This window comes from Bufo bufo, chromosome 1 (assembly GCF_905171765.1).
Source record: "Bufo bufo chromosome 1, aBufBuf1.1, whole genome shotgun sequence".
Lineage (NCBI taxonomy): Eukaryota > Metazoa > Chordata > Amphibia > Anura > Bufonidae > Bufo > Bufo bufo.
Window position 1 is genome coordinate 781,078,540 of NC_053389.1, and position 72,089 is coordinate 781,150,628.

The window sequence follows — 72,089 nt, forward strand, 5'->3', positions numbered from 1 at the left end:
AAAAAAAAAAAAAAATCATCATTTTCCGCTAACTTGTGACAAAAAATAAAAAGTTCTATGAACTCACTATGCCCATCAGCGAATACCTTAGGGTGTGTACTTTCAGAAATGGGGTCATTTGTGGGGTGTTTGTACTGTCTGGGCATTGTAGAACCTCAGGAAACATGACAGGTGCTCAGAAAGTCAGAGCTGCTTCAAAAAGCGGAAATTCACATTTTTGTACCATAGTTTGTAAACGCTATAACTTTTACCCAAACCATTTTTTTTCTACCCAAACATTTTTTTTTTATCAAAGACATGTAGAACTATAAATTTAGAGCAAAATTTCTATATGGATGTCGTTTTTTTTGCAAAATTTTACAACTGAAAGTGAAAAATGTCATTTTTTTGCAAAAAAATCGTTAAATTTCGATTAATAACAAAAAAAGTAAAAATGTCAGCAGCAATGAAATACCACCAAATGAAAGCTCTATTAGTGAGAAGAAAAGGAGGTAAAATTCATTTGGGTGGTAAGTTGCATGACCGAGCAATAAACGGTGAAAGTAGTGTAGGTCAGAAGTGTAAAAAGTGGCCTGGTCTTTCAGGGTGTTTAAGCACTGGGGGCTGAGGTGGTTAATTGGCACTGGCGTCACGAACATTTCTCATCATCACCTGCCCTTGCAGAGAGTCAGCTGTCTCAGGTTAGTGTCTATTGCACTACAACACCCAGGAACATTTCTAAACCTAACTTGAGTACGCTGCACGTGGTTTAGAGTTTTTTTTCTTTTCTGTTACGGCCTTCACCGAGCGGGAATATTTTTTAATATTTTAATAGCTCACACTTTTTGGGACATGGCGATATGTAATAGGTTTATTCTTTATTGTTTGTAAATTTTATATGTAAAACTGGGAAGGGGGCCATTTAAACTTTTAGTATTTTGGTGTTTTTTTTTTACTTTTTATTTAATAACCATTTCTTCCCTTAGGGACTAGAACCTGGATTTTTTCATCCCTTGTGCTATTCACCCTGATAGAGATCTGTGCACACAGCAGCAGGGAGCTGAACATGGCAGCCAGGGCTTCAGTAGTGTCCTGGCTGCCATGGTAACGATCTGAGCCCCAGCAGTGTAATCTGCCACTGCCCCCACTGGAGGGGATGGGACCCTGTGGTCACCATATAACAATGAAGGGGGGGGGGGGGGGCGACGACTTGTGGCCAGTGATAATGGAAGGGGGGGGGGAGGCTTTGGGGGGGGGGGGGAGCACTGCGCCACCAATGAATGTAATTAAAAAGAGGACCTTTCGTGGGTCCAAAGAATATGAACTTAATAGCAGGCTGCATAGAGCGGCGCCCAAGGATCTAAGGGCACTTACTATTATTCCTGGGCGCCGCTCCGATCGTCCTCTGTGGCCCCTGGTATTTTCAGCATTAGTGTGTCTCCTTCTTCCTGACAGCAGCGCTGTCCAATCAGAGCGCAGAGCTCAGAGCCAGGGAGAAAAAAAACTCCCTGGCTCTGAGCTCTGCGCTGTGATTGGACAGCGCTGCTGTCATGGAGACGGAGAGACACTGGCGTCTCCTCCTACTTGCACCAAATGTTAAGAAATTACCGGGGGCCACAGCGGGCGAACGGAGCGGCGCCCAGGAATAATAGTAAGTGCACTTAGAACCCTGGGCGCTGCTCTATGCAGCCTGCTACTAAGTTCATATTCTTTGGACCCACCAAAGGTCCTCTTTAACTCCTTCATACAATTTTCTGCAGCGGTATAACAGACCCTGCACCCGGCCTCAATAACAGGGCATGCGATCTGTGGCACCTGAGGGGTTAATTGCCGCGTATCGCATGCCCTGCGTGCCGGGTCAGTGATACCGCTGCCTATACTTATGTTTTACATTCATTGGTGGCGCAGTGGCGACAGCTCCTCCCCTCCTCCTCCCTGCTATCTCCCCATTGGTGGTAGTGGCGGCCGCGTCACAGTGGAGAGGGAGGGACTCCTTCCTTCTCCACTGTGCTGTGCTACTGAAGGGAACTTAGGCTGCGCAGGATCGCGGCGGGACAGTGACACACAGTGTGCAGGAGAGGAGGAGCGCTCTGAAGGATGGCCGGGGTCCGGACAACTGGCGGCCGCGGTCCGTATTTGGACCGCGGTCCGCCAGTTGAGTACCCCTGTTTTACAGGGTCAGCTCACCAGCAGGCCCTCGCCCATAATTTTTTCGATGCTCAGATCAGCAGCAGGCACTCGCCCCTAATGTTTTAGAGTCAGCTCTGCAGCAGACCCTCACCGCTGTTTTAGATGGTCAGCTAAGCAATAGGCCCTCACCAGTAATGTTTTAGAGGGTCACCAGCAGGCCATCAATCATAATTTTTTAAGGGTGTATGATGCCCTCCTTTATGTGTAATAAAGGTTGTATTGTAGTGCCGGTTCCTTGTAATTTTAGGCAGCCCTTTCACTTAGTGCATAGGCTTTATGAGTGTAGGAGTCCCACTACATGAACAATTGTACCACAATGTGAATGAGGCCCTCCTCTATGTGATATACAGGCTGTATCGGATTGCCTCTTCCTTGTAATTTTTGGCAGCACTTGCACTTTATATACAAGTAAATATACAGAAAAGAATGTTTCCTAACAATTTTTCCTCTAAAATCGATTTTATCTTCGGTTTTGTGCATATTATTGTCAGTCTGTAAAAGTGGTGTACTACTCAGACAACATCGTTCCCAGCAGCGACCTGGGAGTCCAAGATGCTTCCAGACATCCTCCCCGTGCTGATCCCGAACCATTTCAGTGGTGTTTCTGTAGTGTACGGGGACTGTAATACCCGTCACTACCAAAGTGTCACTTGGTGTGCTGTCGTCCCTCCTTAGTTATGGAGAAGTTGTTATATGTCAGTTTTATAAAATGTCATGTAATGCAATGCTGTGTGTTTCCCTGTTACTATGACACTTGCATGTACAGGCCTGCTAGGGGTGTCATTCCAGCTTCTAGTCATTAGAGGGAGCTAGGGAGCCCTAGTTTATATAAGGCCCAGTCAGGGAAGTAGAAGACAGACGGAGTCTAGTGTCTGTAATCTACAGTTGGAGATTAGACAATGTCAGAGACAAGTCCAGGCCTGAAGCCTGCTGTCCAGGAGAAGATTCCCTCCTGAATTCCCATATGCAGAAACAGGAATATCTTAGCTAAAGAGCCTGAGGAAGCCGAGAGAGACAGAGGCAAAGATCAGGAAAGCAAGAGGTACTAAAAATAACAGAGGAGGTACTTTCTAAAGCTATAGCCAAGGATATAAAGCCAGAACTAGGTTATTGGGCCTTGGTGAAGAATTGCTATATTCCAGGATCAGACAGAAATAGAGTGCAAGCTCCTGTACTGCAAGTCCTGTGTTCAACACTCTGTAATCACCTTGCTAAATCTGTAATTGCCTGCATCAACCGTATTGCAAAATCGACTGTATGCCAAGGAACTGCGATTCCAATATTGTCTCTGCATGAAAACTACTAAAGTTGGAGTTCTGTTTTAATACCACGTGTTCCTCAATTTATTCCTGCTATCCGCAAACGGCGTGCCACCGTTTAATTGGCACTGGCGTCACGAACAATTTGTACCATCACCTGCCTATGCAGAGAGTCAGCCGTCTCAGGTTAGTGTCATTGCACTACTACACCCAGAAACTCTATTACACACAACTTGAGTACGCTGCACCTCTCTTTTGGCGTCACGAACAGGATACGCACGCTTTCCAGTGCAAGAAGCGTGAACTTTGTGCCTTATACAGTTGCCCTGTGACCAAAGTGACAAATTACCTGTTTATTGAAAGTGGACTTTGTGGACTGAAAAATCTACCCAAAGTGTACCTAAAACCTCCAAAAAGCGCTGTGCAGTGTTGCGCTACCAAGAGGAAGAAAATCGCCACATTGGAGTGTGGTTTTGTGGACTTTTTACATTCCTGCTTGCTGTCAGTGAATAGACAGCGTTTCTTGCTAAAGATGGCCGCTGAGCTTGCTGAAATAGCTGCTGCGTCATCTTCATCCCGAAAAGGCGGGAAAAATTGGCGCCTTTCTGAGAAAATAGCGGGAAGGAGTTCAAGGTCAGGCGCCACTGCTTATCTGGACATTTGCATGTCTGCCAGCATGGACACCGCCCTCCATATACTGGAATACCTGGGGGGCGGCCTCCCAGTGCAATGGGAGGAGCTGGCTGATCTTTTTGGCGCCACCCTTTCGCTCTCCAGAGAAGGATCGAGCATGTTGGAAAGTGAACAGAGCGTTGCTGCAATGTCCGCACCTGAAATTGCAAAGATGTCTAATGTTGGTGTAGAGCCAGAGGAGGCTCCACCGGCCTACTCTCCGGGACCGGAGCAACCCGCCTGCCGCCCAAGGGGGAAAGAACCCGAGCCCTATTATGGCTCGTGGAGAGACTTTTTCCAACCATCTTTCAAATGGTCCTCCCTGATGGCGGAGATCCGAGAGGCCGCTATAAAGCGGAATACAAAGACCAAGATCTTCTATGAGGAACTAACTAAGACAATACATGAGAAGCATACGAACACCCAACCCCGCCTGGAAAGGAGAAAGGGAGTGGTGCTGTCATTTGACAAATCCCGTAGCTACGGGTTCATCCAAGACTATCTGACTGGCAGAGACCTCTATGTGAATCGAAGGTCTGTCAAAAGAGACTACCTCCCTTCTTACCAGCACAGCCTCCGTGAGGGAGAGGAAGTGGAGTACACCCCTGCCGAGAGCCTACGAGGCCCTTATGCGACGGCCGTGACCCGTCCCAAGCGAACATCTGAGGACTGGGAGGCAGAAGAAGAAGAAGACTACTCTGGCTGCGAGCTGGAACCTGAACGCTCTCCAGAGCCGGCCCATCACGCCTTCCAGGAGCGGAGCTCCTTCATTGGGCCTAACGTCTTCTGGCAGCCAACCGTGTTGGAGAAATGGGTGAGCCCCTATCCTTCCCCCGAGCTGCCTCGTCGGGAGAAGACCCTGCACGAGATGGGGAATTTAAAAGGACTTCAAAATACCTTCAAAAACATCCGGATGGGTCGGAGACCAGACACATCGCCAGAACCTGCAGAGGCCGAGTTCGCACCATCGGTGACTGTACCTGCGCCGGCGGTGCCAGCAGATGACAGCGACTCCGACACAGAGAGCATCGGTGAGCAGATTATCCGGCTGGAGGAGAAGTTGCGGGAGCTGCGCAAGATCGCGACTGCCAGGATCCAGACGCCGCCAAAGAAGGACGAGGTAAGGGTGCCTGTCTCCACCCGCAGACCACCTTCTGTTGCCACCGCTCCGTCAGTGCCCCAGACCGGACCCGCGATTGCTGTAAACTGCTGCACACAGCGCACCGGACCGCTTGCGGCGGCGGTACCCAGCACATTGCATCCTGCAGTGATCATGCCAGGACCGGCACGGTCCACCAGAGGGTTCACCCCTAGGCCTATGGGGCCAATACCTATTAGGGGCCCCTTTACCCTACAGCTGCCCCCTGACACTGTTATGTGGGCACACCCGCCTGTAGAAGAATACTACAGACGATACTTGCCAGCGGAGCCGAGTGGTTATGATATGCCACTGTAAATCAGCCTGCTAGGCCTTTGATTTATTTCACTGCAGAAGTTTGATGTTAACCCTTCCAGGACAGGAGTCCTATGTTTTTGGTCCTTTGTTGCGGCTGCCAGTTTGTCCACGGCTCAGTGGTAGGTGTTGACCACTGAAATCACAAGGTCAGCAAGGCCAAGTTTGTGTTCAGGATCTCCTGCCTGCTTTTGCTACCCCACGCCAAGTTGTGCCTGTTCCTTAGTTGCACCTTTTACCCTTCACCCCCTTTTCAGGTTGATCAGGGGTATTACAGCACTTGTCTTTGCTGTCCTTTTATTGTGCAACTTGATACTAAGGAACCGTGCCCGGAGACAGACTCAAAAGAACCTGAGCCTCTGAGATTTTTGCTCTTTTAAAAAGGAAATGTGCCCAGAGATGGACTCCACCGCATGAGAGCCTCTGTGATTTAATAAGAAATAACCTGGGTACGGACTCATGTTTGTTCTTTGAGCCTCCAAGAACTTTTATACCGTTTTATCTATTTTGCTGTTCTATCATGGACTTATTCATTGTCATGGACTATCCTGGTTATAATGTTACGCTGTGCCAGGTCAGCGCCCCCGTTCCATTCACTATCCTGAGGAGAAGAGAACGACGCCCCTTGTCACTACCCTTCACCTTTGCCAATTGGACCTGATGTGAATGTAAATGCAGATGAATTACATGTATGTATGCCTGCATGTCTCTTTTTTCTGTTTCAGGTAGAGATTCCAGTTGGGAGGGCCCTGATGGAGTACGAGGTCGTACTCAGCTTAAAGCAGTGGGGTATGTAGTGTACGGGGACTGTAATACCCGTCACTACCAAAGTGTCACTTGGTGTGCTGTCGTCCCTCCTTAGTTATGGAGAAGTTGGTATATGTCAGTTTTATAAAATGTCATGTAATGCAATGCTATGTGTTTCCCTGTTACTATGACACTTGCATGTACAGGCCTGCTAGGGGTGTCATTCCAGCTTCTAGTCATTAGAGGGAGCTAGGGAGCCCTAGTTTATATAAGGCCCAGTCAGGGAAGTAGAAGACAGACGGAGTCTAGTGTCTGTAATCTACAGTTGGAGATTAGACAATGTCAGAGACAAGTCCAGGCCTGAAGCCTGCTGTCCAGGAGAAGATTCCCTCCTGAATTCCCATATGCAGAAACAGGAATATCTTAGCTAAAGAGCCTGAGGAAGGAAGCAGCAGAGAGAGACCGAGGCAGAGTGCAGAGAAGCAAGAGGTACTCAAAATAACAGAGGAGGTACTTTCTAAAGCTATAGCCAAGGATATAAAGCCAGAACAAGGTTATTGGGCCTTGGTGAAGAATTGCTATATTCCAGGATCAGACAGAAATAGAGTGCAAGCTCCTGTACTGCAAGTCCTGTGTTTAACACTCTGTAATCACCTTGCTAAATCTGTAATTGCCTGCATCAACCGTATTGCAAAATCGACTGTATGCCAAGGAACTGCGATTCCAATATTGTCTCTGCATGAAAACTACTAAAGTTGGAGTTCTGTTTTAATACCACGTGTTCCTCAATTTATTCCTGCATCCGCAAACGGCGTGCCACCGTTTAATTGGCACTGGCGTCACAAACAATTTGTACCATCACCTGCCTATGCAGAGAGTCAGCCGTCTCAGGTTAGTGTCATTGCACTACTACACCCAGAAACTCTACTACACACAACTTGAGTACGCTGCATTTCCATCAATTTCTGACCTTTTCCTATGAACCAGTCACCCTCCCCTCTTCAGAGCAGGGGGTGCCTGGTTTAATGCTCTGGTTCTCCCATTGACTTCCATTGTGCTCGGGTGCTTGGTAGAGCACCGGAGCATCCCGAGGTGTTCGACCCGAACACCCGAGCATTTTGGTGCTTGATCAACACTAGTGTCTAGTCAATACTGAACTGCCCTACACTTTGTGAATGGTACAGTGACAAGCCCACACTACTTGAACATCATTAATCCAGTCCAGGCCTAATTTCATCTTCATGGATGACAATGCGCCAGCTCATCGAAGTCACATCATTAGGGAACGGCTGCTGGAGACTGGGGGATCTCAAATGGAGTGGCCTGCACTTTCTCCAGACATGAATCCCATTGAAAACCTATGGGATCAGCTGAGTCGTTGTGTAGAGGCTCCTAAGGCTCCATTCACACGTCCGCAAAATGGGTCCGCATCCTTTCCGCAATTTTGCGGAATGGGTGCGGACCCATTCATTCTCTATGGGGACGGAATGGATGCGGACAGCACACAGTGTGCTGTCCGCATCCGTATTTGCGGTGCGCGGCCCCGATTTTGGGTCCGCAGCTCCGCAAAAAGATAGAGCATGTCCTATTCTTGTCCGCAGCTTGCGGACAAGAATAGGCATTTCAATGGGGGTGCCGGGCTGGTGTGTTGCGTACCCGCAATTTGCGGGTCCGCAACACACCACGGACGTGTGAATGGAGCCTAAGGCCTCATGCACACGACCGTTGTGTGCATCCGTGGCCGTTGTGCCGTTTTCCGTTTTTTTTCGCGGACCCATTGACTTTCAATGGGTCCGTGGAAAAATCAGAAAATGCACCGTTTTGCAGCCGCATCCATGATCCGTGTTTCCTGTCCGTCAAAAAAATATGACCTGTCCTATTTTTTTGACGGACAACGGTTCACGGACCCATTCAAGTCAATGGGTCCGTGAAAGAACACAGATGCACACAAGATTGGCATCCGCGTCCATGGTCCGTGGCCGTAGGTTAATTTCATACAGACGGATCCGAAGATCCGTCTGCATAAAAGCTTTTTCAGAGATGAGTTTTCACTTTGTGAAAACTCATATCCGACAGTATATTCTAACACAGAGGCGTTCCCATGGTGATGGGGATGCTTCTTGTTAGAACATACTACGAACTGTGTACATGACTGCCCCCTGCTGCCTGGCAGCACCCGATCTCTTACAGGGGGCTGTGATCCGCACAATTAACCCCTCAGGTGCTGCACCTGAGGGGTAATTGTGCATATCATAGCCCCCTATAAGAGATCAGGGACTTCCAGGCAGCAGGGGGCAGACCCCCCTCCCTCCCCAGTTTTAATTTCATTGGTGGCCAGTGCGCCCCCCCCCCGGCCCCCCTCCCTCTATTGTAATATCATTGGTGGCCAGCGTGCAGCCTCCCCCGGCCCCCCCTCCCTCCCTCTATTGTATTATCATTGGTGGCCAGTGTGAGCCCCCCCCCGGCCCCCCCTCTATTGTATTAATATCATTGGTGGACAGTGTGCGGCCTCCCCTCTCCCCCCCCCCCCCGATCATTGGTGGCAGCGGAGATTCTGATCGGAGTCCCAGTTTAATCGCTCTGGGGCTCCGATCGGTAACCATGGCAACCAGGACGCTACTGCAGGCCTGGTTGCCATGGTTACTTAGCAATATTACAATATTAGAAGCATCATACTTACCTGCTGCGCTGTCTGTGACCGGCCGGGAGCTCCTCCTACTGGTAAGTGACAGATCATTAAGCAATGGCACACTGGCCACCAATGATATTCAAACTGGGGAGGGAGGGGGGTCTGCCCCCTGCTGTCTGGCAGCCCCTGATCTCTTATAGGGGGCTATGATATGCACAATTAACCCCTCAGGTGCAGCAGGGGGCAGTCATGTACACAGTTCGTAGTATATTCTAACTAGAAGCGTCCCCATCACTATGGGAACGCCTCTGTGTTAGAATATACTGTCGGATATGAGTTTCACGATCTAACTCATATCTGACAGTATATTCTAACATAGAGGCGTTCCCATGGTGATGGGGACGCTTCAAGTTAAAATATACCATCGGATTGGAGAAAACTCTGATCCGATGGTATAAGGGACTCCTGACTTTACATTGAAAGTCAATGGGGGACGGATCCGTTTAAAATTGCACCATATTGTGTCAACGTCAAACGGATCCGTCCCCATTGACTTGCATTGTAATTCAGGATGGATCCGTTTGGCTCCGCACGGCCAGGCGGACACAAAAACGACTTTTTTTTCATGTCCGTGGATCCTCCAAAAATCAAGGAAGACCCACGGACGAAAAAACGGTCACGGATCACGGACCAACGGTTTTGCGGACTGTGAAAAAATACGGTCGTGTGCATGAGGCCTAACTCTGTACCTCAGAACCTCAATGACCTGAGGGCCGCTCTTCAAGAAGACTGGGATGTCATGCCTCAGCAGACAATAAGTCGACTTGTGAACAGCAGGAGACGTCGTTCTCAAGCTGTAATTGATGCTGAAGGCCACATGACAAGTTCTTGAGACACTGACATTTTTGTGGTTGTATACCCAGCACTGGGGTTGGCTTTTGTTTCAATAAATTGTTTGAGATGAGGAAATCACCATTGCTGCTTCTACTTAAATGCCCGACTTTCATAATATAATATCACTGGAGCCAGAACTTTTTATGTTTTCCATAAGTTTCACCCAAAAGCCAAATATCCCTAACCTTTTGTGAGTAGTGTATCTCAAATCTATCTACAATATCTATCTATCTATGTCAGTCTCATAAATATCTAATTTCTGTAAACCTTGGACTCTGACCCACAGTCCACTGGGCAAACTGTGAATGTATGGATGCTTGGCAGGCCTGTGGATGTGACTGGCACTGTCAGGAAGCACAGCTATAAGGGTACTTTCCCACTGGCGTTTTTCTTTTCCGGCATAGAGTTCCGTCACAGGGTTCTATACCGGATAAGAACTGATCAGTTTTATCCTAATGCATTCTGAATGGAGAGTAATCCGTTCAGGATGCATCAGGACGTCTTCAGTTCAGTCTTTTTGACTGATCAGGATGGAGATAATACCGCCAAAAAACGGAACACTTGCCTGAATGCCGGATCTGGCATTTTTTTTCCATAGGAATGTATTAGTGCTGGATCCGTTTTTCCGGATGACACCGGAGAGACGGATCCGGTATTGCAATGCATTTTTCTGACTGATCAGGATCCTGATCAGTCTTACAAATGCCGTCAGTTGGCATACGTTTAGGGCCCTGTCATCTGGATGCTGTGGCCAGCACTACTATGTGGGACTCTGCTATGGGGACACTGTATGTGGCACTCTGCTGCAGACACTGGCATTTACCCACCACCAGTGGGTTCTAGGTGCCCATCCTGTAAAACTCAGTCCATACCAAGAACCCAGCTACACACAGCCTATAGTAGAAATAGCAGAAGACACGAGCGCCCTCTGGTGTCTGAGATATATGCAACACCTGCTAAAAGTCAGCGGCCAGTCAAACCATAGAGCAGACTGCCAACGGACTAGAGAGTCTTCTAGTTGAAACCACAGAGCGCAGCGCTGTTGTCCAGAGTGTACGAATCTCTTCCGCCGGAAGTTCAGTGCCCGCTACTACAGCCGTGCGGTAATTTCTGTAGCTGCCCCGGTAAGAGGAGTGTTATAATCTGCTCTGCTGCGTGTACATGTAGAAATGCCTCTGTTTATAGCCTAGCGATATGTAGCGGACTACTAGTCCCAGCATGCCATCCAGGTGACCGTAATGCAGCAAGGCATGCTGGGACTGCTGGCCGCTTCCCTTCATTCCTTGTTCCAGCCGTTATGCAGATGCCCAGAAGCACAGAAATCTGTAATCCGGCAGTGAGGGGCTGGATTATTGGACTGTCCTATAAAACCAACCAGCAGGGGGCGCGCTGAATGTCTAGGGCCCCATAGCAAAATTTAGAATTGGCCCCACTGACAAAAAGGGGCGGGGCACCGAATTTCTAAGGGATTTAGTGACTACTGGGTACCATGTATAGACAGATCTCACCACTGGGGGGCGCTCACTGCATCTGAAGTACTGCAGCTCCCATTGGATTGCCTTGAACTCCTCTAGTGGCCCCATCACCGGTCCTGCGATAGTCCACGTGCTGGTCCTAGGTGACAGCACGTCACTATATATCGTCTCCTCCTGCTCGCTCTGTGTAAGGGCTCATTGCTGTCCTCAAAAAATGCGGATCCGTTTTCTTTTGCAGATTAGATGCTGACCCATTCACTTCTATGGGGCCCTTTTCTTCTGTTCTACAAAAAAAAAACTGTCCTATACTGAAAATCAGGACATGGCCCCATTGAAGTCTGGCCCGATTTTTGCGGACATGCAGAACTGCATGACACCGGATCGGCAGTATACGGACACCGCCGCGTTTTTTTTCTCACTTCCTTCACTAGAGCAGGACAGTTTCTATAATTTACAGAACCGCCACACGGACAGGACGCAGATGACATCCCTCTGCCCTCCACGTATATATTGTGGACCCATGGAAACGAATGGATCCGCAAATGAATGCGGATCGGACGTGGACCCAAAATACGGTGGCGTAACTGGGGCTTTAGATGTGGAGGATCTGCACTGGAATCTATTAACGGACGTGTGGTGGAGTTGCTACAATCTGCTGCTTGTGATCTCTGTAGACACCTGACCCAACCAGGGGGGGGAACCCTGAACATATCGGCTCTTAAAGGGGGTCTCCGGGAATAAGACGCTTTTATTAAGTGCCAGCAGCCTGCCTCTTTAACCAGAAGACTCCGCGTTCATAGCGCTGGTCCTCCCTGCTGGCCCCCCATGTGTTTTGAGTTGCGGTCCCCACAGCAGAGGTCGCAGTAACGCCTGTACAAGTCTAAGGCATACCAATACACCTTAGACTTTTACCTCACATTCATCAGCGCAGGACGCGCAGTGAACGGCAGCGCAGCGATGCTGCCTGCTCCTGAAATGACCAATAGCAAAGCTCCATCCAGTAAGGAGCTCTGCTATTGGTTGGTTTGGGTGGGCGCCGGAGCGATATAGCGCCGAGCAGCAGGGGAAGCCGGCGGGAGCTGGAAGGAGGAGGGGCTGGCTCCCCGGAGTTTCTACAGTAAGGAGAGCGGGCGCGCTGGACAAGGACCCCGGGAAACATGGCAGCGGAGAAGCTGAAGAAGACTCCTCAGAGGTGACGACAGTGTGTGATCATCACTGCGCCACACAGATCACGTAGTGAACGCAGGCGGTTATAGCCAGGTGATAAAGTACAGGGTTAATTCCGCTCTATTGGACTGGGCTTATCACTTGGCTATAATTGCCTGATGTTATTTAGATTAGTAATGGTTCCCCCGCACAAATATCCACCTCTTAGGCCCCTTGCAGACGAGCGTGTCCGGATACGTCCCGGTGCATTGCGGCAAACACGCGCGAGTAGGTACACAATTGCAGTCAGTTTTGACTGCGATTGCGTTCCGTTGTTCAGGTTTTGTCGCGCGGGTGCAATGCGTTTTGCACGCGCGTGATAAAAAACTGAATGTACCCAGACCCGAACTTCTTCACAGAAGTTCAGGTTTGGGTTCAAGGTTGTGTAGATTGTATTATTTCCCCTTATAACATAGTTATAAGGGGAAATAATAGCATTCTGAATACAGAATACATAATACAATAGCGCTGGAGGGGTTAAAAATAAATAAATAATTTAATTCACCTTAATCCACTTGTTCGCGCAGCCGGCATCTCTTCTGTCTTCTGTGAGGAATAGGATCTTTGATGATGTCACTGCGCTCATCACATGGTCCGTCACATGACCGTTTACAATGGTAATGGATCATGTGACGGACCATGTGATGAACGTAGTGACGTAATCAAAGGTCCTATTCCTCACAGATGAAGACAGAAGAGATGCCGGCTGCGCGAACAAGTGGATTAAGGTGAGTTAAATTATTTTATTTATTTTTTTAACCCCTCCAGCGCTATTGTACTAAGCATTCTGTATTCAGAATGCTATTATTTTCCCTTATAACCATGTTATAAGGGAAAATAATAATGATCCGGTCCCCATCCCGATCGTCTCCTAGCAACCGTACGTAAAAATATCACACTGCATCCGCACTTGCTTGCAATTTTCACGCAACCCCATTCACTTATATGGGGCCTGCGTTACGTGAAAAACGCACAAAGAGGAGCATGCTGCGATTTTCACGCAACGCACAAGTGATACGTGAAAATCACCGCTCATGTGCACAGCCCCATAGAAATGATCGGGTCCGGATTCAGTGCGGGTGCAAAGCGTTCACATCACGCATTGCACCGGCGCGGAATACTCGCCCGTGTGAAAGGGGCCTTAGGCCACGTTCACAGCAGCGCTATTCATTTCTGTTGTTCTGCTCCGTTAGACGAGTGCTGGATCGGGCACGTAAGGCTGGGTTTTTGTGATGCCTTCAACGTACACAAAAACCGTATACATTAACGGACGCCTCAGACAGATGCCGTACTGTGGAGTTCCATTGTAAAAATATATATATATCCTTGTTTTGCAGAACTCTGCAGGACGCGACAGTGGAGTGTACCACGGTTTTCCATCCTGCAAAGTTCAGCAAAAAAACCATGTAGGCCTAACGGACAGGGAAGTAGCTGACGGACTCCGCCGACTATGATGGGATCCGGTTCGTTTCCGTTCGGGATCCTGTCTATTTACCAGACAAAAAAGTCCTGCGTATAATGCTTTTTTGCAACGGAGCCTCCAACGCCGATTTGAAGAAGTGCAGGCCAACGCTACGTATTATGTATTTGAATTGCCGTAACTTTCGTGCTCCTCCTCAGGTAAACATACTACTCAAAAATGGTCAGAGGAATATTTTTACTCTTCTGTAAAAAACGGAGTGCGACCTCTGCGCTGCAGCACGGACAATGGTCACATGCTCCGCTCCAGCTGCGACGTGCTGCTTGTGGCCACATCATTGCTGAGGCCAGTTATTGGCTGCAGCAGAGCATGTGACCATGTCCGTGCTGAAGCTGATGGGGCCCGCAGCATGCACACATCGGAGGCGGCAGAGGCAGGCTGCCAGCACTTACTAACCATGTATTATTCCCGGAGTACCCCTTTAACCCCTTCTTGCACCCTGACACGGGTACATCGTGCACCTTGGTGAACTGATGTATTGTTAAGGGGGTTCTCTGGGTACAGATAGGTCATCAGTATCAGATCGGTGGGGGTCTGACACTTGGCACCACCCCACAGATCACCCTTGTGTGGCTCTGTACAGGAGGGACAAGACCCCTTTATAGCTGTGGGGCTGTCCATTGTAAAAGCCTGTATTCTTTTAATAAATAAAATGCAAATCCCCCCCCCCCCCATATATTTGGTGTCTCGTGTCCCGTTAGTCTAATTAGAGCCCGCTGCAGTCCTTACGGCCACATGGTGCCTCACCGCGCTGTATGGTTGTATCCTTATGGTACATTGGTGGGGAATCGGTGACACTTGGAGCGGTGGGGGATGTTATATGTGCAGTTAAAAAAATTATTTTTAAATTTTTTATTTTATTTTTTTAAACCTGTTGTCGGTGGGGCTCTCACTAATCCCGTAACAATATTAGATCTGATCGGTGCCTCTGTGCTTTGTCTCCAGGGCTCGCCATGATTGAGGTTGTCTGCAACGACCGCTTGGGGAAGAAAGTGCGAGTGAAATGCAAGTATCCTTAAAATGTCCAGGCGAACCTGGAACCGGTCCTGCCCCCAGACTGGTGTAACTGGCGTCATGGTGCCTAGGATCTCCACCCTGGTGAGGGGGCTTTCCCATCGCAGGCCGCGGTTGTCCTCCGCTCGATGCGTGGCCCTGGCCTTGTGTTCCTTCCACCTGGCGCTGACCTCATGGTTCCTCTCCCGCCCCTGGGTGCTCCTTCTGCACCCGCCTTGGGGTTTGACCACCAGCACCACGTATCCTTTTCCTCTCTTTTAGTGGTTGTTTTAGTTGGGTGTGTCCTTAACTTGTTGCGGTGTAGCTCCGAAGACACCATCAAAGACCTGAAGAAACTGATATCAGCTCAGACGGGAACACGATGGGAGAAGATAGTCCTGAAGAAGTGGTGAGTGGCGGGGACCGTCAGACATAATTCATCAAACCCTGAACTGCCACTTGTTGGGGGAGGGGGGGTTGTTTAGGCATCTGTATCCTGTTGCAAAGAGCACATAGATAAGGGGGGTGTACTTGGAAAAATTACAAAGATGTCGTTAATTAGCCTTCAAGGAGAATCTGTCATCACTCCTGACATGTCCTAGTAAAGGCTCACATTCCCTTAGCAGTTCTGCAGCATCCATTCTTATCACTCAGCATTGTGCCATTCCTCTGTTATTCCTACCAAAAATCTATGAATAAATTGCCTACTGGGTCTTAGCACTGATTGGGCAGTGTCAAAGTGGGCAATGACACACCCCAACTGGTAGCTCCCAGTTGGCAGTTTGTTTATAAATTTATAGTAGGAATAACAGAGGAATGTATCGACACAAATGTCTTGGTAGGGATGCTGCAGAATTACATTATGGGGAATTATTTACCAAGCAGAAATGTCGGGAGAAGTGATAGGTCCTCTAGGACCCTCAAAGATCCTGAGAACTGCGGTCACTTTCCCCTGAACCCTGCCTCTCCATTAATTCTCTATGGAAGCACCCAAAAATATATCTGCTGCTCCTTCAGCAGGGGATGGGGGTTGGGGGGGGGGGGTTGTGATCAGCTAGTCATTATATTATTATAGGAGAAAAACATCAAAACTTGGCACGACCCCTTTTACTGGCTCAGCTATGAGGGGTTTGTCTGACATCAAGCTTGTTGATGGTTTCCAGTGACGATCAGGAGACGCTTGAGTGATACAGGATAAGTACTGTAATGTATGCAAACAGTGACTGCACCAGCAGAATAGTGAGTGCAGCTCTGGAGTATAATACAGGATGTATCTCCAGGATCAGTACTGTAATGTATTTACAAAGTAACTTAAAGAGCCTCTGTCAGCATGATCAACCCAACTAATCCAGGCATATTGCCTGGTAGGGTCGATCATCCATGCAGTTGGAGCACAGGGGGGCCGGCGTAGCTCCTGGAGCACTGCTACTCCCCTTGGTGCTCGGTGCACTCCCTCCTCCCCTTTGATTGACTGTGCTAATAGCCCTGTCTGATGGTTCCTGCGCTGACTCGCTAGTAATCATTGGTGGTCCAGCGTTAGTATATTCTATCCAGTCATTGGCGTGTATTCCACTAGGAATTCATGACTGTGCTGTGGCTTATGTGCCTGCACTCATTGGTGGCCTGTGATCCTCCCAGCAGCGGAGCTCCTCTCCTGCTGTGAAGCTGCCACTCCCGGGTGGACTGACATCGTGAGAGGAGCAATGTCCGCCCTCTTCCAGTGGAATGCACCAGTGACTGAATATAGCATATTAAACGAGTTATCCGATTTCTAAAATATTCCCCCCCATGTGCTGGGCCCCTCACAGGTAATATATTTACCTCGCTACCCGCTCCTGGTCCCCGCACCACTGCTGCTACTTCTCCCTGCACACGGAGGAAAACATCCTGGGGAGCAGCCAATGGCAGATGGGGACGAGCCTCCCTACCATTGCGGGCAATTGGCTGCTCCCCTCCGACACCGGATGTTTTCATCGTGTGCAGGGTAAAGCAGTGGGGTATATTACCTGTTAGGGGCCTGGCACATGGGGGGGGGATGTTTCAGAAATCGGATAACCCCTTTAATGCTGGACCATCAGTGAGTCACAGCACAGGAACCATTAGACAGGACTATTAGCCCTATCTGTCACACCCGTGACAGGTGGTAGAAGATCTGACAGCTTCTTTTGGTTTCAGTTTGTCTATGTGTTGCTGGGATGTCCACACCTCCTTTTCAGGTGTAAAGCATGTGACCATTACTACTCCCTTCTTAGTCTGGCTTTACCCATCACTCCTTGCGGTTGATAGCTCATTCTGGTTGTGGATCGTTTGGATCTCGGCTGAGTTCCTTCTTTCCATTTTCCCGGAGTTTAGTGTCTTTCCTTTTTGTATTGTTTATTTTAGGGGTGCACCGAAATTCCGGGAGCCGAAAATATATGTTACATATCGGCCGAAAATATGGGGTGTGGGATTTGTCGCTCACCATCTGCGGGCGGGCGCCGGGCGGGCGGTTTACTTTAAGTCACTGCATCTTTATTTTACCTTACAATCGTGACGCTCCAGTAACAACTCTGCAGGCAGAGCGGAGGGCGGCGTAACGTCACTTACTCACGTGACGCGCCTGCTCCGCCTCCTTCATTCATAAAGTGGGCGGAGCAGGTGCGTCACGTGAGTAAGTGACGTTACGCCGCCCTCCGCTCTGCCTGCAGAGTTGTTACTGGAGCGTCACGATTGTAAGGTAAAATAAAGATGCAGAGAGTGATTAGTCTGCTGTGAGCAGCAGGGCCGGGGCTGTTATGGGTAGGGGGATCGGTCTATGGCACTGCTATGGGGAGGGGGGATCTGTGCACTGTTATGGGGAAAGGGATCTGTGCACTGTTATGCCCATAACAGCGCCACCCACAGATCCCCCTCTCCATAACAGCGCCACCCACAGATCCCCCCCTCCATAACAGAGCCACCCACAGATCCCCCCCTCCATAACAGAGCCACCCACAGATCCCCCTCTCCATAACAGCGCCACCCACAGATCCCCCCCCTCCATAACAGCGCCACCCACAGATCCCCCCCTCCATAACAGCGCCACCCTCAGATCCCCCCCTCCATAACAGCGCCACCCACAGATCCCCCTCTCCATAACAACGCCACCCACAGATCCCCCTCTCCATAACAACGCCACCCACAGATCCCCCTCTCCATAACAGAGCCACCCACAGATCCCCCTCTCCATAACAGCGCCACCCACAGATCCCCCTCTCCATAACAGCGCCACCCACAGATCCCCCTCTCCATTACAGAGCCACCCACAGATCCCCCTCTCCATATATAATATGATTTATTAAATTCATGAAAAAGAATTATTAATAAATTCATTTAAAAAAAAGTATTTTAAAAGTATTTGGGCAAAAAGGCAGTTTCGGTCAAGGGCATCCAGAATTTTCGGTTTCGGTTTCGGACCAGAATTTTCATTTCGGTGCACCCCTAGTTTATTTCCCTGTCTCTTGGTACCAGACCTGAGGCAGACTCTTGTCTCTTCAGCTGGGATGGACCAGGTCGTCTGTGGCCCAATCACTATCTTCAGGGCCTTCTAGGGTGAGCCAGGCTTAGGTTCCTGCAGATGAACAGTCCGACTATCGGGGTCTGTTCATTCTGTTAGCAGTCAGGGCTCGGGTTGGGATTTATTAGGTGGTGACCTTCCGCCTTTCCCTAATTTGCAGGCCTGGTACCTTCTCCCTCCCTTTTGTGTTTGGTGTGGAGTTCCTCTCCCACACCACGCCGTGACACTATCAATGGAAGGGGAGGGGGGAGTGTACTGTGTGGGGACTACAAGGAGAGATTATATACTGTATGGGCTGGCAGCGGGGCACAAGGGGGCATTATATACTGTATGGGCTGGCAGCGGGGCACAAGGGGGCATTATATACTGTATGGGCTGGCAGCGGGGCACAAGGGGGCATTATATACTGTATGGGCTGGCAGCGGGGCACAAGGGGGCATTATATACTGTATGGGCTGGCAGCGGGGCACCAGGGGGCATTATATACTGTATGGGCTGGCAGCGGGGCACAAGGGGGCATTATATACTGTATGGGCTGGCAGCGGGGCACAAGGGGGCATTATATACTGTATGGGCTGGCAGCGGGGCACAAGGGGGCATTATATACTGTATGGGCTGGCAGCGGGGCACAAGGGGGCATTATATACTGTATGGGCTGGCAGCGGGGCACAAGGGGGCATTATATACTGTATGGGCTGGCAGCGGGGCACAAGGGGGCATTATATACTGTATGGGCTGGCAGCGGGGCACAAGGGGGCATTATATACTGTATGGGCTGGCAGCGGGGCACAAGGGGGCATTATATACTGTATGGGCTGGCAGCGGGGCACAAGGGGGCATTATATACTGTATGGGCTGGCAGCGGGGCACAAGGGGGCATTATATACTGTATGGGCTGGCAGCGGGGCACAAGGGGGCATTATATACTGTATGGGATGGCAGCGGGGCACAAGGGGGCATTATATACTGTATGGGCTGGCAGCGGGGCACAAGGGGGCATTATATACTGTATGGGCTGGCAGCGGGGCACAAGGGGGCATTATATACTGTATGGGATGGCAGCGGGGCACAAGGGGGCATTATATACTGTATGGGATGGCAGCGGGGCACAAGGGGGCATTATATACTGTATGGGACAATAATTTGTAACCCCTCCGCCATCAGTATAATAATGTCTTGTGGCCCGCATACAGTAATGTCTTCTTGTGGCCCCTGTATGGGGGTGACAGGGAGACTTTATACTGATGGGACTGATGATGACCTGTATATTATTCCTGTTATAAGAGACCAAGTCCCTCCCCATGTGCAGTGCAGCTTGCAGGCAGCGCCAGGGCCACAGAAGACATAGAACAACCTTTTATTTCTGACCCCTGGGCCGCTAGGGTCTCTCACTCCTCTTCCCCCCACCTTGGCTTGGACACGGACTGCTGCCTGACTGCGCGCCTCGCTCCTGTGCACGGCCGTTGGGCGGAGACTTGAATATGGAAGCAGGAGGAGCCGGGGGCGGCCGCTGCAGGAAGTAATATGTACGGTCCACGATGCAGAGGCGGGCTGACTCCGATTTAGGAGCGGTCAGCACGCATATGACCGCTCCTGTGACGTTACAAAATACTGCGGTTATTTGGAAACTGCGATATCGCCATATCGCTGTGTCTTAATACCGCGGTATATCGTTGACACCGGTTTACCTCTTAACCCTACATGTATGTGCTGTTACCAGAACATGTGCAGCCGCCCCCATTAATGTGTTGTTTTCTGTTTTTTCCTCTTTTCTAGGTATACAATATTTAAGGACCATGTTTCCCTTGCTGACTGTATCCTTTCTGAGTATGAGGAAATCTGCGCATCCTCCGCCCAGCGCTCTGTAACTCTTCCCATAGTGCACGGTGTTGGTAACTCAGTCTGCTGCGGAGACCTCCAAACCAGTATACAGCCCTCCTGCTCTGTTAGATGGGCGCACAGCGGGGTCATGAAATAATGTAGACACACAGGATACAAGGGACATTTCAATATCATTGAATATGACACTTTCCATAGACCTGTTTTACTGTTTTGTTTAACCCCTTAGTGACCACCCATACGTGTTTTTACGGCGGTCACTAAGGGGCCTTACTTTTTTACAGCGGCCCAGTCTAACCGCTGCACTGGTCCCGCGGAGAGCGGGGACCCGGCACTCAGACCAGGGCCGCGGCTCTCTTTTAACAGCCCGGACCAGCAGGAGTGCCCATAAAAAAGTCCCATAAAAAAAATTATGCTTGCTTTTTTTTTTCCATTGAAAATACACTTTTCAATGAAAAATATTTCAAAAAAGAATCTTCCCCATATGTTTGGTATTACATCGTCCGTAACGACCCGGACTACATAAATATCATATACGGTGAACGCCGTAAACATTTTTTTTTTAAAAGACAGAATTGCTAATTTATTCTTAGTTGCAACTGAAAAACGTAATAACAAGTGATCAAAAAGAGCCATTTACACTAGAATGATACTAATGAAAAATACCAGTCGTCCTGCAAAAATCAAGCCCTCACTCAACTCCATAGAAAGAAAAATTAAAAAGTTATGGGTCTTGGGAAGCAGCCATGCAAAAACATTTTTTTCTTTAAAAAAAATGGTTTTCTTGCAAAAAAGTAGTAAAATGTGAAAAAAAACTATGTATTTGGTATCACTGTAATCGTACTGACCCAAAGAATAAAGATATTATGTTATTTATACCCAAAAATGAACGCTGTAAAATTTATAACGTAAAAACGCAGTGGCAGTATTGCTGTTTTTCCTATCTCCCTCCCAGAAAGAGTTAATAAAAGTTATGTGTACCCCAAAATGGCGCCATTAAAAACTACAACTTGTCCCGCAAAAAACAAGCCCTCATGAAGCTATATAGACGGTAAAATAAAAAAGCTATAGCTCTTAGAACGCGACAATGATAAAAGAAAGAAAAGCTTGGTCAGGAAGGCCCAAAACACACTGGTCACTAAGGGGTTAACCACCTCCGGACCGCCTAACGCAGGATCGCGTTCCGGAGGTGGCAGCGCTGCGCAGAGTCACGCATATACGCGTCATCTCGCGAGACGCGAGATTTCCTGTGAACGCGCGCACACAGGCGCGCGCGCTCACAGGAACGGAAGGTAAGAGAGTTGATCTCCAGCCTGCCAGCGGCGATCGTTCGCTGGCAGGCTGGAGATGTGTTTTTTTTAACCCCTAACAGGTATATTAGACGCTGTTTTGATAACAGCGTCTAATATACCTGCTACCTGGTCCTCTGGTGGTCCCCTTTGTTTGGATCGACCACCAGAGGACACAGGTAGCTCAGTAATATGTTGCACCAAGCACCACTACACTACACTACACCCCCCCCCCCCGTCACTTATTAACCCCTTGATCACCCCTGATCACCCCATATAGACTCCCTGATCACCCCCCTGTCATTGATTACCCCCCTGTCATTGATCACCCCCCTGTAAAGCTCCATTCAGATGTCCGCATGATTTTTACGGATCCACTGATAGATGGATCGGATCTGCAAAACCCATACGGATGTCTGAATGAAGCCTTACAGGGGCGTGATCAATGACTGTGGTTATCACCCCATATAGACTCCCTGATCACCCCCCTGTCATTGATTACCCCCCTGTCATTGATCACCCCCCTGTAAAGCTCCATTCAGATGTCCGCATGATTTTTACGGATCCACTGATAGATGGATCGGATCCGCAAAACACATACAGGCGTCTCCCTGGAGCCTTCCAGGGGGGGTGATCACCCCATATAGACTCCCTGATCACCCCCCTGTCATTGATCACCCCCCCCCCCTGTCATTGATCACCCCCCCCTGTCATGCTGCATTCAGATGTCCGTATGATTTTTACGGATCCACGGATACATGGATTGGATCCGCAAAACACATACGGACATCTGAATGGAGCCTTACAGGGGGGTGATCAATGACAGGGGGGTGATCACCCCATATAGACTCTCTGATCACCCCCCCTGTCATTGATCACCCCCCCCTGTCATTGATCACCCCCCCCTGTCATTGATCACCCCCCCCTGTCATTGATCACCCCCCCCTGTCATTGATCACCCCCCCCTGTCATTGATCACCCCCCCCTGTCATTGATCACCCCCCCCTGTCATTGATCACCCCCCCTGTCATTGATCACCCCCCCTGTCATTGATCACCCCCCCTGTCATTGATCACCCCCCCTGTCATTGATCACCCCCCCTGTCATTGATCACCCCCCCTGTCATTGATCACCCCCCCTGTCATTGATCACCCCCCCTGTCATTGATCACCCCCCTGTAAGGCTCCATTCAGACATTTTTTTGGCCCAAGTTAGCGGAATTATTATTATTTTTTTCTTACAAAGTCTCATATTCCACTAACTTGTGTCAAAAAATAAAATCTCACATGAACTCACCATACCCCTCACGGAATCCAAATGCGTAAAATTTTTTAGACATTTATATTCCAGACTTCTTCTCACGCTTTAGGGCCCCTAGAATGCCAGGGCAGTATAAATACCCCACATGTGACCCCATTTCGGAAAGAAGACACCCCCAGGTATTCCGTGAGGGGCATATTGAGTCCATGAAAGATTGAAATTTTTGTCCCAAGTTAGCGGAAAGGGAGACTTTGTGAGAAAAAAATAAATAAAATTCAATTTCCGCTAACTTGTGCCAAAAAAAATAAAATTCTATGAACTCGCCATGCCCCTCATTGAATACCTTGGGGTGTCTTCTTTCCAAAATGGGGTCACATGTGGGGTATTTATACTGCCCTGGCATTCTAGGGGCCCCAAAGCGTGAGAAGAAGTCTGGTATCCAAATGTCTAAAAATGCCCTCCTAAAAGGAATTTGGGCACCTTTGCGCATCTAGGCTGCAAAAAAGTGTCACACATGTGGTATCGCCGTACTCAGAAGAAGTTGGGGAATGTGTTTTGGGGTGTCATTTTACATATACCCATGCTGGGTGAGAGAAATATCTTGGTCAAATGCCAACTTTGTATAAAAAAATGGGAAAAGTTGTCTTTTGCCAAGATATTTCTCTCTCCCAGCATGGGTATATGTAAAATGACACCCCAAAACACATTCCTCAACTTCTCCTGAATACAGAGATACCAGATGTGTGACACTTTTTTGCAGCCTAGGTGGGCAAAGGGGCCCATATTCCAAAGAGCACCTTTCGGATTTCACAGGTCATTTTTTACAGAATTTGATTTCAAACTCTTTACCACACATTTGGGCCCCTAGAATGCCAGGGCAGTATAACTACCCCACAAGTGACCCCATTTTGGAAAGAAGAGACCCCAAGGTATTCGCTGATGGGCATAGTGAGTTCATAGAACTTTTTATTTTTTGTCACAAGTTAGTGGAATAAGAGACTTTGTAAGAAAAAAAAAAAATAAATCAACATTTTCCGCTAACTTGTGACAAAAAATAAGTTCTATGAACTCACTATGCCCATCAGCGAATACCTTAGGGTGTGTACTTTCCGAAATGGGGTCATTTGTGGGGTGTTTGTACTGTCTGGCCATTGTAGAACCTCAGGAAACATGACAGGTGCTCAGAAAGTCAGAGCTGCTTCAAAAAGCGGAAATTCACATTTTTGTACCATAGTTTGTAAACGCTATAACTTTTACCCAAACATTTTTTTTTTATCAAAGACATGTAGAACAATAAATTTAGAGCAAAATTTATATATGGATCTCGTTTTTTTTGCAAAATTTTACAACTGAAAGTGAAAAATGTCATTTTTTTGCAAAAAAATTGTTAAATTTCGATTAATAAAAAAAGTAAAAATGTCAGCAGCAATGAAATACCACCAAATGAAAGCTCTATTAGTGAGAAGAAAAGGAGGTAAAATTCATTTGGGTGGTAAGTTGCATGACCGAGCAATAAACGGTGAAAGTAGTGTAGGTCAGAAGTGTAAAAAGTGGCCTGGTCTTTCAGGGTGTTTAAGCACTGGGGGCTGAGGTGGTTAAAGGGCGTGTCCAGAAGGACAGCATTTTTTTTTATTTTTTTTTAGGAAAGTGGAACACAACATAGTGCTTTTGTGGGATTTTGGTCCATGCCTCCTCACTGCAAAAGAATAGAACATGTCCTATTTTTTGGCGGTGCGTACTGTCTCTTGCATATCGCGGACCCAATCAAGTCCACAGACGGTTAACACATGGATGGTGCCTGTGCATTGCAAACCACTGGTTGCCCGGGGCACACACGCTTGTGTGCATGAACCCTAATATTGATAGACTGTAATTGTTTCGCACAAGGCCTGAGGGGGCGGAGCATGACACCAGTGTTCTCTTCGGTGTTGTTTCAATCCCTGTGCCATGCACCGCCCCTATAGCCTCTGTTCTAGGTGTAACACAGTGTGTCACAGTATTGCAGGGCCTCTATGGACCCAGCATTATGGTCAACCCCTCCCATATGTCCCATTGGGGCATATGGACATCACCGAGGGGGATCCTCTTGGTAACCTGTCCATCCATGGACCCTACCGCTCAAAAGTTTTAGAACACCTCAATATATACAGTTATAATTGACGTTTACACAGTTCAAGGCCAATAACGTGAAATGGTAGAAGGGAACAAAGGTAAGGTTCAGAAATAGTCTGAAAACTAACTAACCCCTAGTAGTCTAGGTCTGTCCTAGCCAGAAATTGCAAAGAAAGCCGAGGTGTCGGTGAGTACAGTTTAGGCAGTTGGAGACTGGAAGAGGTCTGGCAGACCAAAGGCCACAACCAGATTAGAAGACAGTTTGTGTGGTTGGCGGCTCACATCTTTAAGGGCATCTGTCAGCAGTTTTGTACTTATGACCCTGGCTGACCTGTTACATGTGCGCTTGGCAGCTGAGGGCATCTGTGCAGGTCCTATCAGTGGTCCCAATAACGCCTGTTCAGGCCATTTTGTGGAAATATCCATAAAAATTGGGGTGTTCTAAAACATTTGACTGGTAGTGTATGAACTAGACAGCCGTTCATTTGAATGATTGCGTGTAATACTGCATCTCTCCTGTAGTGGTCACTGCAGGGGAAATGAGCAGCTAATGGCAATTTCTACTGGCAAAATGAGCTAGGGACCTCGGGAGCCGGACCTGTGGCGGTCTTCACATTAAAGGGGGTTGTCAGCTGGTACATTGGTGACATATCTATTCAGACACATGCTCCTTTTGAATAGATTATGTTCCTGGTTTAGCCAGCCTTCACCAACCAGTCTTAAGCTGGGTTTACACAGGACAATGCAGCGGCCGATTGTTGGGAAGGATGTGTTTCTTCCCGAGAGTTGGCAGCTCGTCCAGTGAAGGAAACTGCTGCATTTACACGCAGCGATCTCCTTCACAGTATGAGGACGAGGGATGGCTACTGCGATCGCTCGTCCTCAAACAGAATCGTGGTTTCTGAGCGGCAGGTCGCTGTTTAGACCACACAATGTGCTGCTCAGAAACTATGATCGGTGGTGCCTGCACGAGCGTTTCGCTCGTTCATTGGGTGATCGGCGGCGCATTTAGATGGGCAGATGGTCGGGAACGACTGTTTGCAAGAGCGGTCGTTCCCAATAATAGGTGCGTCTAAAAGCACCTTTACACTTTAGGGTCTCAGGTGCCCGGTCAGTACTAACCTGTATTTGTCCAGTGTCTAATAGTTCCTTAACCGAGTCCTCTCCAGATGAAATTCACGACGGGATGAACCTGGAGCTGTATTACCAGTAACCGGCACCTTCTCGCTGCTCTCCCCCTCAGTTCTCCCTCTTTTCTGGTGTTTACACGACTTCTTGGATCGCTGGAAGATGTCATCTTATTACATCCTGAACGTCAGACTACAGCTGCCATGTTGGCTTAAATTGTTTTTGGATAAAGTTTTTGTTTTTTTTAAATAATAAAATTCTTGTTCTGTATATAATAAATCAGCCTGGTGTATCCTATTACTGTTCTGAATGAGGACCCGTCCCCTCTCCTGACATGTCTGTTTTGTAACCACTTGCATCCTCCATGCAATAACTATTCTGGAGCATCTATACTTATCACTCTATCCAGTGATGGCTAACCTCCAGCACTCCAGCTGTGGTGAAACTACGACTCCCAGCATGCTCCATTTCTATGGAGTCCTGAGAACAGCTAAGCAAGTGTACATCTTGGGAGTTGTAGTTTTGCCACAGCTGGAGTGCTGGAGGTTGGCCATCACAGCTGTATGCTGTGCCATTCCTCTATTATTCCTGCTAGAAGTTTATGAATGAATTGCTAGCAGTCTGCAATAAAGTTCAATCTGTGTGTTGCTAGTTTAGGATGTGCCCTGCACAGTCTGACACTGGCAGCACTAATTAGATAGTGTCAGACTGTGCAGGGACACACACCCCAACTGGTAACACCCAGCTGGACCTTTTATTTTTTATTTTTTTGCAGACTGAGCCTTTTGGGCCAATATATGTTACGTATACAACAGTATGCCTATACAGTGCGATACATCACAGCCTTCCACTGTGTGATGATGATGAGGTCCTACCCTTAGGCCCCTTTCACACGGGCGCAATGCGTGATGTGAACGCATTGCACCCGCACTGAATCCGGACCCATTCATTTCTATGGGGCTGTGTACATGAGCGGTGATTTTCACGCATTGCATTTCACGCAACGCAGGCCCCATAGAAGTGAATGTGGCCGCGTGAAAATCACAAGCATCCGCAAGCAAGTGCGGATGCGGTGCGATTTTCACGCATGGTTGCTAGGTGACAATCAGCTGGGGACCCGATCTGTATTATTTTCAAGCCTTATAACATGGTTATAAGGGAAAATAATAGCATTCTGAATACAGAATGCAAAGTAAAATAGTGATGGAGGGGTTAAAAATAAAAGAAATTAACTCACCGAGTCCATTTGATCGCGTAGTTGCCGGTCTCTGTTTTCTGTAATGTTGAGCTGCCGGCTAAGGACCTGTAGTGACGTCACATCACATGGTCCAATCACATGGTCCCTCACCATGGTGATGAACCATGTTATTTTACCATGTGATGAGCACAGTGACTTCACCACAGGTCTTTTGCCAGGTCCTGAAGATAGAACAGAGACCGGTAGCTATGGAGCAGGTAAGTTAACTTTTATTTTTATTTTTTAACCCCTCCATCCCTAATTTACTTTGCATTCTGTAGTAAGAATGCTATTATTTTCCATCATAACCATGTTATAAGGGAAAATAATAAAATCTACACAACGCCGATCCCAAACCTGAATTTCAGTGATGAAGTCCGGGTTTGGGTCTGGGTACCAAACATGCCGATTTTTCTCGCGCGGGTGCAAAACGCATTAAAACGCTTTGCATTCGCGTGGAAAAATTGCGCATTTTACCGCAACGCACCCGCTTCTTTTCGGGCCCTCACACGCCACGCTCGTGTGAAAGAGGCCTTAAAGGGGTTCTGCAGTTTGTTTAAACTGATGATCTATCCTCTGGCTAGATCATCAGTATCTGATAGGCGGGTGTTGGGAAATACAAGGTAGTCTCTGCATATCAGTGGTCAATGTACTGTATGGCTTTGGAAATCCGCATCATGCCGATGTGATGCTCTGACATGTCACTGTGACTTAAAGGGGTTCTCCGGGAATTTGATATTGATGGCCTGTGCTCAGGATAGATCGATCAATATCATATCAGCAGGAGTCTGAGTCCCAGCAGAGCTGGTGATTAGCTGTTTGAAAAGGCCACTGCGCTCACCAGGAGCTTCTGGGAGTCCTGCATCCTCCTCACAGCTCTGTGAGGAGGATGTGCTTCGTATTGCCACCCAGGACCATCACATTGAAGGGGGCTGCGCTGCGCCTGGAACATGTGACCGATTGAATGGGACTTCAGTGGCCTAGGAAGAGGCCTAAATGCTCAAGGAGTGCAACGGCCTCTTCAAACAGCTGATTAGCAGGGGTGCAAGGAATCAGAACCCTGATGGTCTGATATGGATGATAGGCCACCAATATCAAATTCCCGGATAAATTCTTTAGGGCTACGTTCAGACAACAGTGAAAAACATATTCATGTCAATGCCAAGTGAATAGTGACCATCATGTTTTCACGGCCAGACGGACCCCAGCCAATGTGACCATTTTCAACGTTAGGAGTGTACCGTCTAACAGCCCTTAAAAAATTGGTACACTAGTGTAAAAATGGCCTTTTAGGGTTTAAAAAAAATTACCTCATCCACTTGCACGTGTAGAGGCAGTCTCTTCTCAATGCTGAAGGACCTGCACTCAAGTGTGATGATGTCACCATGCGCTCTGCATGATCGCTGGGAGAACATGGTGACATCATCACACTTGAGCACAGGGCCTTCAGCATTGAGAGGAGTGACTGCTTCTGCTCGTGCAAGTGGAGGAGGTATATACACTCACCTAAAGAATTATTAGGAACACCTGTTCGATTTCTCATTAATGCAATTATCTAGTCAACCAATCACATGGCAGTTTCTTCAATGCATTTAGGGGGGTGGTCCTGGTCAAGACAATCTCCTGAACTCCAAACTGAATGTCAGAATGGGAAAGAAAGGTGATTTAAGCTATTTTGAGCGTGGCATGGTTGTTGGTGCCAGACGGGCCGGTCTGAGTATTTCACAATCTGCTCAGTTACTGGGATTTTCACGCACAACCATTTCTAGGGTTTACAAAGAATGGTGTGAAAAGGGAAAAACTACCAGTATGTGGCAGTCCTCTGGGCAAAAATGCCTTGTGGATGCTAGAGGTCAGAGGAGAATGGGCCGATTCAAGCTGATAGAAGAGCAACGTTGACTGAAATAACCACTCGTTACAACCGAGGTATGCAGCAAAGCATTTGTGAAGCCACAACACGCACAACCTTGAGGCGGATGGGCTACAACAGCAGAAGACCCCACCGGGTACCACTCATCTCCACTACAAATAGGAAAAAGAGGCTACAATTTGCACGAGCTCACCAAAATTGGACTGTTGAAGACTGGAAAAATGTCACCTGGTCTGATGAGTCTCGATTTCTGTTCAGACATTCAAATGGTAGAGTCCGAATTTGGCGTAAACAGAATGAGAACATGTATCCATCCTCTGATGGCTACTTCCAGCAGGATAATGCACTATGTCACAAAGCTCGAATAATTTCAAATTGGTTTCTTGAACATGACAATGAGTTCACTGTACTAAAATGGCCCCCACAGTCACCAGATCTCAACCCAATAGAGCATCTTTGGGATGTGGTGGAACGGGAGCTTCGTGCCCTGGATGTGCATCCCTCAAATCTCCATCAACTGCAAGATGCTATCCTATCAATATGGGCCAACATTTCTAAAGAATGCTATCAGCACCTTGTGGAATCAATGCCACGTAGAATTAAGGCCGTTCTGAAGGCAAAAGGGGGTCCAACACCGTATTAGTATGGTGTTCCTAATAATTCTTTAGGTGAGTGTATATGCAGGTGTAGTAGTTATAGAAACCCAACAGTCATGACATTTTACAGAATATGATTCTCTGTAATTCAATCACTAATTGAAAGGGGCACGTTCAAAATAATAGCAGTAGGTTTCAATGAGTGAGGTCATTCATTCTTTGAAAAACAGGTGGAAATTATTGCCCTTATTTAAGAAAGGAAGGCAGCAAATGTTGAACATGCTGGTTGCAGTGCATTTCTCTGAAATTCTGAGGAAAATGGGTTGTTCCAGACATTGTTCAGAAGAACAGCGTACCTGGATTAAAAAGTTTATTGGAGAGGGGAAAACATATAAAGAGGTGCAGAAAATGATAGGCTCCTCAGCTAAAATGATCGCAAATGCTTTAAAATAGCAACCAAAACCTGAAAGAGGTGGAAGAAAGCGAAAAACTACTATTCCAATGGATAGAAGAATAGGCAAAATGGCGAGGACTCAGCCAACAATCAGCTCCAGGGAGATCAAAGAAGGTCTAAAGATACCTGTGAGTACTGTTACAATTAGAAGATGCCTATGTGAAGCCAAGCTATCTGCAAGAAGCCCCCGCAAAGTCCCACTGTTGAAAAAAAGACGTGTGCTGAAGAGGTTACAATTTGCCAAAGAGCACATTGACTGGCCTAAGAGAAATGGCGCAACATTTTGTGGACTGATAAAAATAAAGCCTCATGCACACGTCCGTGGAACACGGACCGTGAGATACCGGCCTGGATTCCTGCTGAGTGCAGGAGCGCACAGCGTCATTGGTTGCTATGACGCTGTGCTCTTCGTGCCACCTCTGCTGTACAGTAATACACTCGTATAGATCACCCTTTATTAGTGACTTTCACAGTTCCCCGTCCCCTGAACAGTGATTTCAACAATAACCTGTTCCCTTAACAGTGACCTCCACAACACCCCACGCCCTTTACAGCACCCTGTCCCTTAACACTGACCTCCATAGCAGACCGTCCCCTTAACAGTGACCTCCATCATACCCTGTCCCCTTAACAGAGACCTCCACAGCACCCGCCCCTTTAACAGTGATCTCTACAGTGTCCGCCCCTTTAACAGTGATCTCCACAGTGCTTGCCCCTTTAACAGTGACCTCCACAGCGCCCGCCCCTTTAACAGTGACCTCCACAGCGCCCGCCCCTTTAACGCTAGGGATACACAATGACATGTGTTGCGCAACATTTTGTCTCAACAATTTTTATAATGATAGGCTATGGTGTCGCACTGTGACACGACAGTTGCAAAAAATCCATCCAAGATGGATGCATGTAGCAGCGTAGTTTGTCCCTAAGGAGGGATATTTTGTATACTGCAGGGGCTGGGGTTTTATTTTTCATCAATTTTGAATGGTCCTTAAAACTGGATGCAAAATGAATATTACAAAACGGCCAGATGACCAGAAAATCGATGAAAAACGGACAGCGTATCCGTTTTTCCTGACCCTTATCTCACTGTCCTGTGAGGCCCCTTTCACACCAGCGAGTTTTCCGCGCGGGTGCAATGCATGACGTGAACGCATAGCACCCGCACTGAATCCTGACCCATTCATTTCAATGGGTCTGTGTACGTGAGCGTTTTTTTTCACGCATCAGTTCTGCGTTGCGTGAAAAATGCAGCATGTTCTATATTCTGCGTTTTTCACGCAGCCCTGGCCCCATAGAAGTGAATGGGGCTTCAGTGAAAACACTTGGCATCCGGAAGTAAGTGCGGTTGCAATGCGTTTTTCACTGATGGTTGCTAAGGGATGTTGTTTGTAAACCTTCAGTTTTTGAAAAACACATCAAAACGCAATGTACCCGTGCGGAAAAAACTGAACAACTGAACGCAATCGCAGACAAAACTGACTGAACTTGCTTGCAAAATGGTGCGAGTTTCATTGAACGCATCCGGACCTAATCTGTCACGCTCGTGTGAAAGGGGCCTTAGGGTGAGTTCACACTAGCGTTAAGGATTCCGTTATAGCTTTCCGTTATAGCGGAAAATAACGGAATGCCCAGACATAATGCAACACGGAAGCTTTTAAAAGACATTCCATTTGCTTTCCCTCCTAATAGAAGTTTATGATGTTGTTTGTAAACCGCATCAGAACGCATTGCACTCGCGCGGAAAAAACTGAACTCAATTGCAGACAAAACTGACTGAACTTGCTTGCAAAATGGGGCAAGTTTCACTGAACGCACCTTGAACTCATCCAGACCTAATCCGTCACACTCGTGTTAAAGAGGCCTAAGTAGATCCATTCTGGGTGGATTTATCTTTTTTTTAAAAAAGGTTGCCAGAATTTTAAAACCTCTGTGATCTAAATTATTATTTTTTTTAACACGCCCATCAAAAAATAGGACATGTATTCACGGCCAGACGGACCCCAATCAACATGACCGTTTTTAACGGCTGTTAGGAGTGTACCCATCTAGTAGCCGGTAAAAATAGATATGCTGGTGAACAAAAATGGCCTTTTAGGGGTTAAAAAAAATTACTTCATCCACTTGCACGCACAGAGGAAGTCTCCTCTCGTTGCTGAAGGACCTGCGCTCAAGTGTGATGACTTCACCATGTGCTCTGCATGATCGCTGGGAGCACATGGTGACATCATCACGCTTGAGCGCAGGGCTCTTCAGCATTGAGAGGAGCAACTGCCGCTGCGCGTGCAAGTGGAGGAGGTAATACGTTATATATATATATATTTTTTTTTTTCAGCTTAAAAAAAATATTATTTCAGCTGAGGACAGGGGTTGGAATTTTATAAAAAAAAGCCAATGAAACTCATCCATTTTGATGGCCCTTAAAACTGGATACCATATTAATATTACAAAATGGCCAGATGACCAGAAAATGGATGAAAAACGGCCATGAAAAACTGACAGCGTGTCAGTTTTTCCTGAGCCTTATCTCACTGTCCTGTCAATGTAGCCTAAGTAGATCCATTCTGGGCGGATTTACCCTTTAAAAAAAGGTTGCCAGAATTTTAAAACCTCTTGATCTAAATTCTGCCTAAAAGAACTGCAAAATTGTCTTGAGACTGTCCTACCTTTATATAAGTTGGTAAGGCAGCGGGGCGGCGGGCGTGTTTTCATCCCTGCCCCAAGCAGCGCACACCAACAGTGTGCTCGACTCGTAAGTATGCATGGGCCACGGTGCCCTGAGCCAGCCAAGGTTTCTTACGGTAAGCGCAACTCGGGCTCAAGGACAACCGCCGCTCTGGGTTTGTTTCTCGCTGGGCTTGCAGGTCTGGTAGGGCTCCCGCAACTCTCAAGCACACGGGTCATTCTGATCTCCCTCCCTGCCTTGCGCTTTCCATACCTGCACTCGCGACCACGCCATCGGCTTCCTTGCACGTGCGGCACACTCACGGTCTCGCACGGTGTGGCTGTTTCGCCTGGTCTCTCGTTCACTGCTTCTAGTGTCGCAGTTACGGGGTGTCTGCCTCCAGCGTTCTCTACCCTTCCGGCTATGCTCCCTTGGATCCGTCTGTCTGGCACTCAGCTGCAATGTTGTACCAGCATTGCCAGGGGGAATAATGGAGGGATAGCAACAGTTCTGTTAAAGCATAGCTATTTTACTGTAAAGCGGTCGGTCATGCACCGGACACCGATGCGTCACGGCTTTTCCCCGGACTTCCCGATCTCTTACAGGAGCAGTTTGCACTCCCCGCCCCCGTACCGCTTTCCCGGCCGTTCTTCAGGCAGCCGCTCCCTCCTCTCCACCACCCCCCGCCGCCGCCATGGCCACTCCTCCGTGAGTCGAGGCTAATCCCGCTCCTGCTCCAGACCCGGCACTCTCGCTCTAGAACCCGCCGTTCCAGATGCCCCATTCCCGCATTAACGGTACTCAGGCCGGCGCCGCTCCCCTGGTGGCCCTCGCCGGTACGAGGGCTGCAGGAGCAACCAGCTTCAGAGTTCCCCCAGTTACCTCTGGCCAGCAGAAATGACAGGTACTTTAGTCTGCAGTCGGTCTCAAGTTGGAGCAGGCACTAGGGCTCAATAACATTGTTTTGCCACTGCCGGAGGCAGCAGTCGGGCAGTCCGTGAATGTGAGTACAGTCGCCTTAAAAAAAAATATATATATTCTTTATTTTTTCATTTTTTTTTTACACTCGAGGTTTCTGGCGAGGGTCGTCTTCTTTCCCCTCACGGTTAATCAGTTGTCATCACTTGGTAGATTCATCCGGCTCATGTTTTTAAATTATCAATGTTGCCGCCTGTCACGTTGTTAGGCTCACGCTTAACGCGTCCAATGTCTCTTGCCCGGTTGTTTATTCAGGTTTACGTTTATCGATCATTAATGTCTGTCGCCTGTTTACGTCTTTCAGGCTGCGTTCATTGGTCATTGATATCTGCTGCCTGTTTACTCTATTCAGGCATACGTTTATTTAATGTCCGCTGCCTGTTTACCTTATTCAGGCTTACATTTATTAATTACTAATGTCTGTTGCCTGTTTGCATTATTTAGGCTTACGTTTACTAACTTCTAATGTCTGTTGCCTGTTTACGTTATTCAGGCCTACGTTCATCGATCATTGATATGTCGCCTGCTTACGTTATTCAGGCTTACGTTTACTAACTACCAATGTCTGTTGCTTGTTTACGTTATTCAGGCTTACGTTTACTAACTCCCAATGTCTGTCGCCTGTTTACGTTATACAGGTCTACGTTATTATTCAATGTCTGTCGCCGGTTTACGTTATTCTGGCCTACGGTATCAATCATCATGTCTGTTGCCTGTGACGTTTCAGGCTCACGTTTATTAATCAGTATTGTTCTCTCGCCTGTCTTTTATTCAGGCCAACATAGATTGATATTTGTCGCCTGTTTACGTTATTCAGGCTTACGTTTACTAACTACCAATGTCTGTTGCCTGTTTTACGTTATTCAGGCTTACATTTGCTAACTACTAATGTCTGTTGCCTGTTTACGTTATTCAGGTTTACGTTTACCAACTACCAATATCTGTTGCCTGTTTACATTAGGCTTACGTTTACGAACTTCCAATGTCTGTTGCCTGTTTACGTTATTCAGGCTTACGTTGTTAATTACTAATGTCTGTTGCCTGTTTACTTTATTCAGGCTTTCGTTTACCAACTACCAATATCCGTTGCCTGTTTACGTTATTCAGGCTTACGTATACTAACTTCTAATGTCTGCCTGTTTACGTTATTCAGGCTTACGTTTGCTATCAACCAAGGTCTGTTGCCTGTTTACGTTATTCAGGCTCACGTTCATTAATTACTAATGTCTGTTGCCTGTTTGCGTTATTCAGGCTTACGTTACTAACTTCTAATGTCTGTCGCCTGTTTACACTATTCAGGCTCACGTTTACTAACTTCTAATGTCAGCTAACTGTTCACGTTATTCAGGCTTACGTTAATTGGTTACTGTTGCCTGTTTACGTTATTCAGGCTTACGTTTACTAACCACTAATGTCTGTTGCCTGTTTACGTTATTCAGGTTTACGTTTACTAACTACTAAGGTCTGTTGCCTGTTTACGTTACTTAGGCTTGAGTTTTTTTTTTTATTTCTAATGTCTGTGGCCTGTTTACATTATTCAAGCTTAGGCCTCTTTCACACTTGCGTTGTTGGGATCCGGCGTGCACTTCCGTTGCCGGAGGTGCCCGCCGGATCCGGAAAAACGCAAGTGTACTGAAAGCATTTGAAGACGGAGCCGTCTTCAAAATGCTTTCAGTGTTACTATGGCACCCAGGACGCTATTAAAGTCCTGGTTGCCATAGTAGGAGCGGGGAGCGGGGGAGCGGTATACTTACTGTCCGTGCGGCTCCCGGGGCGCTCCAGAATGACGTCAGAGCGCCCCATGCGCATGGATGACGTGATCCATGTGATCCATGCGCTTGGGGCGCCCTGACGTCACTCTGGAGCGCCCGGGGAGCCGCACGGACGGTATACTGCTCCCCCACTCCCCGCTACACTTTACCATGGCTGCCAGGACTTTAGCGTCCCGGCAGCCATGGTAACCACTCTGAAAAAGCTAAATGTCGGGCCGGCAATGCGCCGAAACGACGTTTAGCTTATGGCCGGATCCGGATCAATGCCTTTCAATAGGCATTAATTCCGGATCCGGCCTTGCGGCAAGTCTTCAGGATTTTTGGCCGGAGCAAAAAGCGCAGCATGCTGCGGTATTTTCTCCGGCCAAAAAACGTTCCGTTCCGGAACTGAAGACATCCTGATGCATCCTGAACGGATTTCTCTCCATTCAGAATGCATTAGGATAAAACTGATCAGGATTCTTCCGGCATAGAGCCCCGACGACGGAACTCTATGCCGGAAGAAAAGAACGCAGGTGTGAAAGAGCCCTTACTTTTATTAATCCCGAATGTCCATTGACTGTTACGTTTATTCAAGCTTACGTTTATCAAATGTCTGTTGCCTGTCACTTTCTTCAGGTTCACTTTTTAAATCGCTAATGTCTGTCGCTCCCCCGCTACAAGTGTTTCAGAACTCAATGTACCGGTCGCCCCTTCCATCCAGGGTCCAAGCAGTAAAAAATAAAAAAAGTGTTGCAGCTGCTTTGTCTTGTTTTTAATTCTCCATGCTTTCTTTCAGGTCATGCGGGGGAAGGAACAAGTAGGGCTATCCTCTCCAGCATTTCAGTCTCTGATCACAGTCAAAAGGCATACATCTCTTCAGCCAAGTCTCTCATGCAAAAGTCGTGGTCTGTTAATACGGTTACACGTTACAAAACCGCCTGGAGCATTAATAGCAAATTTGCACTCCTTCACCCAAGGGAGGACATTGACAGGACCTCGTACATTATGACCTTCTTAGCTTATTGCCATACTGGCCTTAGACTCTCTCACAACACAGTTAAATTGTATTTGGCCTAACCTCAGACTCCCTACAACCACGTTGAATCGGGTTTTGGACAAGGTCCAGCATTTCCTCACGGTAGAAGAGTCAGATAGTAGGTCGGTCTTCACGTCTCAAGCGTTAAAACAATTCTCAGGGGCACACAGTAGAACAACGCGCGGACCACGGCTAGCAGATAGCTGTCTGGGGAACTATTCAAGGATTCTCTTCCTATCTACATGGTTCTTTTGCCCTCATGCCTGCATAGTCTAGGCAGTTAGGTTTCGGTCTCACGATCTCCTGAGGCTAAGGCATTGTCAGTACTTGACCTAGAGCCAAAACTTTACAGGTTCAGTTGGTTTTCATGATCCCTTTCTCAACGTATTCCCGGTACTCCATTCCGCTTCGGGGGCAGTATCCGCAATATTGAGCATCATGTCTCTGGCCTTGTCATCCACAAGACGGGTTGTAGGTCTCCTTCTGGCCTTGCCTCATACACCCCGAATTTTTGCTCTAGATCCCTGACGCCTTGCAGTTGGCTTGGGGATCAGTTTGCACATGCCATTCGAGTTCTTTTCCTACCCTACTTGGCTTGGTTTTTTCCCACTTATAGGCCTACCCTCGATCATGGCTTAGGGCACACAACAAGCCAGTTAGTCAGGTTAGTTAAGACACGCCTAGCTGGGTTAGGTTGTTCCCGTTGTTTCTCTTCCCAGGGTTCTTCGGACATCTCTTGGCCGTAGCCATGACCACAAGTTGGTAAGGCTGATTTGTCAGCCTGCATTTGTGGGAGGGGCGGAGGCCCTTCATATACGAGCCACAGCCTCACTCACAGGCGTGCGTTCTCAGGTGCCCCACCCTCCCTCCCTTATCTTCTCATTTCCACAGGGTATGCCCACTTATAGGCCTACCCTCGATCATGGCTTAGGGCACACAACAAGCCAGTAAGTCAGGTTAGTTAAGACACGCCTAGCTGGGTTAGGTTGTTCCGTTGTTTCTCTTCCCAGGGTTCTTCGGACATCTCTTGGCCGTAGCCATGACCACAAGTTCTTTATATTGATCTGTAATCTGCAGGTGACCAACCTGTGGACCACCATGCTGTTCAGTACAGCCCCCATCCATCACAGACTTGTCCTTCTGAAAGACATGGCCAATGGATTGTAGGTACCAGACTGAGTGCGGCTCCGTTCTCTAGATACCAGTGTAGGACTTGGATGACACACGTGAGCGCCCTCTGGTGTCTGCTCAAGTGTCAGAGAGGAGAAGGGGCAGGTAAGTACTAATGGTGCACTGTATGGCTGGCTTTGTTATTGGGGGGGGGGGGGGAGTTTATTGTGGCCCTTGGTCCAGAAAAGGCTGTGCACTCCTACCGTACACAGATGATCCTGCTCGGCATGGTGTCCATGTTAGATGGTTGCACTATCGGGGTCAGTAGCGTACTCCAGAGGTTGTTTAAGCCAGGAGTCCATCAAACAGTATTAGACAGTCAATCAGGATGGTGGGGGTGGACCACCAGCACAGAAGATCCTCCAGTTGCCCCATGCTTTGACACAATCATGAGCCCATTGGAACCAGCAGAAGACAGCAAAAAAAAAAAGAAAAAAAGAAATTGCTTTGTCACTAGCGTGCAATTGTTTGGCCGCTGGTGACAGCGACATTACCTGCACTACATCTCCTGTGTAACGTTTGCGCATCCTAAGTATCTGTGACATTCAGTGTAATTTATTTGCTCATACACTTACAAAACCTGCACTACTGTACGTGTGACATACTTGCAAGCATATATACCATTTAATATGCTCATGGCGAGCAGTAAGGGACGGGGAAGTGGCCGTGCTGCTGATGGTGCATGCAGAGGCCGTGGCCCTGGGTGCAGTGAAACTGTGCCTGCTTCCAGAGCACAAGAAACACACTCATCCACGATACCTAGATTCATGTCCTAGTTTGCAGGGCGGCTCAGGACAACGCTCTCGAAGTCACACCCGTACGACCAGGTGGTCGTTTGGATTGCAGCAGATAATGCACTAAGTCCTGTCTTCCACAAAGTCCAGTCTCAGTAGCCAAGAGTCTGGTCAACAGAATCCTCACCCTGATCCTTCTTCCTCCCACCATGGACAGTCTTGGCAAACAAGTGATCCCACATTCGGATATTCCGAGGAGCTCTTTTCATCGCCATTCCTTGATTTGGGCCTCTCACCAAGCCCGCTTGAAAAGGGACATGAGGAGATCTTGTGCACTGATTCCCAAACTCTTGAGCATCCACAGTCATAACGACGGTGGGGAATGGCAATTAGTGTTTCACGAGGTGGATGATGATGATGAGACACAGTTGCCAATAAGTGAATGGCAATTAGTGTCTCTAGAGTTTGAGGATGAGACACAGTTGTCAATAAGTGAGGTTCTTATTAGGTCAGGAGGATGACCAGAGTGAGGAAGTGGAAGAGGAGGTGCTGGACGATGAAATCACTGACCCATCCTGGGAAGGTGGCAAGCCGAGCGAGGACTGCAGTACAGAGGGGGAGGGATCCGCAGCACCGCAACAGGCTGGAAGAGGCAATGGGGTGGCAAAAGGGAGAAGGTGGGCCACACCAAACAGGCCCGCAACTGTTCCCCGAAGCACCCCCTTTCAGCAATCTCCCTTGCCAAGGGGTAGGTGTTCCGCAGTCTGGCACTTTTTTTAGGAAAGTGCGGACGATCAAACAATTGTCATTTGCAACCTGTGCCGTACCAAAATGAGCAGGGGCGTGAACACTAGCAACCTCACCACCACCAGCATGATCTGCCACATGGCATCAAAGCACCCTAATAGGTGGGCCGAACGCCTGGGTCCACAATCAGTGTCTGCGGGTCACACCACTGCCTCCTCTTTCCCTGTGTTACGTGCTGGCCAATCCCCTGTCCAAGACGGAGGCCTGGATGCCTCCTGCCATGCACCTGGACCTTCGCAAGCACCATCAGCTAGCACATCCACTTCTGTGTCCCAGCACAGCGTACAGATGCCCATCCATACCCCAGGCCTTTGAACGAAAGCGCAAATACCCAGCCACCCACCCACAGGCCATAGCACTAAATGCACACCTTTCCAAATTGCTGGCCCTGGAAATATTGCCATATAGGCTTGTGGACACTGAGGCACAGGTCGCAGCGGACATGACGTTCCCAGCTTTGGAAGGCGCACAACGACGGGGTAGGTAAATTTCACACCAGAGTTGGGGAGAAGGCGCCTTACCTCTCAGCTGTGCGCAGTGAGTGGTAGGGAGATTTAACAGAACAAATGGCCATCAGATCTCCCTACCCCCACACTGCACAGGCGCGGTGATCGGATGGATGTTCGGTATAAGAGATCTCCCTGTCCGCTGGTGCGCACGCGCGGTGTATCGGAAGTAGTTATCTGCGCTTGCGCACTGGCCTGTAATTTTTCCCTACCCTCTAACCGCCGCTGAGGCTCCCGGCGCATGCGCAGTGTCGGACGGTGTCCAGCTGAGAGGTAAGGCGCAAGCGCATTAGGTGCCCCCTGCTCCCCAAATCTGGTGTGAAATTTCCCTACCCCGTCGTTGTGCGTCTGCGCGGTGCAGCACACCTCCTTCCAAAGCTGGGAACGTCATGTCCGGTGCGGCCTCGTCACAACAGGAAGTGACGAGGGTAGGGAAATTTCACGGAGCACCGGTTCCTTGTAATTTTTTGCAGTCCTTTCACTTAGTGCATAGGCTTTATCAGTGTAGAAGTCCCACTACCTGAACAATTGTACCACAATGTGGATGAGGCCCTCCTTTATGTGATATACAGGTTGTATCGGAGTGTCTCTTCCTTGTAATTTTTGGCAGCACTTGTACTTTATATACAAGTAAATATACAGGTGTAACGGACCGTTCAGCACACAACTCCGTTCAGACGATATTCCACTTTCCAATGCACAGGCAGCTACTGCAAGCACCAGTCTGCCGAACTGCAAACTACACGAATCCTTCAACTCCGGAACAGGAAACACACGAACACTGGAAACAGCTGAACAGGAAAAGCATACAATCGGCTTACACTCCTGGCAATCAGCATAATATCCAATCCCCCCAAGAACGAGACGACACTTCGCTTGAGGGTTAAGCAGAACTGACTGTACTGGCACGTACAGCCTCTTTTATTCACAATCCACAAACATAGTACTGCCCACAGGGTTTTGAAATACAACCAATCAATATATTACAACACATACAATGTAAGTACAGCAGCCAATCGGACACAATGGGACAATGGCACAATGGGACAATAGAAACACACCCAGCATATTCCTCCCCTCTGTCTAGGAGATAATTGAGTAAATTTCTGTATCTACTCAACTATCTCCTAAGCTGAAAAGTTACACTTCTTATAAATTGTTACAACTTTGTGAGTTTACATTGTACATACATACTGTATAACTTATATCAATTTAACCAGTATAACTTGGGGACAAACCTATCCAAAATTCACTTGAATAGGTTCAGGGGTTTAAAAGTTAGTAAAAGTATCTTAAAGGGCCGTAATCCAGGGGCAGGAGGCTGGCAAACAGCCCCCTCCAAAACACGGTGGCGAAGTGGCTTTCGCCACAACAGGAAAGAATGTTTCTTAACAATTTTTCCTCTAAAATCGATTTTATCTTTGGTTTAGTGTGTATTATTGTCAGTCTGTAAAAGTGGCGTACTACTCAGACAACATCGCTCCCGGCAGCGACCTGGGAGTCCAAGATGCATCCAGACATCCTCCCCATGCTGTTCCCGAACCATTTCAGTGGTGTTTCCATCAATTTCTGACCATTTCCCATGAACCAGAGACCCTCCCCTCTTCAGAGCAGGGGGTGCCTGGTTTAATGCTCTGGCTCTCCTCTTGACTTCCATTGTGCTCTGCTGCTCTGTAGAGCACCGGAGCATCCCAAAGTGTTCTCGATCAACACTTGTCAGAAGCTCAGTTTGAGGCTTCAGTCTCAGAATTCATCAAAAATAGCTGAGCAAAAAGTTCTGCATGCAGGGATTTTTTTTCCTCCTAAATGGAAACAGATCCTACTATAGTCAATGGGGTCTGTTAGGCTCTGTGTGCTTCAGTTATGTGCCGAATCTGGAACTTTATTTTTATCCCTCTGCTCCTATAACCGAGCAGAAGTATGAAAATACATGGCTCTGTTGTGAAAGCCCCTTAAACTGTATCATGCATTATATCAAAAGATCACCTTTTACAGCCCCCTTGTGGGGCTAGCAAAAAGTTAAAGTTTAAAAAGTTAAATTAAAAGAAAATCTAGTGAAAACATTTAATGGAAAAAATGTATACGGTAATTACGAAAAATCCTGTGTTTTTTTTGTGTGGAATCAAATCTATTCTGAATGGACCTGAAGAGGGTCATTTTTTTCTGTATCTTTTTTCCTCCTCGATGGTCTTCAGGAGATGGGGGGGGGGGGGGGGGGCCGTGGGTTTATGAGGGCCCGGGAGGTGCGGTGGGGTATGGGGTTGTAAGGGCAAAAATATGTTGATGTCAAATGTTGAAATAATTTAAAATAAAGTATTTATTAAAATAATTTTATTTTTTTAAAGAAAAGCTCCAAGATAAAAAAAAATACACTTTTTAAATGAGAAAAAAATTATCGCCTCTACATATTTGGTATTGTTGCGTCCATAATGGACTACGCACTATGCACTTATGTAATTTATCCTGTATGGGGAACATCCTTTAAAAAAAAATGCCAGAATTGCTGCTTTTTGCTTATTTGCTGCCAAAAAACAAACAAAATAAAGAGAGATCAAAAAGTGTTATTTACCCCAAAATATTACCAATAAAAGATACAAGTCATTCTGCGAAAAGAAAACCCTCACACAGCTCCATAGAACAGAAAATTAAAACGTTATGGGTTTTGTAATGCGGCGATGCAAAAACATTTTTTATTTTTTACAAAACGTGTTTTATTGTAGTAAAGCTTAAAAAAAAACTATATGTATTTGGTATCGCTGTAATCATACTGACCCAGAGAGTACAGTTATCATGTCATTTATGCCAAAAAATGAAAGTCGCAAAATTTATAACATAAAAACTCAGTGAAGATATTGCTATTTTATCCAGAAAGAGTTCACAAAAGATAATCAGCAAGTTATGTGTACCCTAAAATGGCTCCGTTAAAAACTATAACCAGTCCTCCGACAGCTACTTCAATGTCAAATTAAAATAAAATAAAAATGTGCTTTGTCACTAGGGCCCAAAACAGGCAGGTCACTAAGGGGTTAAAGGGACTGTCTGGGACTGTAGTAGGTTATAGTATGAGGTCACAGAGAAGACTGAAGAAGGCCTTTAATCTTCCCACTCCCACTGTCTGCCGTGATCGTATAGTGGTTAGTACTCTGTGTTGTGGCCGCAGCAACCCCGGTTCGAATCCGGGTCACGGCATTTTTAGTTTTTTTATATTTTTTGTTGTCTAAAATGTACATAGGACAGAAGTATCAATCCCAGCAAAACTGCCATATATGGAAATGTGCCCGAATCAATTGCAAGTGAAATTTGTTGTTTTTGCGACTAGAGGGAAGCTATATGATAATTGATGACTTGATCACCTATAATTAAGATTACAGACAGAGTGGGGATGGTGATTCTTATTAAAACTTAACTTTTAATTCATTTGATAGAATGAAGTCCCTAGATATTTTTATTTGATAACAAAAAAGTGAATGATAACACAAAAGATAGTGAATAACGTGGTAGTCCTAGCGTTTTGCTGGAGTCCTCCGGTTTGTATAGATATTCAGAAGATGTGGTATTACTGAGAGCAGTTAGTGCTAGACGGGGGTATTAGTGGGTTCTGGGTCCCTAGACAGCCCTAAGATGTGGGTGCTAGCGTGACCCTAGCGTCCTAATCACGGAGCACCCGTTCTAATAAGGACGACCCCGTCCCGAACCTTGCCCTTTTGCTACTTGGCCCTATTGTGCCCTAGTGCAGCTAATCCCTACACGCATGTTTCGTGTCATAACTCATCAGGGGAATATTGAGCACATACAGGGGGGCAATACAATAACATATGGTGTTGGTACACGTGAATCAGTGATCAACACACACAGTTATCAAATATGACAGAAAGACACATTGATACCTTACAGGTGGTAGCCCCTGTTTCAGGCTCCACACATGTATCAGGGCTCAGTACGTACCTAAGGATGAGAAGGCAGTGTTGAATGGGCAGCCTAGTGATGATAGGGTCCCTATTCATGAGCACAGCGATGTGTCCTGAGGCTGTGGTATCTCCTCAGGACACATCGATACCACAGCCTCAGGACACATTTTGTGTTATCATGCACTTTTTTGTTATCAAATAAAAATATCTAGGGACTTTATTCATTCAAAAGAATTAAAAGTTAAGTTTTAATAAGAGTCACCATCCCCACTCTGCTTGTTGTTTTTGCACCACAGTTTCGAAAGTGGAAGCAGGTTTGCTAATGGCCATAACCAGCTTTATCACATTTCTTATTGTTTTTTATTTATTAATGTAAGAAAAGCTCAAAGATAAAAAAATACACTTTTTTCCCCATTAAAAAAAAATAAAAAATCGCCTCCACTAGCGTTCTCTAGTGGCAAATTACTGTTGACGGAGACTAACTAGTAGTAGATGCCATAGTTGTGGGGTGTGACAATGACAACAGGAAGCAACAAGGCACCCTAGTGGCACAGGAAGGTTTTGGAGGGGTCCGTCACCCCCTTTAAATAAATGAAATTCAATGTATGGAGTACTTGTCTTTTAAAAGTAGCCCTTAATAGGTAGAAAAAAAACACACACATGCCCCATGTGAGGATCGAACTCACGACCTTCAGATTATGAGACTGACGCGCTACCTACTGCGCTAACGAGGCAGTTGAGCCCCTTAGAGCAGTGATGTCTGCAGGTTGCAGGTCCCTCTAAACACATGGCACGATGTGACCCTCCTTAAGAGAAAGACACGCCCGCTTGCTGGCACAAGCCTTTTAAACTGGAGCCAGCCCCTCCTCTTCTCGCCTCTGAGAAGGGTCTTCCCCCTCCCGGCTAATCCTGGCAGCTCAATGACCCACAAAACCCTTTAGGGTTCATAGCTCCAGACCAGAAGGTCACAGGGAGATGGTTCTGGGACCAACAGACCCACCTGGGTCCCAGCTACAAGTAGAGCTAAAGCATGGTTCTGTTATTTAGTTTCTGTGGGGAAATGTGTATATCTCCCTTCCCTGGCATCCCACCGCTAGACTATGACTACGGGCCTGTTTATCGTGGCCACAGGGAAACAAATATGTATCCGGTTTGTGCCTGTGATGGCCGGGCGATTCATAATTCCTTATAAATCACCGGTTCCATGCTGTATGCTAGATTTGATTGAACTGGGGAATGGACTAGACCCCTACAGAGAGGTCTTTCCTGTTCCATTAGCTGGGTTCCTGGCTGGCTGAATGGAAGTGTGAAAAGTTGTAAACACTGGTGGACTGCTAGAGGTCCTCTGCCATCTGCTGGCTTTGAAGCAGGGCCCCCCCTGTGGAGCTCACTACCTCTGCTACCTTTCAGCTGATTAATCCAATAAACTCCTTTGGAACAATACTATGGGATAGTGCTCAAGTCAGTCTAGTAAACATACATTAAACTTGGAGGAAATAGGACCCTTAAAATATAACTTTTAATATTGATCAAGCTAAAAATATGCCCCAAAAATTGGTGACAGATAATAACAACCCATGGCGAGCGGATGCAGCCCACCTATTACTGCATATATACCATCCACCACAAATTGAGAAATGAATGTAAATATACTACTTCAAGAGGAGGAAAGAGGATCGTTGACCAGGTGTTGAGGTAAAAATGAAATGCTACCAAGGGAGTCTTTCCCTAGTCAGATCCTGGTCTATCCTCAGCCCAGGGACTACCCCTGATGGTGGGGTTTCCCTGTCCTCGTACCTCCCCTAGAAAGCCCTATACGGCCAAAATATTAATCCATATTCCTCACACCTTGTTTATCCCCTAACATTGTATTCAAAATAAAGCCAAAATAGCTGTTTATTGTCAGAATTCATCAAAAATAGCTGAGCAAAAAGTTCTGCATGCAGGAAGTGACGAGGGTAGGGAAATTTCACGGAACACCGGTTCCTTGTAATTTTTGGCAGCCCTTTCACTTAGTGCATAGGCTTTATGACTGTAGAAGTCCCACTACCTGAACAATTGTACCACAATGTGAATGAGGCCCTCCTTTATGTTATATACAGGTTGTATCGGAGTGTCTCTTCCTTGTAATTTATATACAAGTAAATATACAGGAAAGAATGTTTCCTAACAATTTTTCCTCTAAAATCGATTTTATCTTCGGTTTTGTGCGTATTAGTGTAAAAGTTACGTACTACTCGGACATCGTTCCCAGCAGCGACCTGGGAGTCCAAGATGCATCCAGACATCTCCCCAAGCTGTTCTGAACCATTTCAGTGGTGTTTCCATCAATTTCTGACCTTTTCTTATGAACCAGACACCCTCCCCTCTTCAGATCACGGGGTGCCTGGTTTAATGCTCTGGTTCTCCCATTGACTTCCATTGTGCTCTGCTGCTCTGTAGAGCACCGGACCATCCCAAAGTGTTCTATTCGAGCACCCGAGCACTTTGGTACTCGATCAACACTAGTCAGGAGCTCAGTTTGGGGCTTCCGTCTCAGAATTCATCAAAAATAGCTGAGCAAAAAGTTCTGCATGCAGGAATTTTTTTTCTCCTAAAGGAAACAGATCCTACTATAGTCAATGGGGTCTGTTAGGCTCAGTGTGCTTCAGTTATGTGCCGAATCCGGAACTTCCATTATTTTTATCCCTCTGCTCCTATAACCGAGCAGAAGAATGGAAATACATGGCTCTGTTGTGAAAGACCCTTAAATTGTATCATGCATTATATCAAAAGATCACCTTTTACAGCCCCCTTGTGGGGCTATCAAAAAGTTAAAGAAAGTTTAAAAAGTTAAATTAAAAGAAAATCTAGTGAAAACATTTAATGGAAAAAATGTATACGGTAATTACGAAAAATCCTGTGTGGAATCAAAACTGTTATGAATAGACCTGAAGAGGGCAATTTTTGTTTGTTTCTTTTTTCCTCCTCGATGGTCTTCAGGAGATGGTGGGGGGTTGTGGGTTTATGAGGGTCCAGGAGGTGCGGTGAAGTATGGGGTTGTAAGGGCAAAAATATTTATAAAAATAAAAAAATATTTAAAGAAAAGCTCCAAGATAAAAAAAGACACTTTTCAAATGGAAAAAAAAAAAATCGCCTCTAGATATTTGGTATCTTTGCGTCCATAATGGACTACGCACTATGCACAAAAAAAATTACAGAATTGCTGCTTTTTGCTTATTTGCTGCCAAAAATAAATAAAGAGAGATCAAAAAGTGTTATTTACCCCAAAATGTTACCAATAAAAGATACAAGTCATTCTGCGAAAAGAAAACCCTCACACAGCTCCATAGAACAGAAAATTAAAATGTTATGGATTTTGTAATGCGGCGATGCAAAAACATTTTCTTCTTTTTTTACAAAACGTGTTTTATTGTAATAAAACTTAAAAAAAAGTACAGTTACCATGTTATTTATGACAAAAAATGAAAGTCGCAAAATTTATAACATAAAAACTCAGTGCAGATATTGCTATTTTTTCCAGAAAGAGTTCACAAAAGTTAATCAGCAAGTTATGTGTACCCTAAAATGGCTCCATTAAAAACTATAACCAGTCCTCCGACAGCTACTTCAATGTAAAAAAGAAATAAAAAAAAATTTGCTTTGTCACTAGGGCCCAAAACAGGCAGGTCACTAAGGGGTTAAAGGGGCTGTCTGGGACTGTAGTAGGTTATAGTATGAGGTCACAGAGAAGACTGAAGAAGGCCTTTAATCTTCCCACTCCCACTGTCTGCCGTGATCGTATAGTGGTTAGTACTCTGTGTTGTGGCCGCAGCAACCCCGGTTCGAATCCGGGTCACGGCATTTTTATTTTTTTATATTTTTTGTTGTCTAAAATGTACATAGGACAGAAATATCAATCCCAGCAAAAGTGCCATATGTGGAAATGTGCCCGAATCAATTGCAAGTGAAATTTGTTGTTTTTATGCCAGTTTCGAAAGTGGAAGCGGGTTTGTTAATGGCCATAACCAGCTTTATCACATTTCTTATTGTTTTTATTTATTTTATTTTATGCACTTATATAGCGCTACTATATTCCGCAGCGCTTTACAGACATTAGCTTTTGGCTGTCCCCTATGGGGCTCACAATCTAAGGTCCCTATCTGTATGTCTTTGGAGTTTTTCATTTATTAATGCAAAAGCTCAAGGATAAAAAAAACAAAACTTTTTTCCCCTTTTAAAAAAAAACCAAAAAAACAAATCGCCTCCACTAGCGTCCTCTAGTGGCAAATTACTATTGACGGAGACTAACTAGTAGTAGATGCCATAGTTGTGGGGTGTGACAATGACAACAGGAAGCAGCAAGACCCTAGTGGCACAGGAAGGTTTTGGAGGGGTCCGTCTCCCCCTTTAAATAAATGAAATTCAATGTATGGAGTACTTGTCTTTTAAAAGTAGCCCTTAATAGGTAGAAAAAAAACACACAAATGCCCCATGTGAGGATCGAACTCACGACCTTCAGATTATGAGACTGACGCGCTACCTACTGCGCTAACGAGGCAGCTGGGAACCTTAGAATCTGGATCCAAAATGGACCATGTGTAGATGGAGGCAGGGAGTGGGAAAATATAATCCTTTGCCTACCCAGAAAAATATAAAAAAGAAAACTATACATAATTGTTACGGCCCGCACAATAAAATGATCACCTTGTGTGACGAATACCGTACCCCGACTGACGTCGGACGTTAACTGCGTCAAGCTCACGCGATACCGTATGGTCACTGGTTACCACGGCGTGAGGTTACGCCCTCCTGGAGGAGCGGGTAAGGTCAGTCTTGGTACAGTTTTCAGACTCATCCTGTCCACACGGGCACAGAGAGGCAACAAGCTGAGAGAGCCTTTTCACTGCCCCAGTGAAACAGCGCGTTCTCAGCCCGGGAAGACTGCCACCAGTTCCTTGTTTCATATAAGCCCAGTCCGCTAACGGGATTATATAGGGTAAGAAACCAAACCGCGGTAGCGTATTACTAGGCCGAAACACGGACGTGGAGATTCGTGATCGAGATACCAGCCAGCACAAGATTAAATTATATATTTAATCGCCTTAAGGGCTCACTAGACAATACACTATACACACAAGGATATATACAGTGGTCTGAGGTTACAAATACAGGTGGTATGGTACAAACAGGATTAACCCCTTAAGGACCCATTACGTACCGGTACGGCATAGTTCCCGAGTCCTTAAGGACCTATGACGTATCGGTACGTCATGTGTATTTACGATCACCGCCACCGGGCGGTAATCGGAACCCGGTGCCTGCTCAAATCATTGAGCAGGCACCTTGGCTAAATGCGCGGGGTGGTCCCGTGACCCCCCCTCCCCGTGTCGTCGATCGCGCAAACCGCAGGTCAATTCAGACCTGCGGTTTGCGGCGGCGTGTGGCGGTGCCATCGCGTCCCCATGCGGCTGTAGGGGGGAACCCGATGACATGGAAGGCAGCGCGATGCCTTCCGGTGAGGAGCCTGTGAGATCCAGCCCCCAAATAAAGTTAAAAAGAATTGGTAAAAAATAGGGAAAAAAAGTATCTCCACGTTCGTATCGACCGGCTCTATAAACATATCACATGACCGAACTCCTCAGATGAACACCGTAAAAAATAAAAAATAAAAACTGTGCTAAATAAACAATTTTTTGTCACCTTACATCACAAAAAGTGTAATAGCAAGCGATCAAAAAGTCATATGCACCCCAAAATAGTGCCAATCAAACCGTCATCTCATCCCGCAAAAAATGAGATCCTACCTAAGATAATCGCCCAAAAACTGAAAAAAACTATGGCTCTCAGAATATGGAGACACTAAAACATTTTTTTGTTTCAAAAATGATATTATTGTGTAAAACTTACATAAATAAAATAAAGTATACATATTAGGCATCGCCGCATCCGTGACAACCTGGTCTATAAAAATATCACATGATCTAACCTGTCAGATGAATGTTGTAAATAAAAAAAATAAAAAAAGGTGCCAAAACAGCTTTCTTGTTATCTTGCCTGACAAAAAGTGTAATATAGAGCAGCCAAAAATCATACGTACCCTAAACTAGTACCAACAATACTGCTATCCTATCTCGTAGTTTCTAAAATGGGGCCACTTTTTTAGGAGTTTCTACTCTAGGGGTGAATCAGGGGGGCTTCAAATGGGACATGGTGTAAAAAAAAACAGTCCAGCAAAATCTGCCTTCCAAAAAACGTATGGCATTCCTTTCCTTCTGCGCCCTGCCGTGTGCCCGTACAGCGGTTTACGACCACATATGGGGTGTTTCTGTAAACTACAGAATCAGGGCCATAAATATTGAGTTTGGTTTGGCTGTTAACCCTTGCTTTGTAACTGGAAAAAAATTATTAAAATGGAAAATTTTTCAAAAAAGTGAAATTTTTAAATTGTATCTCTATTTTCCATTAATTCTTGTGGAACACCTAAAAGGTTAACAAAGTTAGTAAAATCAGTTTTGAATACCTTGAGGGGTGTAGTTTATAGAATGGGGTCATTTTTGGGTGGTTTCTATTATGTAAGCCTCGCAAAGTGACTTCAGACCTGAACTGGTCCCTTAAAATTGGGTTTTTGAAAATTTCAGATAAATTTCAAGATTTGCTTCTAAACTTCTAAGCCTTGTAACACCCCCAAAAATAAAATATCATTCCCAAAATGATCAAAACATGAAGTAGACATATGGGGAATGTAAAATAATTATTTTTGGAGGTATTACTATGTATTATAGAAGTAAAGAAATTGAAACTTGGAAATTTGGAAATTTTTTAAAAATTTTGGTAAATTTGGTATTTTTTTATAAATAAAAATGATTTTTTTTAACTTCATTTTACTAGTGTCATGAAGTACAATATGTGACGAAAAAACAATCTCAGAATGGCCTGGATAAGTCAAAGCGTTTTAAAGTTATCAGCACTTAAAGTGACACTGGTCAGATTTGCAAAAAATGGCCAAGTCCTTAAGGTGAAATAGGGCTGAGTCCTTAAGGGGTTAAACAGAGCGAAAATCAGTTTATCAGATGGATGAGTGGATGAGTCCTTTTGGGTTGTGATTAGTTCTTAGCTGTATTCACATGGAGGGCGGTGATGTCAGCAGAGTGCAGGTCCCTCTAAACACATGGCACGATGTGACCCTCCTTCAGAGAAAGACACGCCCGCTTGCTGGCACAAGCCTTTTAAACTGTAGCCGACCCCTTCTCTTCCCGCCTCTGGGAAGGGTCCCCCCCTCCCTGCTGATCCTGGCAGCTCAATGACCCACAAAACCCTTTAGGGTTCATAGCTCCAGACCAGAAGGTCACAGGGAGATGGTTCTGGGACCAACAGACCCGCCTGGGTCCCGGCTACAAGTAGAGCTAAAGCATGGTTCCGTTATTTAGTTTCTGTGGGGAGATATGTATATCTCCCTTCCCTGGCATCCCACCGTCAGACTATGACTACGGGCCTGTTTATCGTGGCCACAGGGAAACAAATATGTATCCGGTATGTGCCTGTGATGGCTGGGCGATTCATAATTCCTTATAAATCACTGGTTCCATGCTGTCTGCTAGATTTGATTGAACTGGGGAATAGACTAGACCCCCTGCAGAGAGGTCTTTCCTGTTCCATTAGCTGGGTTCATGGCTGGCTGAATGGAAGTGTGAAAAGTTGTAAACACTGGTGGACTGCTAGAGGTCCTCTGCCATCTGCTGGCTTTGAAGCAGGGCCCCCCTGTGGAGCTCACTACCTCTGCTACCTTTCAGCTGATGGATGGTGTGGGGACATGGCTGACAGTAAATATTAATCCAGTAAACTCCTTTGGAACAATACTATGGGATAGTGTTCAAGTACTTCTAATAAACATACATTAAACTTGGAGGAAATAGGACCCTTAAAATATAACTTTTAATATTGATCAAGCTAAAAATGTCCCCAAAAATTGGTGACAGATAATAACAACCCATGGACGAGCGGATACAGCCCACCTTTTACTGCATATATACCATCCACCACAAATTGAGAAATGAATGCAAATATACTACTTCAAGTTGAGGAAAAAGCATCGTTGACCAGGTGTTGAGGTAAAAATGAAATGCTACCAAAGGAATCTTTCCCTACTCAGATCCTGGTCTATCCTCAGCCCAGGGACCACCCCTGATGGTGAAGTTTCCCTGTCCTCGTACCTCCCCTAGAAAGCCCTATATGGCCAAAATATTAATCCATATTCCTCACACCTTGTTTATCCCCTAACATTGTATTCAAAATAAAGGAAAAATAGCTGTTTATTGTCCATTACACCTCCCTATAACGGAGCAGAAAAATGGAAATACATAGCGCTGGTGTGAAAGCCCCTTAAGCTGTATAATGCATTATATAAGAGATCAAAAGATCACCTGTTACAGTCCCCTTGTGGGGCTAGCGAAAAGTTGGAGCAAAGTTTAAACTAATAGAAAATCTAGTGGAAATATTTAATTGAAAAAAAAATATATATATAATTACGAAAAACCCTGTTTGTGAGTACCAACCAGGTTAGGGTGTGGAATCAAATCTTTTCTGAATGGACCTGAAGAGAGCCATCTGGTGTAATTTTTCTTATTCTTTTTTCCTCCTTGATAGTCTTTGGGAAATGGGTGGGGGGTCGTGGGTTTGGAAGGGTGCGGGAGGTGCGGTGGAGTATGGGCTTGGAAGGGCAAAAATATATTGATGTCCATTGTTGGTATAATGTTTAAATAAAGTACTTACTAAGATAAAAAAAAATTATAAGAAAAGCTCCAAGAAAAAAACCCCCAAAAAAAACGCCTCCACATATTTGGTATAGTTGCGTCTATAATGGACTACGCACTATGTACTTATGTAATTTATCCCGTATGAACACCGTTAAAAAAAAAAAGTACTATCCACTTAGATAGGGCTGACCTCCTCGACGCCTGGATAAATCGGCAATTCTCCCATGGATTGCAGAGCGGACTGCTTTCTCCCAAAAAGCAGCTCTCCATAAACACCAACTGTATACAGTGCCGGGATGCTGCAGCCCCGACACCCATATATGCTCTGAGGGGAGGAGAGCATGATGTATCTCTACGAAAGAAGTGGGAATAGCGTGTCCTAAAAGGGGGGTGTCCATGTCTGGAAATTTCACCGCACTAATACTATGTTGAGGCAGAGTCACATTAATACTGGATGGCATCTCCCCTTGCTGGGGTACTGGCTGCCCCTCTGGTATGGAGACGGTCATACAGATCCTGGATGACCTCCTGGGTTTTGTCCTTCCAAACTTTTTTATCCTGGACCCGAAGTTCAGCCAAGATGGTTGTTGGCTGCTGTAGATGGGAGATCCGTCATCTCATCCAGTCCCAGATGTTTTCGATGGGGAGAGATCTGGTGATGGAGCTATTGGATACCTTGAAGAGCATATTTTGTAGCACAGGCAGTGTGTGAGCGGGCATTGTCTTGGTGGAACACCATGTCTCCTTACTGAGTCAATAAAAGGCAGTAGGACTGGTTCCATGATGTCCTGGACATACCGAAGGCTGGTCCATGTTTCCTCCCTAAATGGGAAAGAGCATGGTAGGTAATTGCGCCCCACACCATAACTCCTGTTGTTGGTTCTGTATGTCTCCACACTATACATGATGGCAGTAGACATTCTCCGGCCCCAGAACTCCGATGCAGCCATCATTAGTACCGGGCCAGAAATGGCTTCCATCACTGTACACTATTGTTTACTGGGGCTCGAGAAAGTCTACTGCCACCATGTATAGCGTGGAGACACACAGGACCAACACCAGGTGTTATGGTGTGGGGCGCCATTACCTACCATGCCCGGTCCCATTTGGTATTTGTGGAGGGAACATGGGCAACCCATTTAATTTTTAATTATCTCACAGCCGAGAGATCTTGTAAAAGACTCTGATACAAGGTCCCTATTCTCATAAGTGGTAGGGCCCCCACTGATAGTTACCCCCTATCCTGTGGAGAGGGAATAACTTCTGACACCAGGATACCCCTTTAAGGCAATCACTTAGGGGGTGTACCAATAGGTACTAATTTTCAAACACTGGTTTACAAAGCAGTCTATAGTGTGAGGTCACTGGAAAGCCCTTAGATGCCCTCCACTTTCTCAGAGACAGCAGTCTGCCGTGATCGTATAGAGGTTAGTACTCTGTGTTGTGGCCGCAGCAACTCCGGTCACGGCATCTTTTCTTTGTTGTTTAAAACGTAAATCAGGCGGTAGTAAAAATCCTGGAAAAACTGTCGTCCGTGAAAATGGGGCTCATTTATCATGTGCAGGGTGTGATTAGACCGATGCAGTGGATTAGCCTGTCTGTATTTTACATAGCATTTATAGAGTCCCAGAGCAGGCGATGAACTAGGCGAGGCGTCGTTGTATTCGTCAGGGCGCAGGTGGATCGCGTGCAGTTGGACTACTGGATGGTCGGCCGAAAAATGCAAATGTGCAGAGAAAAAGTCACATCAGATAAAAAGTTTCAGCCATATACACGTGAAAAGGTGTACCAGAAAATGTGACTATTTTAAAAAAAAAGGGCCGCAGATGTAAAAAGTAAAGTAAAAATATGTCTACTTTTTCGCCAAATTCATACTACAAAAAGGCACGCCTACATAAATAGGCAAAAAAACACAGCACAACTTTGCCACGTGCATAAAATTCAGCCGAACTGCACCCATCAGACACTGGCGGTAGGCTTGAGCGAATTGGGTTCGGATTGCTCTCTATCCGAACCCGATTTTGTTTGAAAACTTTGTTTACAATATATCCTCCGTAGGGCGCTAAAATGTATGGGCTCCGCTGAGGCCCTGAAAATCCTGCGACAATTAACGCCAGACTCGCTTCGCCTCGCGACTATGACGTTACACTTCGGTTATGCGCCTATAAATTACCGTTTCAGAATCTCATTAACGAAGCCGAGTTCACTTCGGATTTTGAAACCGTAATTTATGCGCATGGCCGAAGTGTAACGTCATGGACGTGAAGCGAAGCGGGTCTTGCATTATTTGCAGCAAGATTTTCAAGGCCTCAGCGAGTTTCCGCCATCTCAAAGGTAAAATCTACCTGCTTTCCTGCAGCAAAAACAGCTATTAACATGTGCGGTTTTGTAGAGGTTTTTGCTGTGAAGACGTAGCAGAAAAAACGTAGTGCGTTGGAGAGCGACCCTGGGATCAGACCACCGCCGATCATGCGGTGGTGCCATGTCCTAGATATATGCCTGCACGTCACCTTTAATACTTTACTACAAAAGGGAATATTCACATACGGCAAATTAGTGGCGAAAATGTCTGAATAAGGTCTCAGACAATGTGGGCATATCGCTAGGATATGCCCCCATTGCCTTATAGGTGCGGTCGCCACCGCTGGGACTCACACCTATGTCGAGAACGGAGTGGACCAAAGTGGTGGCTAGAGGACTCCAGTCCGGCCACCACCAAGCGCGCTCTCCATAGAAGTGAATGGGAGCGCACCGCGCATGACCGTCCACCACTCCATGTGCCAGATGGAAATAGCTGAGTCAGCGCTCGGCTATTTTCAGCACCCCCATACAAAATGAATGGAGGGAGGCAACCACTTTCGGGGCCCCGCACCTATCAGAAAATGGGGGCATATCCTAGCGATATGCCCCCATTGTCTGAGATGAGACAACATCATAGACAACCCCTGTAATATAAAATTCCATGTATTTCTCTAGGGTGAGTTTATTTTTTTTCATTTATTGCAAAAAAAAATAATTATTTTACTTTTTTTTTTTTTTACGTGTCCCCACTGATGATCAGAAAGGACTTTTGGGCGGAAAGTGTTATTATTTATAACTTTTTTTAAATAAAGAAATAGCGCCTCACCTGCCCATAGGTTGTGTGCGGTAGTGCAGCTCAGCTGTATTGAAGTGAATGGAATTGAGCTGCACTACCACATACATCCTGGAAACAGGGGTGGCGCTGATTTTGGAATTAGACGCCATGTTTTCTTAACCTTTACCGCGCCGGTCTGTCCACTGTTCAGTGCCATGCATAATTACTCATTAATATTATTTATTATGCGCAATGATAGGTTGACCATAAGCATCAAGTGATGCTGAGAGACCCTAGGCCTCAGGACTGCGCCATATATCAAGTGCCAAAATGGCGCCCGTCAAGAGATTCACATGGTCATGTGATCCTTGTCAGCCAATCAGCTAAAAGCAAGGTGCAGCTCCCAGGGTCTCCTGATTCACACAGCTGTTTGGCAGGTACAATAGCGCCCCCTAAAACACATTCACTGCACTACTGAGTCAGACAGGACAGGCTCCTATGGCCTGGAGCTGAACCCTCTCCAGACTGTAACACTGAGGCAGCTCAGAGCTCAGTACAGCCGTCTCCTCAGCGAGATCCCACATCTGCCATCTAATTGGCTGATACATAACATGTGACCTCTGTGTACTTTTAGAGCAAATGTTTCACTGTGCTTTGCAAGTGCTCCCATATGGTCTAGCGGTTAGGATTCCTGGTTTTCACCCAGGCGGCCCGGGTTCGACTCCCGGTATGGGAATGTACAACATTTTTTTCCCCCCCCTTACAATGTCGTATATATATAAATCAGCATTTTACATTTTATTTCTTTTACATTTTAGGAATTATATACATACTATATACATTTTTTAATATTTTATATTGATGTCTGTATGAATAATCAAAGAATGTGTTTGGGCCATACTGGGCATTATTATTATATAAATATCTTGCCTAAAAATTAATAAAGACAATCTAAAATATATATATATATAATTTCAATTTAACTATATTATAATAATATATAATTTATACATAACATATATATATATATATATATATATATATATAAAAAAAAAATAAAAAGTATATACACCTTTTTTATTTATACATAAATTCTACACGTAAATCCAATGTTGGCAATGTGGGGTTAATTTCCTCAAATAATAAAAAAAAAACTTGTGCCCAGTGTGAGGATCGAACTCACGACCTTCAGATTATGAGACTGACGCGCTACCTACTGCGCTAACTAGGCAGCTGATTGTATAGCCTCTACAGTCCTTCTGTGAGGGCTAAGCCACCTGGTTGATTCTGGAGGGGGAGGGGAGGGTTTGGCCCCTATCTCTGTAAGCAATGGGACAAGTCATGGATATGACAGCAGTGAATGTACAGGGGGTGTCAGAACAGGAGGAGGAGAACTGATACTAGGTCTGTACAATACACCACATATCAGTAGGAGTGCAAGCACGGCCAGTACATGGTCCCATATGGTCTAGCGGTTAGGATTCCTGGTTTTCACCCAGGCGGCCCGGGTTTGACTCCCGGTATGGGAACAATTGTTTTCTTCCTCTGTAGTTCTGTACTTTATATTATTAGTGTCATTTCATCGGTATTCACATTATAGCAGTTTATTTCAGGTATTGTTTTACTAGAAGTATTTTATTGTAGGGTACTGGAGAATATTGGACAGCTGTAATATATATTATAGTAGCAGAAGGACTCGGCTTTACATGGGATATTTTTAATCTATTTCATTTAATGTTTGTGTGTGTCATTAAAAGATATCGACAGTATCCCCCATAACAGTGACCTCTACAGCACCCTGCCCCTTTAACAGTGAATTCCACAGTTCCCCACCCCTTAACACTGACCCCCCACAGTGCCCCGCCACTTTAAAATAGGACTTTCACAGCAGCCCATCCCCTTAACTTTGACCTTCAGAGCAGCCCGCCCCTTTAACAATGAGTTTCACAGCACCCTACTTCCTTGACAGTGACCTCCTCAGGGGCCCGCCCCCTTAACAGTGACCTCCACAGTACACCGCTGCCTTAACAGTCACCTCCACAATACACCGCTGCCTTAACAGTCACCTCACAGTACCCTACCCCTTTAACAGTGACCTCCACAGCGCCCGTCCCTTTAACAGTGACCTCCACAGCATCCGCCCCTGTAACAGTGACCTCCACAGCATCCGCCCCTTTAACAGTGACCTCCACAGTGCCCGCCCCTTTAACAGTGACCTTCACAGTGCCTGCCCCTTTAACACTGGCCTCCACAGTGCCCGCCCCTTTAACAGTGACCTTCACAGTGCCCGCCCCTTTAACACTGGCCTCCACAGTGCCCACCCCTTTAACAGTCACCTCCACAATACACCGCTGCCTTAACAGTGACCTCACAGTACCCTGCCCCTTTAACAGTGACCTCCACAGTGCCCGCCCCTTTAACAGTGACCTTCACAGTGCCTGCCCCTTTAACACTGGCCTCCACAGTGCCCGCCCCTTTAACAGTGACCTCCACAGCACCCGCCCCTTTAACAGTGACTATCCTGTGGAGAGGGAATAACTTCTGACACCAGGATACCCCTTTAAGGCTTGATATTATAGTACACTGTGATTGTAGCTGTTATAGGGACTGTGATTGGAGCTGTTATAGGGCACTGTGATTGGAGCTGTTATAGGGACTGTGATTGGAGCTGTTATAGGGCACTGTGATTGGTACTGTTATAGGGACTGTGATTGGTACTGTTATAGGGACTGTGATTGGTACTGTTATAGGGACTGTGATTGGTACTGTTATAATGCACTGTGGCTGTTGCTGTTATGGGACTATGTGGCCTTCACAGCGATGAGGACACAGAGTCTGTTACAGGTGAAAAGTGCAGGTGGCTCATTCTATAGGTTCCTTGGACTGCCATAAATAAACCAGGCGGAGACATGTAACTTTTGCAGCCAACGGCACATACAGGCACTGCCTTATAAAACACTAGCTGAAGGACCCGGCTTCGCTCGGGTATATTTAATCTATTTCATTTAATGTTTGTGTGTGTCGTTAAAAGATATCAACACTATCCACTATAACAGTGACCTCCACAGCCCCCCACCCCTTAACACTGACTTCCCCCCACAGTACCCCTGTCACGGATAGTGTAACAGAAAACTAGAAGACACAAATGAAGATCCGACTGACTTGATCCAAAACTAAGGAACCAACGGGTAAGCCCTGTAAGCCCTAGCTCTCTCCCTTAGCTGCTCAGCCTATGCAAAAATCTCAATAGTAGAAATTTGCATACCCTCGTTCCTCGACTGTATTCCTTTCAAGGATGTCCTTTTGAACAGCTCACTCCCAGACAGCAGCACTGTTCTGTCTGAGTGTGAGCTACAGGAAGAATGTCACCGTCCCTTCCACCCCTGTAGCTGACCGAAGTTGATATTTAACTTAATATTTTCAATCCCTGTCAGCTGAGGAGTGGGAGGGGGCGTCTCCTAACCAGATCGGGGGCGTGTCCTTTTGAACAGCTCCCTCTAAGACAACAGCACTGTGCTGTCAGAGTGTGAGCTGCAGGGAGAAAGTCAACCTCCCTCCCACCCCTGCAGCTGATAGAAGTAGATTTGTAACTTCATTTTTTCAATCCCTGTCGGCTGAGTGGGAGGGGGCGTGGTTTAGCGGGACATGAAAGTTGATTTTTAACTTCATTTTTTCAATCCCTGTCGGCTGAGGAGTGGGAGGGGGCGTGGTCTAACCAGATCGGGGGCGTGTCCTTTTGAACAGCTTACTCTAAGACAGCAGCACTGTGCTGCCTGAGTACAGGAAGAAATTTAACCTCCCTCCCACCTCTGCAGCTGACAGGAGTGGTAGGGGGCGTGGTCTAACCAGATCGAGGCGTGGCTTAGCGGGACCTAGAAGTTGATTTTTAACTATATTTTTTCAATCTCAGTCGGCTGAGGAGTGGGAGGGGGCGTGGCCTAACTGGATGGGGAGCGTGTCCTTTTGAACAGCTAACTATAAGACAGCAGCATTGTACTGTCTGAGTGTGAGCTGCAGGGAAAACGTCACCCTCCCTCCCACCTCTGCAGCTGACAGAAGTTGATTTTTACCTTCATTTTTTCAATCCCCGTCGGCTCAGGAGTGAGAAGGGGCGTGGCCTAACCAGATAAGGTCGTGGCTTAGCGGGACCTGGGGACGGGGTTTTAAGTCTTTTGAGGGTGGACACATTGTGGCAGGGGGCGTGTCTGGCCTCCTTCCTGCAAGAGTGACGCCCCCTCTAGGCACCTTAGTAGCTCATTTGCATACCAGAGGATAAAAACATCTATTGCTGGAACAAAGGCACATCTTCAAATAAGGTACTAAGTGCTATTAGGCCATGGCTTTACTTCAATAGCGATTATCCTGGTGACAGATTTCCTTTAAAGCTCTCCTACAGCAGTGAAGATAAATGGCCGGGTTGTTGTGGAAACCTGGAGTAAAACTGTGTATGTGGGGGCTGGAGGACCTGAGCGCTTGTATTGGCTGATAAGGGTCATGTGACCAAGCTTCTATTGGCTAATGCATTTTTTGGGAATATCTCAGGAACGGTACGTCATGAGACCTGGTCTAAAACCTTCCCGGACACCTGATGTACCTGTGTGCCAAATTTCATGATTGTAAATGCGACGGTGCGGATTCCTTTAGCGGACACACACACACTCAGCTTTATATATTAGATTGCATCCCTAACATATTCACGGGTCTCTCGATGTGAGGGTACAGGCTTGTGGTGATGCAGCCTCTTAGGGACATCACTTGGTGGTTACTCACTTAACATGAGGGCACTTGACTTGTGGTTCCTCAACATATTTACAGTTCTCTAACGATCAGCGAGCAGTAGGAGTGCTTACAATACCGACTCCTGCTTCACCCACATGAGTCCAGGTATCCTGTATGCATACATCACACGCTAATATTAAACTTATCTTTCCGATCAAAGGCAAATCTACATAAACTAACAGGGCTGTGGTTTCAGGGGTCGATGTATGAGATTGCTATACGTTTGTATACGTTTTGGCAAACATGTTAGACCCATCAAACACAAATAACCAAGCCAAGACAAGACTGTGGCACTGGCCACCCTTTATTAATAACACAATGCAGCAGAGTTGGGTGATTCTGACGAATTATGGCACCTCACAAGATGAGAAGAAGCATGCCTGCCCCTAGCTCTTCCATCAATTAGGAGCCAGCGATGCCCACGCATCTCCATTGGCTCCTCTAGGGCAACTGCTGGTCCTCCCTGATCAACCTTCGTGATGGTCGGAGCAGACAGAAGAGAAACATTACTGTGAAGCCCGTGTTTATCTTATAGCATACAACACCATGTTATTTAGAAACGAAATCAGGCCTTATTCACATGTCCATGATGACATCAGTGACAAGACGGTCAGTGGTCATCCGTGAAGATGTCTGTGTAGGATCCACGTGACCATTTTTTGTCCACCGTGTGTCATGCATATTCTACGGACACTGCTCAGCTGAAAATGAATTTCCAGAGCATTTTCTTGCAACGATCTGCGAAACACGGAACAAAGCATGGATGGCATCTGTATTGTGTCAAGGACCCATAGACTATAATGGTCGAGAGGGATCCATGAACACGTACAAAAATAGGGCATTCTTCCATGAATTAACCACGTCCTCACGAATCCTGGAAATTTTCGGATATTTGAATAGATACATTAAAATCAAACAGTACATGTGCTGTCCGTGTTCTCCGTGGTTCACTGACGTGTGAATAAGGCCTTAGCCTGTTATTCTTCAAATGTTAAGTATAAATCTCCAGTACCCCAGAACCTGGGGTATCTATAATTGTTTGGTAATGTACTGTACTTCAATGTTTCAGTGTAATTGCAATTTATTTATTTTTTTGCAATGCATAGGTGTAGCAATAATGACCATTTTTGTAATATACTTTAGTTACTGAAATTGTACATTTCTATTAGAAAAATTGCTCTGAAATGGTCCATTTTGAGCTTCCCGTCTTCTGTTTACTGAACTGTGGAGATGTGCTACAGGCTGACTGACGCTGCCCTCACTGCATAACTAGCTTTGGCGGTAAAACATAAATCCTACATTTCCAAACCAAAGCTGTCAATTTTGTGATGCTTTCCTGCATGGGTTACACGTTTTTCCATAATAATTGATACAAAAACTATTAAGAATGTTTTTTGGTTGCTCGCTATACAATAGATAAGTCTAAGTTTCTGAGATGTATGTCTGGAGTCATAGATGGTCAACTAAAACAACAGTACCCATCAACCCACCCATGAGGAACAGCCTCCTTTCAACTGTGAAGATGCAAATCTCCACAATGGCATTAGTCCACCAGGTCGAAACATTCTGTAGAACTAACGTAATTGTTTCATGGTCATTGGATCCCCTCACCGCATATAAAACATGTCTGTAATGTAGGACACCATGTCCTGATCTGGCTTTGGCCATTAATGGTAAATCCGTCCACTCGTATACATTTATGTAGTTGACTGGAAACAGAATTGTCTTCATTACAACCTCCAGATACATACACCATGCTGCCTACAACTACAAGTCATGGTTTCTAAAGAGGACTGATACATGGAAACTTTTCCCACAAGTCTGTAATTGGATCATACCGTATGAGCTTATATGATAATTTTGTTTCCCCGTCTTCAAATGTTCAAGTGGACTTCTGTTTAGTTTTGGGTTGGGTTTTCAGTAGGTACAGCATCAATGGCCCATCACTGGAAATCTCACAACCTTCTAGAGCTCTTCTGGAAGACGCCTGCCTTTGGGTCCATTCACACGTCCGCAATTCTGTTCCGCATTTTGCGGAACGGAATTGCGGACCCATTCATTTTTATGGGGCCGCACGATGTGCTGCCCGGATCCTGAAATGCGGATACGCACTTCCGGGTCTGCATTTCCGTGTCTGCATTTCCGTTCCCCCAAAAAATAGAACATGTCCTATTCTTGTCCTCAATTGCGGACAAGATTAGGCATATTCTATTAGTGTCGGCGATGTGCGGTCTGCAAAATGCAGAACGCACATTGTCGGTGTCTGTGTTTTGCGGATCCGCAAAACACACACGGATGTGTGAATGGACCCTTTATCAGAGTGAAATTTCCACCACCAGCACGCAAGGTTATAGATGGTGAGCTCTGATGAAACCATCAACTGATCGGAGGAGAGGATCCTGGTTACTTCTGATAGATCCAGGGGAAAGAAATCTTCTTCAGATAACTGGTTAAATGTTGGATAATACAAGGCATAGACACATCCAGGAGGATTTGCTCATTGTGACTATAAGCCAATCTACAGATCCATAGGCAGTTTCCAGGGTCAATGTTTTTCACGAGGAACCTGAATTAAAACCAAAGAAGATAACTTTACTAATCACATTAAATATCAAAACCTTGAAAAAGAGCATTTAAAAATGGTGGCAACATTTTGGCAAAAAGTTTAAAACTTAATTCAAAATTTCTCCAACATGATGATTCTTTTTAAATTCTGATTAATATGGCAGGAAGAGCTAAGAAATGGACAGACTCCTGAAAAGCCACTCAGGCCTTGCCCCTTGTTTGCCTTCAAGTCTACCACACCGCACTTGATCTTAAAGAGGTTGTCTCACTTGAACAGTTTTGGCATGCACAGCTCTTTCCGTCCATGGCCAGGGCACTTCTGAAAATAGTTGAGCTTGCTTACTCTGCCATTTTAGGAAGACCCATAGCAGTCAATGGAGAGCACCACGTATGTTCAGCCTGCTCTCCATTCAAAGGGCCCGTTCTTGTGAGATGTGGATATGGATGGAAATATCCCTTTAAAGGGAAAATTGGGGACACATCACGGAGAGTGATGGCTGCAGGGGTGCCCGTGGCCATCTCTATGGCCAGGATAGAAAAAAAACAGACCTGGAACTGGAAGATAGAGGAACATGAGCCAGCACACAGGACTGGTGGGGGGAGCTTTTAACGACCTGGTCATGTGGCACTGCTCCTCAAAAAATCCAATATCCACTGAACTCACGTCTTTTACCAGGTTTCTAATCTAGTTGATGATGGGCACATTACTTCTGTAGCCCAGGACGGGTAAGGTGCTGTGGACAGGGCCAGAACTACCTGTCTACCTGGTGCATTTGCGATAAGGTCAGTGTCGTACTGGGGTGCCTAGGGCCCACCAGTAAAATGTATTTTGGCCACCGTACGGATATATTCAAATATAATAAATAATCTAACAAGTTTTTTTATATGAACATAGGCTGGTTGAGGTGCTGTACATTGAATATATGTATGAAGCGCAGTAAGTCTACTGTGTTATGTGCCACTTGTGCAGGGGGTGGGAGACTAGGGGCCCACTTTGCCCAGGGGCCCACCGGGGGATTCCCCTGTACCCCTGTGGGCCAGTCCGAGCCTGGATAAGGTGGATTCATGGGTTTGTGTGTGTGCTAGGCAGACAAACAAGTTTTGGCCCCTCTCTGATCCTGGACTGTGGTAAAGATGTGCCTACTAGGCAGAGCGAATCGACTTCAGATAAAACATCCGTACAGTATTAGAATGTATTGGCTCCGATGAGCCAAAGTTATTGCTTCGCGAAGTCTCGCAAGACGTTGCATTGGAACCGAACCCGAGTTTGGGAAATGATTTTTTACAATATAAATACATTTCTGAAGTTATTATGCGAAGTCTCGCGAGACTTCGCGAAGTAATAACTTCGGCTCATCGGAGCCAATACATTCTAATACTGTACCGAGCGCTCGCTCCGTACAGTATTGAAACAAAGTTTTATGCGAATCGACTTCTGATGTTTCATCCGAAGTCGATTCACGTCAATGGATGTCAGATCTTCCACAGAGGAGCATCACATGACCGGGATCCTGAGTGGCCAATCCACGCAACTTCGAGACGGTAAATATATAGGAAACTTTCTTTTATAACCACCTCAGCCCCCAGTGCTTAAACACCCTTAATGACCAGGCCACTTTTTACACTTCTGACCTACACTACTTTCACCGTTTATTGCTCGGTCATGCAACTTACCACCCAAATGAATTTTACCTCCTTTTCTTCTCACTAATAGAGCTTTCATTTGGTGGTATTTCATTGCTGCTGACATTTTTACTTTTTTTGTTATTAATCGAAATTTAACGATTTTTTTGCAAAAAAATGACATTTTTCACTTTCAGTTGTAAAATTTTGCAAAAAAAAACGACATCCATATAGAAATTTTGCTCTAAATTTATAGTTCTACATGTCTTTGATAAAAAAAAAATGTTTGGGTAAAAAAAAAATGGTTTGGGTAAAAGTTATAGCGTTTACAAACTATGGTACAAAAATTTGAATTTCCGCTTTTTGAAGCAGCTCTGACTTTCTGAGCACCTGTCATGTTTCCTGAGGTTCTACAATGCCCAGACAGTACAAACACCCCACAAATGACCCCATTTCTGAAAGTACACACCCTAAGGTATTCGCTGATGGGCATAGTGAGTTCATAGAACTTTTTATTTTTTGTCACAAGTTAGCGGAAAATGATGATTTTTTTTTTTTTTTCTTACAAAGTCTCATATTCCACTAACTTGTGACAAAAAATAAAAAGTTCTATGAACTCACTATGCCCATCAGCGAATACCTTGGGGTCTCTTCTTTCCAAAATGGGGTCACTTGTGGGGTAGTTATACTGCCCTGGCATTCTAGGGGCCCAAATGTGTGGTAAAGAGTTTGAAATCAAATTCAGTAAAAAATGACCTGTGAAATCCGAAAGGTGCTCTTTGGAATATGGGCCCCTTTGCCCACCTAGGCTGCAAAAAAGTGTCACACATCTGGTATCCCCGTACTCAGGAGAAGTTGAGGAATGTGTTTTGGGGTGTCTTTTTACATATACCCATGCTGGGTGAGATAAATATCTTGGTCAAATGACAACTTTGTATAAAAAAATGGGAAAAGTTGTCTTTTGCCAAGATATTTCTCTCACCCAGCATGGGTATATATAAAATGACACCCCAAAACACATTCCCCACCTTCTCCTGAGTACGGAGATACCAGATGTGTGACACTTTTTTGCAGCCTAGGTGGGCAAAGGGGCCCATATTCCAAAGAGCACCTTTCGGATTTCACTCATCATTTTTTACAGAATTTGATTTCTAACTCCTTACCACACATTTGGGCCCCTAGAATGCCAGGGCAGTATAACTACCCCACAAGTGACCCCATTTTGGAAAGAAGACACCCCAAGCTATTCCGTGAGGGGCATGGCGAGTTCCTAGAATTTTTTATTTTTTGTCACAAGTTAGTGGAAAATGATGATTTTTTTTTTTTTTTTTTTCATACAAAGTCTCATATTCCACTAACTTGTGACAAAAAATAAAAACTTCCATGAACTCACTATGCCCATCAGCGAATACCTTGGGGTCTCTTCTTTCCAAAATGGGGTCACTTGTGGGGTAGTTATACTGCCCTGGCATTCTAGGGGCCCAAATGTGTGGTAAGGAGTTTGAAATCAAATTCTGTAAAAAATGACGAGTGAAATCCGAAAGGTGCTCTTTGGAATATGGGCCCCTTTGCCCACCTAGGCTGCAAAAAAGTGTCACACATGTGGTATTGCCGTACTCAGGAGAAGTTGAGGAATGTGTTTTGGGGTGTCTTTTTACATATACCCATGCTGGGTGAGATAAATATCTTGGTCAAATGACAACTTTGTATAAAAAAATGGGAAAAGTTTTCTTTTGCCAAGATATTTCTCTCACCCAGCATGGGTATATATAAAATGACACCCCAAAACACATTCCCCACCTTCTCCTGAGTACGGAGATACCAGATGTGTGACACTTTTTTGCAGCCTAGGTGGGCAAAGGGGCCCATATTCCAAAGAGCACCTTTCGGATTTCACAGGTCATTTTTTGCTGAATTTGATTTCAAACTCCTTACCACACATTTGGGCCCCTAGAATGCCAGGGCAGTATAACTACCCCACAAGTGACCCCATTTTGGAAAGAAGAGACCCCAAGGTATTCGCTGATGGGCATAGTGAGTTCATGGAAATTTTTTTTTTTTGTCACAAGTTAGTGGAATAGGAGACTTTGTATGAAAAAAAAAATAAAAAAAAAAAAATCATCATTTTCCACTAACTTGTGACAAAAAATAAAAAATTCTAGGAACTTGCCATGCCCCTCACGGAATACCTTGGGGTGTCTTCTTTCCAAAATGGGGTCACTTGTGGGGTAGTTATACTGCCCTGGCATTTTCCAGGGGCCCTAATGTCTGGTAAGTAGGTAAATGACCTGTGAAATCTGAAAGGTGCTCTTTGGAATGTGGGCCCCTTTGCCCAGCTAGGCTGCAAAAAAGTGTCACACATCTGGTATCTCCGTACTCAGGAGAAGGTAAGGAATGTGTTTTGGGGTGTCATTTTACATATACCCATGCTGGGTGAGAGAAATATCTTGGCAAAAGACAACTTTTCCCATTTTTTTTATACAAAGTTGGCATTTGACCAAGATATTTATCTCACCCAGCATGGGTATATGTAAAATGACACCCCAAAACATATTCCCCAACTTCTGCTGAATACGGAGATACCACATGTGTGACACTTTTTTGCAGCCTAGGTGGGCAAAGGGGCCCAAATTCCTTTTAGGAGGGCATTTTTAGACATTTGGATACCAGACTTCTTCTCACGCTTTGGGGCCCCTAAAATGCCAGGGCAGTATAAATACCCCACATGTGACCCCATTTTGGAAAGAAGACACCCCAAGGTATTCAATGAGGGGCATGGCGAGTTCATTGAAAAAAAAAAATTTTGGCACAAGTTAGCGGAAATTGATTTTTTGGATTTTGTTCTCACAAAGTCTCCCTTTCCGCTGACTTGGGACAAAAATTTCAATCTTTCATGGACTCAATATGCCCCTCAGCGAATACCTTGGGGTGTCTTCTTTCCAAAATGGTGTTATTTGTGGGGTGTTTGTACTGCCCTGGCATTTGAGGGTCTCCGCAATCATTACATGTATGCCCAGCATTAGGAGTTTCTGCTATTCTCCTTATATTGAGCATACGGGTAATGAGATTTTTTTTTTCCGTTCAGCCTCTGGGCTGAAAGAAAAAAATGAACGGCACAGATTTCTTCATTCGCATCGATCAATGTGGATGAAAAAATCTCTGCCAAAAAAAGAAAAAGGAGGGGAAAGGCGTCTGCCAGGACATAGGAGCTCCGCCCAACATCCATACCCACTTAGCCCGTATGCCCTGGCAAACCAGATTTCTCCATTCACATCAATCGATGTGGATGAATAAATCATTGCCGGGATTTTTTTTTTTATATATACAAAGTGTTTGCCAAAGTATATGAACACCGCCACCTCCTCAGCTCATATGCCTCGGCAAACATATCTTTTACTGCAGAGGAGAAATCTCGTCTTGCAGCGCCGCATACACCGACTTGCGTGTAATCTGACAGCAGCGCAATGCTTCTGTCAGAATGCACATCAGTGCTGCAGCTGGTCGATCGGTTGGTCCACCTGGAAGGTAAAAAAAACAAAACAAAAAAGAAAAAACCAGGCCGCAAAGCAATAACTTTATTAACTTTAGAACAGAACATATTAACTTTTTTAAACTTTTTTAACTTTTTTACTTACCGGTAATTTTTTTTTGTTTAGTTTTTTTTACCTTTATAGAACAAACCTCTCCTTCCCCATGGGACAATGTGCAAAGCGCAAATCGCCCAAAGATGTGGCGAAGTACGTTATGCACTTTATCCCAGGTGAAAGGAGAGGTTTGCAGCAGCTGAGAGTAAAAGGGCCCTAATAGCCCTGTGTGCCTGTCCTGTGAGATGCAATCCCTATGCTAGGTGTACCTGTGTGTGGTACTTCCGGAAACACTCTCCATAGCATAGGGCAGGGTGGTCAGGACAGTCAGGACAGAAATAGCGGGTGTCACGCCTTATTCCACTCCTGCTACAGACACGACATCTTTTTCGGGGTGACGGTTGGGTTGAGGTACCAGGAACGACACTGGGGAAATGTCGCTCGTGTAGACGGCTAACTACACTGGGGGATGGGGCCACGGAACCTCCTGGGTAAAGGAGGTTCTCGATGATCTCTTCCTGGAATTTGAGGAAAGATCGTGTTCTCCCAGCCTTACTGTAGAGAACAAAACTATTGTACAGCGCCAATTGAATTAAATATACAGACACCTTCTTATACCAGCGTCTGGTTCTGCGGGAAACTAAATACGGAGACAACATCTGGTCATTGAAGTCCACCCCTCCCATGAGCGCATTATAGTCGTGGACACAGAGGGGCTTTTCAATGACACGGGTTGCTCGCTCAATTTGGATTGTCGTGTCTGCGTGAATGGAGGAGAGCATGTAAACGTCACGCTTGTCTCTCCATTTCACCGCGAGCAGTTCTTCGTTACACAAGGCAGCCCTCTCCCCCCTTGCAAGACGGGTGGTTACAAGCCGTTGGGGGAAGCCCACGCGACTAGTTCGCGCGGTGCCACAGGCGCAAATCCGTTCTAGAAACAAATGCCTAAAGAGGGCCACACTTGTGTAAAAATTGTCCACATAAAGATGGTACCCCTTGCCGAATAAGGGTGACACCAAGTCCCAGACTGTCTTCCCACTGCTCCCCAGGTAGTCAGGGCAACCGACCGGCTCCAGGGTCTGATCTTTTCCCTCATAGACACGAAATTTGTGGGTATAGCCTGTGGCCCTTTCACAGAGCTTATACAATTTGACCCCATACCGGGCACGCTTGCTTGGGATGTACTGTTTGAAGCCAAGGCGCCCGGTAAAATGTATTAGGGACTCGTCTACGCAGATGTTTTGCTCGGGGGTATACAAATCTGCAAATTTCTGGTTGAAATGGTCTATGAGGGGCCGAATTTTGTGGAGCCGGTCAAAAGCTGGGTGGCCTCTGGGACGGGAGGTGGTTTTGTCGCTAAAATGCAGGAAACGGAGGATGGCCTCAAATCGTGCCCTGGACATAGCAGCAGAGAACATGGGCATGTGATGAATCGGGTGCGTTGACCAATATGACCGCAATTCATGCTTTTTTGTCAGGCCCATGTTGAGGAGAAGGCCCAAAAAAATTTTAATTTCGGAAACTTGGACTGGTTTCCACCGGAAAGGCTGGGCATAAAAGCTTCCCGGGTTGGCGGATATAAATTGTGTGGCATACTGGTTGGTCTCTGCCACGACTAAGTCCAAGAGCTCCGCAGTCAAGAACAGCTCAAAAAATCCCAGGGCCGAACCGATTTGAGCCGTCTCAACCCGAACTCCAGACTGGGCGGTGAAAGGGGGAACTACAGGTGCGGCTGAAGTTGGTGACTGCCAATCAGGGTTTGCCAGCACCTCAGGGATTCTAGGGGCTCTACGGGCCTGTCTTTGCGGTGGCTGCGACGGGGTAACTAGTGCACGTGCCACCGTACCAGCTTCAACTGCCCTTCTGGTGCTCGCCACGTCACCATGTTGTACGGCAGTGCTGGTACTAGGTCCAGGGAGGGCTGCGCTGCTGGTGTATGCCTCACCACGTGATCCGGCAGCGACAGCCCCACTCTGCTGCTCTTGAAGCGGATCCTGCATAACCTGTGGTCTAGCGACATGGGGCCGGGTACGCCTGGTGCTGCCAGGGACCTCCACCTCCTCGTCCGAATTTTGGGTCAGAGAGCCACTGCTTTCCACAGGTTCATATTCTGACCCGCTAGATTCATCAGATGAGGGTTCCCACTCCTCATCCGACTGGGTCAGAATCCTGTAGGCCTCTTCAGAAGAATACCCCCTGTTTGACATTTTGGACTACTAAATTTAGGGGTATTCCCTGAGACTACCCAAGAAAAAAAGCAAACCTGTCTTACAAAGGGGAGGCTAGCGAAGTACCGGAGGCCGCTGCGGTTGATAAAAAATATCAAAACTGATTTTTTTATCGCCGCAGTGCGTGTAAAATGAATGTGCAGTGATCAAAAAATATATTTTTTTTGTCACTGCGGTGGGGCGGGCGTGGGTGAACGCACGTGTGGGCGACCGATCAGGCCTGATCGGGCAAACACTGCGTTTTGGGTGGAGGGCGAACTAAAGTGACACTAATACTATTATAGATCTGACCGTGATCAGTTTTGATCACTTACAGATACTATAAAAGTACAAATGCTGATTAGCGATACGCTATTCAGCGAATAAAAGTGACTGCGGTGCGGTGGGCTGGGCGCTAACTGACGCTAACTACCTAACCAAGGGGCCTAAACTATCCCTAAAACCTAACAGCCAATACTAGTGAAAAAAAAAAAGTGACAGTTTACACTGATCACTTTTTTTCCTTTCACTGGTGATTGACAGGGGCGATCAAAGGGGTGATCAAAGGGTTAATTGGGGTGCAGGGGGGTGATCTGGGGCTAAGGTGTAGTGTTGGTGCTACTCACAGTTCAGTCTGCTTCTCTGCTGGATCCAACCGACGAAAAGGACCAGCACAGGAGCAGACAAGCCATATAACAGATCATATTTACTAATATGATCTGTTATATGGCTTGTGATTGGATTTTTTAAAAATCGCCAGCCTGCCAGCCAATGATCGTTGCTGGCAGGCTGGTGACGAACTTCTTCTTTAACTTTTGCCGGCCCGCGATGCGCATGCGCGGGCCGGCTTGGAGCGAAATCTCGCGTCTCGCGAGATGACGCGTATATGCGTGACTGTGCGCAGCGCTGCCACCTCCGGAACGCGAATCTGCGTTAGGCGGTCCGGAGGTGGATAAGTGAGCTATAATTAAGGTGGGTTTGCGGTGCCTGTTGGGTCCCAGAAAAAAAAAAAACCTTCAAGATGCAAAATTACCACAGTTTCATGTCCGTCAGGCTTCAAGGCACATGACAGAACTTACGGATTTACATTTACACCACTGTAAGATACTGCATTGATGGGGGCTAAAAAGACGCTTGTTTTGGCCTCTGTTGGGCGAATGGAGCGCTATTGGTCCGTTTAACATATGTGGGAGCTTTCCTGGAGCTTACGGTAAACCACGCTGTCACAATACTGTCATGTAGATGGCTGACACTTGGTGGCGCCATTTCAAAATATGTAGCAGAGATAACAGGAAGCACAGAGCCTTACAATGTATAGGCTAAGGAACTGTTATGAACACCATGGAGGCAATTTATCAGAACTGGTGTAAATGGAAAGTGGCTTAGTTGCCCATAGCAACCAATCAGATTACACCTTTCATTTTCCAAAATGGCGGGAACAGGGACGATCCTCCCTAGCGCCACCCGCGATGCTAGGGAGACTCGTCCCCGTCTGCCATTGGCTGCTCGCCCTCACCCACACCAGATGTTTTCATCCGTGTGCAGGGAGAAACAGCAGCGGCGTTGCGGGGACCAGGAGCGCGCGGGGAGCGGGGTAAGTATATTACAGTATGGCAGGAACTCTCAGCATCATAAATTATTATAATGCTTTGAGTTTGGGTAAGAGGA

At 46.2% G+C, this 72,089-nt stretch overlaps 1 protein-coding gene and 7 non-coding genes across 8 annotated transcripts; 5 read left to right on the forward strand and 3 right to left on the reverse strand.

The window, feature by feature from the left end:
• Nucleotides 1–10,860: 10,860 nt before the first annotated feature.
• Nucleotides 10,861–26,422, forward strand: UBL5 (ubiquitin like 5). The gene is made up of 5 exons (XM_040414879.1): nucleotides 10,861–10,947; nucleotides 14,930–14,993; nucleotides 15,303–15,386; nucleotides 20,289–20,326; nucleotides 26,182–26,422. Exons 2-5 carry the CDS (start codon nucleotides 14,938–14,940, stop codon nucleotides 26,223–26,225), a joined length of 222 nt encoding a protein of 73 aa, XP_040270813.1. The 5' UTR covers nucleotides 10,861–10,947; nucleotides 14,930–14,937; the 3' UTR covers nucleotides 26,226–26,422.
• A 16,639-nt stretch (nucleotides 26,423–43,061) lies between these two features.
• Nucleotides 43,062–43,133, forward strand: TRNAH-GUG. Its single transcript has one exon. It is a non-coding gene; the product is annotated as a tRNA-His (tRNA).
• Nucleotides 43,134–44,513: 1,380 nt separating this feature from the next.
• On the reverse strand, nucleotides 44,514–44,586 carry TRNAM-CAU. Its single transcript has one exon. It is a non-coding gene; the product is annotated as a tRNA-Met (tRNA).
• Nucleotides 44,587–47,623: 3,037 nt separating this feature from the next.
• On the forward strand, nucleotides 47,624–47,695 carry TRNAH-GUG. The gene has a single exon. It is a non-coding gene; the product is annotated as a tRNA-His (tRNA).
• Nucleotides 47,696–48,319: 624 nt separating this feature from the next.
• TRNAM-CAU lies at nucleotides 48,320–48,392 on the reverse strand. Its single transcript has one exon. It is a non-coding gene; the product is annotated as a tRNA-Met (tRNA).
• A 7,935-nt stretch (nucleotides 48,393–56,327) lies between these two features.
• TRNAE-UUC lies at nucleotides 56,328–56,399 on the forward strand. The gene has a single exon. It is a non-coding gene; the product is annotated as a tRNA-Glu (tRNA).
• A 422-nt stretch (nucleotides 56,400–56,821) lies between these two features.
• TRNAM-CAU lies at nucleotides 56,822–56,894 on the reverse strand. Its single transcript has one exon. It is a non-coding gene; the product is annotated as a tRNA-Met (tRNA).
• A 226-nt stretch (nucleotides 56,895–57,120) lies between these two features.
• On the forward strand, nucleotides 57,121–57,192 carry TRNAE-UUC. The gene has a single exon. It is a non-coding gene; the product is annotated as a tRNA-Glu (tRNA).
• Nucleotides 57,193–72,089: the final 14,897 nt, after the last annotated feature.

Bases quoted from the DNA above. Each gene is read 5' to 3' on its own strand.
- UBL5 (XM_040414879.1), top strand. From the start codon at position 14,938: ATGATTGAGGTTGTCTGCAACGACCGCTTGGGGAAGAAAGTGCGAGTG. The intron at 15,387-20,288 runs GTGAGTGGCGGG...CCTCTTTTCTAG, and splicing joins AAGATAGTCCTGAAGAAGTG to GTATACAATATTTAAGGACC. The intron at 20,327-26,181 runs GTATCCTTTCTG...AGTCCTCTCCAG, and splicing joins CCATGTTTCCCTTGCTGACT to ATGAAATTCACGACGGGATG.